At 55.7% G+C, this 60,948-nt stretch overlaps 1 protein-coding gene across 2 annotated transcripts; it reads left to right on the top strand.

Annotated features, from left to right (window-relative positions):
* The first annotated feature begins 460 nt into the window (after positions 1–460).
* Positions 461–39,079, top strand: LOC101933581 (microtubule-associated proteins 1A/1B light chain 3C-like). Of its 2 annotated transcripts, XM_005311404.4 has the most exons (4): positions 34,618–34,777; positions 34,882–34,937; positions 35,550–35,656; positions 38,337–39,076. In XM_005311404.4, exons 1-4 carry the CDS (start codon positions 34,720–34,722, stop codon positions 38,527–38,529), a joined length of 414 nt encoding a protein of 137 aa, XP_005311461.2. In that variant the 5' UTR covers positions 34,618–34,719; the 3' UTR covers positions 38,530–39,076. The 2 variants fall into 2 exon arrangements, with proteins under 2 accessions (XP_023967819.2, XP_005311461.2); XM_024112051.3 differs by lacking the exons at positions 34,618–34,777; positions 34,882–34,937 and adding an exon at positions 461–1,163 and having other exon boundaries at positions 38,337–39,079.
* Positions 39,080–60,948: the final 21,869 nt, after the last annotated feature.

Below are 60,948 nucleotides of genomic sequence, written 5' to 3'. Positions count from 1 at the left end.
ATTTGGAGAACATGCCCCAGGCAGTGTTTGGGGGGTACCAAGGAAACACACCCGCCCCCTTCCTCTGCCCTTGGGGGGTGGGAAAAGGGGCAGAAAGGCAGCCCAGGGATTAGGGTGGTCCGGCTCCACCTGTTTTATCAACCAGTCATTGACGAGAGAGTGCAACATCATTCCCGGGGCCCAGGACACCTGGGTTCAGTTCCCTGCTGCTGACGGTTCGTGTGACCTTGGGGGGTCCCGGCGTCTGCCCAGGCCCCGAGCCCAGCTGTAATGTGGGGGTGACGCTTCCCTGCCCCCAGGGGACAAATGCACGGCAGAGTGTGGGGCTCGGCTACTGCAAGGATGGGGGCCCTGACAGTGGGGAGCTGGAAAAGTGCAGTGCTACAATGTGTGTGTGTGTGTGGGGGGGGGGGCTGCTTCTGTCTCTCTAGGCACCTAGAGAGCCCCCCCCCCACCCAAGCCAGGTACGCCATAGGCCTGTGCACGGGGCCCCAACTCATGGTGACATCAGACACTCAGCTTTCATTGAACAAGTGTAGTAGGCAGAGACATGAGCCCTTGTATCAGCGGCCGGGTAGGAGGCAGAACCTGCTCACAGACGCTGGAAGAACAGGGCTGATATTGCAGAAATACACATTCCTAAGACGTGCTAGGCACAGAGCGCTCAGGCCAGAACATCCGGATAGCGTGGCTGGTGCAGACACAGTCCCCAAGGGTAACAGGAACGCACTGACCCCTCCTAAAAGAGCAGGTCAGGATGACAGAACGTAAGGGAGACGTTTTAATCGAACCACCCTGTACACTGGCGACCTCGGGGCAGTAACTAACTATGTAACTTGTTTATATCGGGGTCTAAAGAGGTATCTCAGAGGGGGTGTCTTTGTCCAGCTGAGGGGGGAATGGAAAGTCCCACCACGGATTGAGCTGGTCTATTGTCACAGGCGTACGCATAGTCTCCTCGTAGAGTCTGCCAGGTGCGATTGCCGTGCGCCGTCACGAATAAACCTGGCCGGGCACCTTCGCTGGAAACCAAGTCTGTGGATTTATTGGGCAGTTTAATTGAGGTCTGCTGTCTCCGTGACCTGCGCAGAGCAGGGCCAGCGCGCTGAATGAACACACACAGCCAACGTCTGACCACACTGGTGACCCCGACCGCTGATCTGGTAAGTCAGCGAGCTGTCCTCTGTAGGACTCGCGATCTAACATCATCCACAACAAGTATGTATGTTTCCATCCTTTATGGGTCAGGGTCTGGGCAGCGCCCGGCGCAACGGGGCCTTGATCTCGGCTGGGGTCTGGGCAGCGCCCGGCACGACGGGGCCCCGATCTCGGCTGGGGTCTGGGCAGCGCCCGGCGTGACGGGGCCCTGATCTCGGCCGGGGTCTGGGCAGCGCCCGGCGCGACGGGGCCCCGATCTCGGCTGGGGTCTGGGCAGCACCCGGCGCGACGGGGCCCCGATCTCGGCTGGGGTCTGGGCAGCACCCGGCGCGACGGGGCCCCGATCTCGGCTGGGGTCTGGGCAGCACCCGGCGCGACGGGGCCTTGATCTCAGCTGGGGTCTGGGCAGCGCCCGGCGCGACGGGGCCCTGATCTTGGCTGGGGTCTGGGCAGCGCCCGGCGCGACGGGGCCCTGATCTCGGCTGGGGTCTGAGCAGCGCCCGGCCCGACGGGGCCCTGATCTCGGCCGGGGTCTGGGCAGCGCCCGGCGCGACGGGGCCCTGATCTTGGCTGGGGTCTGGGCAGCGCCCGGCGCGACGGGGCCCTGATCTCTGTATTGCTAGATGGAAGGGGGGCTGGCATGGAACTGGGGGGACACTGGGAGAACCAGTGCACTCTGCAGTACAACCGTGATGTTCCTATTGCTTCTGCCAGCTGCATCTCTAGATGTGTGCGTTCGTGCCTCTGTGTGTGTGTGTTTGCGCTTGTGCTTGGGACTGTGTGTGTGTGTGTGTTACTGCAGGCTCCTGGCCCTCAAAGCATCGGAACGGGGAGTGCTTGGAGCCAGCACCAGAAACAGGATCCTCTCATGGAGGGGCCAGGAGAAAGATGGAGCAAAGTTACTCTGCCCAGACACACAGCGACCATGATCGGGGCCCCGTCGGGCCGGGCGCTGCCCAGACGCATGGCGACCGAGATCGGGGCCCCGTCGGGCCGGGCGCTGCTCAGACACACGGCGACCGAGATCGGGGGCCCCGTCGGGCCGGGCGCTGCTCAGACACACGGCAAACGAGATCGGGGGCCCCGTCGGGCTGGGCGCTGCCCAGACACACAGCGACTGAGATCGGGGCCCCGTCGGGCTGGGTGCTGCCCAGACACACAGCGACCGAGATCAGGGCCCCGTCGGGCCGGGCGCTGCCCAGACGCACAGCAAACGAGATCGGGGGCCCCGTAGGGCCAGGCACTGCCCAGACGCACGGCGACCGAGATCGGGGCCCCGTCGGGCCGGGCGCTGCCCAGACACACAGCGACCGAGATCGGGGCCCCGTCGGGCCGGGCACTGCCCAGACACACAGTGACGGAGATCGGGGCCCCGTCGGGCCGGGCGCTGCCCAGACACACAGCGACCGAGATCGGGGCCCTGTCGGGTCAGGCGCTGCCCAGACACACAGCAACTCCCCAAAGCCCAGGAGAGGAGGGGGGAGTTGAAGACCAAGCGGGCACCAATTTGTAGCAATTACAGTTCTTTATAGCCCTGGAGTGATAGGAGCTAATGAAGAGAGCCAGTCTCCGGGTAGAACACATTAATAGACGAGGGACCCAGTGCAGACGGAGCAACGTGCTTCCGCGGCTGCCTGTCAGGGATAAACCCACCAGAGAGGAACCAGAGATACAAGCACCAGTTTAATCACCTGTGCCAGCCCCCAGGTGGGCGCAGTGAAATGAGCAGCCCGTGAGCCCTTAGGCTGCCCCCGCTCAGAGATGGCGTCCTGCAGCCCCCAGCCCCCCAGCGGAATGAATTGGAGCCACCCAAAGGCACTGCTCCCCGCCAAGCCGTGGTGCAGGAGCCTTGTGCCTGGCCAGGGGAGAGCAGGGCTGAGTCCGGGTTCTGCCGGGTATTTCACCCGCTGGAGCAATGGGGCCATATTTCAGCCGCTATCAACTCTGGCCTGTGGAGCGGCTTCCAGTGTGAAACCAGCACAGCGGCGGCACCCGAGCCGGCGGGGCCCTGACTGAACATGCTGTGGAGCGAGGGCCAGCGGCTCTGCCCATGGCCGCAGGGCCTTCACGACGCCACCTGGTCAGCTGAAGGAGTGGGGCTCAGGCAGGTCATGGGGGGTGGGGGACGGGTGAATGCCCCAGAGAGGGACCCAAACAGCCAGCACTGCCAGAGCCCCTTTGTCACGGGGTCCCCGGGCGATGCTCTGGAACTGCTCCCCACAAAGCCAGGCAGGACTCTGGGGAGCCTCCTCTCCCTCGGAGCAGACCGTCTTCAGGACAAGAAGCTCACACGGCTTCACCTCCTGGGTCTGACCTTGGAGCATTCAGCATCTGCCCCTCCGTGCGCTTCCCACAGCGAGTCCGCCCAGGTGGGGTCCTGGGGCAGCCAGAGGGTCCTGCATCCCCACTTTGCAGTCAGACGTGACTCTCAGCCAGCCAGTAACACAGAGGTTTATTAGATGACAGGAACACGGTCTAAAACAGAGCTTGTAGGTCCAGCAAACAGGACCCTCGGCCGGGTCCATTATGGGGTTCAGAGAGCCAGACACCCCCGTCTGCCCTCACTCCTAGTGCCCAGGTAGCTCCAACTGAAAACCCCCTCCAGCCCCTCCTCCTCTGGGCTTTGTCTCTTTCCTGGGCCAGGAGGTCACCTGATCTCTTTGTTCACCTTTAGCTATTTCCTTGCAGGGGGGGAAGGGGCCCTGGCCATTTGTTGCCAGGGAGACAGCGTGTCAGTGATTTATGCACACTGGCCTTTCCCCACCACCTAGAGACTTAAGAAATGCATAGGGGAAACTGAGGCACCCACACAGTATTCAGAGGAAACATTAAGAACAGTCCCACTTCGTCACACCCTTGTATCCCCTACCCTGCACCTCATGCAGCCGCAAAACTCCTGTTCCAGTCTGGCCCACTGGGCTCAGGGTGCGGGGTGATGTGCTCCCCCCCAGCACGGAGTGCATCACATGTGGCAGATAGGCCCTGGAAGCAGCACCCCAGCCTGGGGTCATCCCTGGCGTCCTGCCTGTGGGAAGAGGCCCTAAAAGTCCCACGTGTCCTTCCAAGCTGACTCAGCCATAGGGGTGGCTCTTCATTACGCCTCTGCCGGAGCAGCCATAAAGTCCCTGTGGTGTGTGCCGGGCCAGGCCGCACCCCAGCTGCTGGGGCTGGCGGCTTCCTCTAAATCGCCCCCTGTCCCGGCTGTGGGTGATAAAAACCCTACGCGGAGCCGCTGCTCCTGATTCCGCCCCGCCCCCGCTGAGGCATCCCGCTGGGTTTAGGAGATTTAAACGCAAATCCAGTTATTGTTTGGTGTCGGCATCGCAGTGAGGCCCCGTGGCACCCGGCGCCCCCGATGCGCTCCGTCTAACTAGTCGGGGGGATGGGGAGGCAGACGCACGGAGGGGGACAGGGACTTGCCCAGCTCACACACCAGGTCAGCATTGGGGCTAGAACCCAGGTGTCCTGTGCCCCAATCCAGCCCCCGCTCACAGAACAGCCCCATGCTAGCGGTGTCACAAAAGAGGGTGTCTTGCAGCAAACTGGGCCCCACCGGCCCAAGGCGCAGAAACACCCAGGGCCCAACCCTCCAGAGGGGCTCAGCACCCGCCCCGGGAGCCAGGTTTGAACGTGTGCATCTGAGTTCCCGAACAGCCCCGGGCGGGGGGTGCTGGGCTGGCAGCTAAAGCCGGCCCTGCCGGCGGGTGTCACGGCCGCGAGCTCACCTGGCTTAGCAGAGGAGCCCGAGAAGGACCAGCCTGCGCTACGGTAGCTGGACCACAGGTGACCGGGGCTGAGCACGTCTCTCGTGCGGTGCAGGAATCCCTGGGAGCCGCGCTAGGCAGGCCAGGCTGGAGCTAATGGGCTCGTCTGGCTTGGCCTCGAGCAGCTGCTGAGCGGACAGACAGGGTCCCTGTGCTGCCAGCTACCCCTGCACTGCAGGATAGCAGCCCCCGCTGTCTGTCCATCGACCCAGCACCCGGCCCGAGTCTGCCTGCAAGTGCCGCTCCGCCCTTCCCGCTGCCGGCTTCCTTTGACTGCGGTCACTCCCGACCTTCAGCACAAGGACGGAGCCATCTGCAAGCCGGCACGAAATGCCACGTTGGTTCTGGGCCGCGCTGAGATCCTGAGCTTATGTCATGAGGATTGATCGGGCTGAGACTTTGGGACGGCGGGAGGGCGAGCGAGGGGTTCGTTAGTTCTGTCGATTTATCTGTGTTGTGCAGGGCAGGCGGGGTAGACAGAGCCCAGCGCCGGGCGGACGTAAAGGACACAGCCCAGGCCCAGTGCAAGCAGCCGCACTGCACGCGCCTCATCTCACTGCACCTGGGACAAAGTGTGTCCCTGGATTTCCACCCCCTGGGGCTGTGCTCACAAAGGGGCCTGCAGCCCCCCGGCCAGACAAATCTCTGTAACCTGCGAGTGTCACGGTGTGGGCGGCTCGCTGGTTTGGCTTGGAACAGGCTCCTTTGGGTGGGGACTCCCAGGGCTGGATTTCCAAAGCGTGTCCCAAGCTGAGCACTTTGGAAAACCGGGCCCCAGTGGACTAGCTCGTGGCCAGACGCCCTGCCTTTCCCACGGCAGAGTGCACCCATCCGCCTGGCCCACGAGTGGTTGCTGCATCTGAGCTGCGTGCTTCACGCAAACAGGCGCCAGTGGTCCTGGGTTCGATACCCACCGTGGTAGCTTGTTACGGTGACCCCTGGGCCTCCTCGCCAGCACGTACCTAGCCCTGGCATCCTTTGCCTGCACCCACTGCCAGGGGGTAGCGTGGGGAAGGACGTGTCTTTCCCAGGACACCTGGGCTGCAAATGAGCCTTATTGCCCAAGCGAGTCAATGTCATCGCAGCTCCTGCGCTGGGCGCCTGGCAGGGGTCAGGGCAGGGGTCCCTCGCCCCTCGGACAGGCGCGACGCTGAGGAGCTGGTCCCCCTAAGCCGGGGGCACAGAGGGTTTTCCCACATTTAAGTGGCTTTGAATGCAGCCAGCCCATCGCTCTCTCTAATTCCTGCCGCCCGCTCCGTGGCGCAGAGCTGTTGTCTCCGTGCATGTTCCCCCCTCCCCGGCGCTAATGGACAGCGTTTAACCAGCCATCTGTGGCAGCCATCCGCGATCACGCCCCCCACCCCCGCTGCCGTGTCTCTCCTGGCCGTGCCGGCGTTACGGGCTGCCGGAGGAGTCTGTGATTCGCAGCAGACGGCGGTGAGAGGAAGGGGGATGCTGCGAGAGCAGGTAGCACATGGGGCCAATAGGGCCCCTCACGCAGAGAATGGGTGGGAGAGCCAGGACATTAGCAGGATGGGCTGAGCATAGCTGCAGCTGAATCTGCACCAGGCATGAGCCATACCACGGCTGGGGGGGCTGTTCCCCTCACGCCGCCCCGCCCCCAGCCCCGGACTGTAGCTAGGAATCCGAGAAGAAATATTCAAACATTCGTTCCTCCCTGACCACTGCAGAGCTGGGATTGTTCCTGCCTGGCTCACAGGAGCATCTAGAGGTCCCGATGGCGAGCGGGGGACAGAGACAGGGCCCTGGGACACAGCCTGTGGTCCCCGCCATACAAGCCATAACACGCCCACCCTCGCAGCCCTGTGCTTCTGCCGGGAGCTGCCTGCAAGAGGAGCCGCTTCCCCAAGCTGCAGCCCTTTTGCCCCTCCTCTCGGGGTGAAAACTCCAGCCCCCAGCTCTGCCAGCCACGGCCCTCGCCTCAGGACATAGGGCAGAGGCAGATGGGGAGACTCATGACCTTCTCTCGCACCCCACCAGCAGCCGGGGCCTTACATGTGTCACGTGCAGGGTGTTTCATAGGGGTCAGTGGAGGCCATCGCTCCGCCAGGCTCTAGCCGCGCTCCCAGGGTGCCTGCCCTGTGTGGAACAACGCGCCAGCCCCCCAGACATGGGTGCATTAGCCGGCAAGGCCTGGCCCAGCTGCTCCTAGGCGGGGAGCCCAGAGAACGTCAGGCCCGGTCCACCCACAGCCCCGCTGGGATGTGTCCGAGGCCTTTTGTCCTCCTCTGCAGAGGGAAAGGGGCTGCCTGCCCTCACCCAGGGTGCTGGGGATACAAAGCTCTGTAGGAAACGGGAGGCGAATTCCCAGGGGTCTGTAAAGAGCCGTGAATCCTAATGACGCGTTTCCTGTGAGGGGAGAACTGGCAGGAAGAGGCTGGCGCCGTGGGGGGGTCTAGGCGGTGGAGACAAGGGCAGCAGTAGAGCTGCTGTAGGGGGAACGTAGGGCTGGGACATCAGGGGGCTGCGGGTCGGGATTGAGGGGCACCGGCAGAGCTGGGGATTCCCCTCACAACATGCACATGGCTCTGCTGCTGCCCCTCAATCCTGACTCACAACCCCCCTGCTACCCCAGCCCTGGGCTCCCTCCACGCCTAGCTCTGCCGATGCCGCCTAGACCCCACTGGTCCCTCCAGCATCTCCCTGTGACTTGCTCTCCCTCCCGCAGCCTGTCTCCCCCCTCTCCCGCCCCCGGCGCTCGCTGAGCGATGGCGTCCATGGGGTTTGCATCGCACACGCACCTTTAAACGCTCAGCTCCGCAGCGGTGGAGCCAGGTGATTTATGGGGAATGAATTGTGCTGCCGCCGGAGAAAAGGGAATTAGCACCCGGAGCTAACACGGCCTCCGTTCTGGTCACTCCCTTGCCCCTGCCCACTGCTATTGCAGGAGCTGGAAACCCTGGGGCCTGCCCGGCTGGCCGAGCTCTGTACCCTCCTCCCCACAAGTATTCCAGGCCTGGCACGGCCACGGTCGGGCGCACGCGGGCGGCGGCTTTCCATTTACTGCTGCATCAGCAGCAACTGAAGCTAAATCACTGTGATTAGACCAGCCGAGCGGGCAGGTGCAGCCGCCCCCCCAAGAAGACATGGTGAGACTGAAAATGGAGTTTGTGATCCAGGGCCAGATTGTGGATGGAGCCCGCACCCTGTAACGCTGCTTAGTAGCGGCTGTTGTTTCATTGTGCTCCCCGTTGTCTGGCTGTACCTGTCGTCTCTTGTCTTAGACTTAGATCAGGGCAGGGTCTTTGCTCTGAGTTTGTACAGCCCCTAGCACAGCGGGGTCCTGGTCTCTGTCTGGGCACCTAGCCACTACCGTAATACACCTAGTACACAATGTACAGCCCCTAGCGCAGCAGGGGCCTGGTCCATGGCTGGATCACCTAGGCACTACCGTAATACACCTAATACACAATGTACAGCACCTAGCACCTGGTCTATGACTGGACTCCTAGTTGCTACCATAATAAACAACATTAGACCAGCCCTGAGCTGTGTGGAGGAAGAGGGGGAACCACTAAATTTTTCTTACCCTGCAATGACTTTAGAAGCAGCCCAGGGAGGGGCTGGGCTGTCCCCTGTTTGCATGAAGACAAATCGCCCTCCCACCCCGCAGAGCCCGGTGCAGCCAGATGGAATATTTCCCCATCTTGCTAACCACACGGGCTGGTGAGGCTGGATCCATAGCGATGGGGCCGGGCACTTCTCTGTGCTCAAAGACTCGCCACACACTTTAAATCAGGGGCGACAGTGGGGCCGGGGAAGGAGCCAGAGGATGTGACAGCGATGTCTCTATTCCAGCTCGGGCTGCAACACGCTCCGCTGGTTCCTGCGTAATGCCCCGTATGTCGTAATTCCCTCCGTGGCGCCTTACGCGCCACAATAATTTACCCAGGCTGCCAGGCATAGGCGCCTGGGAGTAACGGTCAGCTCCCGCACCTGCCGGTTCAGACTCCAGCTGCCCTGCTGAACCTCCTCCCAGGCCAGCCGGGGCTGGGGGCTGCCAGCTCTGGGGTGGGAGCAGGGTCCCTTTGGACACACTGGTCCTGTTGTTCACACCCTAAAATGGAACTTAGGAACCTGAATTTACTTCCTGGCTTTGCCACAGACACCCCGTGTGACCCTGGCAAGTCCCCGCATGTCTCTGGGCCTCTTCTCCCCCAGCCTGTAAACTGGACTCACGACCCTTCTGTTCGCCCATCCTTTGTCTGTACAGCCTGGGATGGCTTGGGGCAGGGCCTGCCTCTCGCTCTGCATCTGGGCAGCCTCTGGAACAACGCGGCTCCGATCCTGGTTGGGGGGTCTGGGCAGCGCCTGGCACAACGTGAGTCCCGATCTCAGCCAGGCTGTTTGCAGCACCTGGCACAATGCAGCTCTGATCTCAGATGGCATCTGTGCAGCGCCCGGCGCGACGGGGCCCTGATGTCCATTGTGGCTACTGTAATTCTGATTAATAACAACAACATCGGCGGCGTCAGAGGGAGCCAGTCAATGCAATGAGCCCAGCTCTCTCCAGCATACCTGCTGCCACGTGGGGAATAGCGCTGGTTTCAGAGGCGTGAGCAGGAGGGGGCGTGCCAAGGAGAAAGGTGCCCCGGCGTGAACGCACACGGCCAGAATTGCTTTACTGGTGGAATTTTGTCTTCAGCACTTTCACCACTAGCACAGCCGCAGGCCCAGTCAGCGTGGAACCCCCCAGGAGCGAAATCTTTACAAATTCCTTCCCCTCCATGCTGTTTACACGGTCACAGCATTCTCCAATGGGCAGCATCTCTCTTAGGTACATACACAGCTCCATCCCCAGTGGGTTTATCCTCACAACCCACCTGGGAGGCAGGGCAGAGGTGTTAGCTCCAGGTCACAGTCTCCGGAGTCCGGGCTACCACCTGGGCTTCCTCCGTTCTTGTAAGGTCCCACAGTGCCTCTGTGAGCTGGCCAGGGGTTCCTAAAGGACCCTGCGGGGGTCAAATCCAGTGGAAATGGCGTCCCCTAGTTCCCAGCCTTCGCCTTCACCTCTCTGCTTCTCAGTTTCCCCATCTGTAAAATGGGGCTATTGATCTTTCCTGTGTTTGTCTACAGAGCACTCTACGGGCAGCGACTGTCGCTCTCTCTGTGTCTGCACAGCACCTGGCCCGACGGGGTCCCCAATCTCCGTTGATGGTGCTATGACTGCTAACACCAGGCAATGTGGCTACGATGTAGTGAACCACTCACCAGGAGCGGTACAGTGCAGCGGCTGCTCCAGTGCTCAACTCCTTCCGACAGCTGAGATTTCTGTTAAGATGGAAACCGCCTCCTTTTCCCCCCGTTATGTATTAGACTGGGCCTTACCGCCCCCAAGACAAGCCTTGCACATGTAGAAACTCCTCTGGAAAACAGCCTCCCTCCCTGGCCTCGTCCCTCAATGACTTATTCTGCGAACAGGGTTTTCAGCTTGTTGTCATTCTTGCAAAGGATCAAACCGCACAAAAGCCGAGTTGGTTATTCAAGGGCCGGGCGGGGGAAGCTAGCGAGCTCCATCTGGAAACGTGCTGCAGGAGCCGCAGAATTCTCCTGGCGGGGCTCAGCCTGAGCGGCGACTGAGCAGTTCAGAGACTCGGGCTCCTCGATTAAAAGCCCACGTAAGATGAAGGGATTTCCAAAATGCCTGAGAGTGGGTGAAGAATCCGCACAGCTCCCTGGACAGCTGACAGCTCCCATGTCCTGGGAAGCATCAGCAGACGCTGGGAACAGCCCCGCTCCTTCTTGTTCGCACCGAATGTGTCAGGGCTTGTGCAGGTGTGTGTGTATTGTGTGTGTGTATTGTGGTTTTTCTCCAACAGTATCCACAGGCAAACACCCCTCTGGTGTTGTGCCGTTAGGAGACCTCGATTGCTTTTGAAACTCTCCAGAAAAGACAGCGATACGACATTATGTCAGCCGTTAGTGCAGGGGCCCCCACTGTGCCAAGCGCTGCACGGACCCAGCATGAGAGACAGTCCCTGGCCCCAGCAGCTCACAGTCTAACTGGACAATGGGACAGAAGAAAGGAAGGATCACTAGGTACAGAGAGATGCAGCAGGTTGCCCAAGGGCGTCCATGGCAGAGCCAGGACCTGAAGCCAGATCTCTCAGGCTCACAACTGCAAGCACTGTTTTCCCACATGCCTTGTGTCACGGAGTCCCCGGGCGATGCTCTGGAACTGCTCCCCACAAAGCCAGTCAGGACTCTGGGGAGCCTCCTCTCCCTCGGAGCAGACTGTCTTCAGGGCAAGCAGCTCACACGGCTTCACCTCCTGGGTCTGACCTTGGAGCATTCAGCATCTGCCCCTCCGTGCGCTTCCCACAGCGAGTCCGCCCAGACGGGGTCCTGGGGAAGCCAGAGGGTCCTGAACCCCCACTTTGCAGTCAGACGTGACTCTCAGCCAGCCAGTAAAACAGAGCTTTATTAGACGACAGGAACACGGTCTAAAACAGAGCTTGTAGGTCCAGAGAACCGGATCCCTCAGTCGGGTCTATCCTGGGGCCCAGCGAGCCAGACAACCCCGTCTGCCCTCAGTTCCCGTCCCCAGCCAGCTCCAAACTGAAACCCCCTCCAGCCCCTCCTCTCTGGCTTTTGTCTTTCCTGGGCTAGGAGGTCACCTGATCTCTTTGTTCACCTTTAGCTATCACCTTACAAGGGGGAAGGGCCCCGGCCGTTTGTTACTAGAATACAGAGTGTCAGCCATGTATGCACACTGGAGACTTAAGACATGCCTAGGGAAACGGAGGCACCCACACAGTATTCAGAGGAAACATTAAGAACAGTCCCACTTCGTCACACCCTGCTGCGGCTCAGACGCCTGGGAGACCCTGGATGTTAACTTTGCAAACTCCAAACAAGTCTTGTGTGACGCTTGCTCTGAGACCGGCTGGAATCGCAGCCGGAAGGGAAATCAGCTCACGGAACGCCGAGTCCCCCATTAATAACCTGCTTCATCATTAAGCAGCTATAGATCTGCCTCCGTTCCCGCCTGCACGGGGACACACACTAATCATGTTTACAGCAGAGACTTATTGTTGTGTTTGCAGCCGCGGCTCCCTTCACAGCCCGCCAGGGACCTTCCCCTAACAAAACGCAGTGTGAGCGTGATAATTGGGGCTTATTTATGGAAGGGAAGCGGTTCACAGTAGGCGCGTATAACTGTCACCTTTAAAACAGTCCCCGTAAAGGAAAGCACCAAACCTCAAGCAATTGCCCTCGGCTGGACTGTAAATCGCTCTTCAGGCTGCCTTCCAGTATCTGTTTGCCCCTGTAGGGACCCCCTTGTGTTTCTAAGGCCACCGCCAGTCCCAGCCGCCGGGAGACCTTTATCATCCGTCAGAAGCAGGGGACGTTCAGCCGAACGGACCGATCAGCGCCGGAGGTAATTGATAGCTATGGATCCCCACCTGGGCTGAATGGCCGCGGTCAGAGAAACCTGCCGATTAGTTCCACGCCGGGAGAGCTGGGGCCTGGCTGCTTCCAGACCCTTCTGGCTCATGACGTCAGGCTGAGCCGTGATTTCCTCTCCAGCTGCGGGTTATTGCGCTGGCTAAAGGAATGATCCCATCACGCCCCGCCGAACGGTTCTGTCATCAGCACGGCCGCTGCCTTCCCTGGTCCCCGCTGCTGTGTCGAAAGCCAGCACTTGTTTTTGTTTGCAGTCATGTGTTGCTCGCTTGTGCACACGCACACACACACACACAGAGTTACACACACACACACACACACACACGTGCCCAAAAGCACACGCAGCGTCACACACCTGCCTATGGGTCAGCATATTAACGGAGACATTCTTCACTGACCTCACGCTGGGCTCCTTGGGCCATGACAAGGCGTGAAGCCTTGGTTTGCATGTCGGCAGTGGCTGGGGAGGCTACCCCGCTGTGGTCCGTATGGGAACAGAGCCGAGGCATTGAGACGGCCTGTGAAGGGACGTCCCCAGGACACGACTGCTGCATTGAAGTGTGGTCTGTGTGAACAAATCCCCATAACGAGGGATGGAAATGCGGGGGGTGGGGGTTGATCTCCCCAAGAAAAGCCCAGCGGAATCCACCCCCTGACAGAACGTTTCTGATCCCAGCGATTTATGCACCACGTGATGCACAGTGTGAACAAACTACTTACCCTGTAAGCTCTTTGGGGCTTGTACAACTGCTCTCCAGGTTGCCCTCTGTCTCCTGCAAAGTGAGTGTAAAAGGCTACCCAGCGGGAATGGGAGTGTTTCACCCTCCTTTGCACTAGCAGCTGCCCTGGTTCATTTATGTGTATTTTGATTGTTAAGAGAAGGAGGTCTTTCTGCTGCCCTAGACCACGTGTGTTACCCACCCCCAGTGCTGGGATATATGTATATATATCTCAATACACATTGTGATTCATATATCCATGTAATATGTTATAGGGCATTGAGGCCTGGTGTGACGAAGTGGGACTGTTCTTAATGTTTTCCTCAGCTTCCCCTATGCAGTTCTTAAGTATCTAGGGGGTGGGATAAGGGTGTGTGGTTGGTGCAGAGCAAAGGGCCAGGGCACATCAATGCCCGACACTCTGTCTCCTAGCAACTGATGGCCTGGGCCCCTCCTCTGCAAAGGTGACAACTGAAGGTGTTGGAGACAAAGGGGTCAGGTGACCTCCTGGCCCGGGAAAGAGACAAAGCCCAGAGAAGGAGGGGCTGGAGGGGGGTGGGAGTTTTGGAGCTAGCTGGGAACTGGAAGGAAGGGCATTGCAAGTTAGCAACCCAAGCAAGGACTTAAGGCCAAGGACTATTAGAACTCTTTGTGCAAAAACCATCTTATTTTCCGAGAGTTACAAACATTACAAGAGAATTTTAAAACTTGCCAGGAAAATTTGGAGCGGGAAGTGAGGCAGGCACAGATAATGCAAACTCAGGTAAAACAAATGGGGAAACAAAACAGGGAATTGGAGAAAAGACTGATGGATTGGGAAAAGATTAAAGCAGACAAAGATAAATTAGACCGTCAAGTGATAGGAATGAAACAGTTAATTCAAGATTTGACTAAGGAAAAGGAAGAGGAGGTCACAAGCGTTTCTCACACTTGGTGCCAGAAAACTGTAGCAGCATTGAAAAAGCAAGTGAACATACAGGAGCTGCAAGTTGCGGCTGTGTGTCAAAAAGAGAGAGATTTGGATTTGGATTCCAATGATATTTGGTGCAGGGAGGATCTGTGAGGGGGTCAAGAGAAAAGGGAATTTGGCCAACCGCGAGAGGGGCTTTATACTAAGTTGAGGGAAGAAATAAGAAACTGGCCAGGAGAGCCTAAGCCAGGAAAGCCTGTAGCAGTGATAGAACGGAGATCAACCATTAAGGATGCAGCGGGGGAGATACAGTCAGAGCAAACATAATAATTCCTGTGAGTTCGCCAGACTTACAGTTGATGGTAAAGTCATTAGGCCCAGTGAATATGAAAAACTTAGCTACATGTCTAGTACAGTGGGCAGAGTTAGGAGAAACAGAGAATTTAAATATGAGTGAATCTTACAGGTTAATCAGGGCAGCTACCGCTGGAGAGATTAGACAGGCAGTAGATCGAGTGAAAAATGCTTTGGACAGGCAGCCAGAAGCACACCAGCTGATACCACAATTTATTACGCTGTTAGGGAGAGAGAGAGGTCACAGACCCCGGAAGCTGTTATCCAGTGCAGATTACATGAAGCCTGGAGATTTATCCAGAGATTACCTGTTAAAGAGAATAACACTGGGATTATTGGCTGGAGAAATACAACCGGTGACTCATCCCAGGGCGGAGGCCGCCAGACATGTCACAGCTGATTCTTTGATGGCAGGTGCTTTGAATCCGAGGGAATTTTGGAATGATGGATGTGACGGAGTTGGGAGTATTAACCTGGGAATGTTGCGTGGGAGTTTTACTAGTTTAGTGTCTGCGTTGACACTAGATGCTGGTGGGAAATAAGGGGCTGACTTCATTTGAAGGCCAGTACGTACCCTGATCCCAGGAGGGGGGTTGGGACCAGGGGACACTTTCTGCCTGGGAAACTGGACAGAGGCTGGAGGAGGGGCCGGGGGGTGTGGCTGGGTGAGCTGGCTGGAGGGAGTTTTAGTTTGAAGCTGGCTGGGGAGATGGGGGGAGGCCCAGAACCTGGGTCTGGGCTCCCCACCCCCCAAGGTGGACCTGACTGAGAGGTCCTGTTTTCTGTACCTACAAGCTGTTTTAGACCGTCGTCTAATAAACCTTCTGTGTTACTGGCTGGCTGAGAGTCCCGGTTAATCGCAGGAAGTGGGGGGATGCAGGGCCCTGACTCCCCCACACTCCATGACAATGTGTTTGAAGGATTGAACAGAAATGTATTAGCGATGTCTACTAATTTGGTGAACCAAGCAGCCCAGGATGAGGGGTTAACTGTTAGGGATGCATTGGAGCACTGGATAGTATGCCGACGAATGATGAAAGGGGGAAGCCAGGTAAAAGGATTGAAACCCAGAGTACCTTTTGTTGAAGCAATAACGTATTCAAATGAGAGTGCTTATAGATCAGGATACCGTGAGAGAGGAAGAGGTCCTGGTAGAGGACAAAACACCCCAGCCCAAGGAGGTAGAGGGCGGGATATAAAATCATATAAGAATAGCAGGAACTGGGCCCCCTTGGATCATGGTGGCCCACCCAGGACTGTCTCTTTGGAATTGTGTGGGTAGAAGGCCTAGTAAACAAAGACAAAGAACCGATGAAGCAACAGAATGGACTATAAATGGTGCCTATGATTTCTCCAAATCGGAGTCGTTTATTGATCCAGAATCCGTGTGAATATAGATGTGGTTTTCGCCAGCTCCCCACATCTTATGATCTTATCTGGACAAAAGGAACCTTGACTGGCCATCGGGACCATTCTGATCTTTGGACTCTGATACAGTATGGTAGGGGTGTGAATGTGAAGTGAGTAAGGTTTGTTTTGTAATCAATAAAGAGCATTTAGAGTACTACATACCAACACTGTGTCCGGTATCTGCCTGCTCCCCATCCCGAAGGGAGACCGCTATTGCGGGTCGAACGGGAATTTTATAGCCATCCAGCTGGTGTTATTTCCTTTTCGAATGATTTTCCGTATTTTTCTCAGAACATAAGATTGGTTTTGCACAAAGAGTTCTAATAGTCCTTGACCTTAAGTCCTTGCTTAGGTTGCTAACTTGCAACGCACACATTCATGTCAAGCACGTGTCATTCATACCAGGCCTCAATGCCCTATAACATATTACATGGATATATTAATCACAATGTGTATTTGTCACAGAGTCCCCGGGCGATGCTCTGGAACTGCTCCCCACAAAGCCAGTCAGGACTCTGGGGAAGTCTCCTTTCTGTGAGCAGACTGTCTTCAGGGCAAGAAGCTCACACGGCTTCACCTTCCTGGGTCTGACCTTGGAGCATTCAGCATATGCCCCTCCGTGCGCTTCCCACAGTGAGTCCGCCCTGGCGGGGTCCTGGGGAAGCCAGAGGGTCCTGCACCCCCACTTCGCAGTCAGACGTGACTCTCAGCCAGACAGTAAAACAGAGGTTTGTTAGATGACAGGAACATGGTCTAAAACAGAGCTTGTAGGTACAAGGAACGGGACCCCTCCGCCGGGTCCATCCTGGGGGGCAGCGAGCCAGACACCCACGTCTACACTTCACTCCTCAACCCCAGCTAGCTCCAAACTAACTCACCCTCCAGTCCCTCCTCCTCTGGGCTTTGTCCCTTTCCCTGGCCAGGAGGTCACCTGATCTCTTTGTTCTCCAACACCTTTAGCTATCACCTTACGGGGGGGAAGGGCCCCTGCCATTTGTTGCCAGGGATAGAGAGTCGGCCATTTATGTGCACTGGCCCTTTGCTCTCCAACAATCTCACCCCCTAGAGACTTAAGAAATGCATAGGGGAAACTGAGGCACCCACACAGTATTCAGAGGAAACATTAAGAACAGTCCCACTTTGTCACAGTATTGAGATATCTATTTATATATCCCAACACCAGCACACCACCCTGGGCTCACCCCCTGCGCCTGAGTCAGGCGGGGTTTCCCAATGGACTTTGCAAGCCAGTGAAATTCAGTGAGAGTTGGACACTTCAGCTCCTTTGAACACCCTGGCCCTTCTCTTCTCTCCCCCCTTCTGCTTCTAGTCTCTGAGGCTGCAGAGAGCTGGAGTGTTGTGACCCAGCCTGGCGTGCACAGAGCCCCGCTGGAGACACAAGTACATATGAGCAGGGGCAGGGTGGTCAGCCCCTGGCTTTCAGAGACAATTCCCGTTGCTTTCCCCGAGGATGCCACTGGAATAGCTAAGCAAACAGACCTGCAGCCACTCTATTACCAGCCTCTCCTCTGATGGTTCGCAGGCGTGAGGAGCTGCTCAGGATGCAAGCGCTGTAGCCAGCTGTCAGGGCTGGGAGATTGGTTAGGGGAAGACTAAAAAATTGAATGCGTTTCAATCTACATTCTGGGGAAGGCAATCACATTCTCCTGCCTCCCCGGTGGGCCCCGGGCCAGCGCCAGAGGAGGGGGTAATGCAGTCACACCAGGCAAAGGAAGGGGGTAGCTTCATTCTCAAAATAGACTGGTGGCTGATCCGGGGCCAGGGCACCAGACAACCCGAAGACAGAGCTGGTGCCCTTTGCCCCGAATGGCATAATTGTTGTTAGGTTTGCAAAGAGCAGGACGTGCATTATTATCCCACCAGCCCAGCCAGGCTGTTCGGGAGCGGGGAATGTTTCCCCAAACGCCTATGGGATTTAGGAGCTGAGGTGTGAGTTAGGAGCCTCAGTCTCACTGAAAGTCAGGGAGGTTTAGCTGCCAAAGGGTCAGACTTTCAATAGCCTTTAGAGAGAGACACCCATGCCTTGTGGTTTTCAAAGCACCGAAGCCGACGGGGGCGCCTGACTCCCATGGATTTAAGTGCTCGGGCGCTTCTCACAACCCCACTGGCACCTCACTGCAGCGTTAAGTGCCTAAATACCTCAGAAAATCTGCCCCTTGGCAGCTCAACGCCCCTGCCTTTCAGTGCCACGCAGGGCAGCACAGCACCTTGGTCCCCTTGGAAAATGGGAGGCGGGCACCTACATCACAGATACATGCCTGAAAGTGTGCCTTAGCTCAGCAGAACGATACTCTCCCGTGCTAATGGCTGGTCAAGCAGCGATGGAAGCCTGGCTTGTGGGGAAGGGCCTGGGCTGGGACTTAGGAGACCTGGCTGCAATGCCCGGCTCTGCCACAGACTTCCTGTGTGACCTCAGGCAAGTCACTTAGGTCCAGGTTGTTCACATGCTCGGACTCCACAGCTTTTCAGCAAACCTAGACCTTAGTCTAGGGCCTCCGTTCTCCATCTGCAACGGGGGATAATTGAGGCTCATTCACAGCTCTTTTCCCCTCCCTTTGGATTGATATTTAGACCGTAAGGCGCCGTCTCTAACTGTGGCTGTGCGGTACCCGGCCCCAGGGAGCCCAGATCTCCGTTAGGTTCCTTAGGTGCTGCCATAAAAACGGTGTAATGTGGCGTCGCTGTCCTGCCTCCAGTTCCCCGGCTGGCTCTCCTCCAGCAATCTTCCACCTCATCGGTGAGAATCCAAACACAATTCCAGGATAACGTGCGACTACGTGGCGGGGAATCTCTCTGTGCAGCAGGGCCCATGGGCCATTGAGAGGGCTGTAATGTTGTCTGCACTTAGACTTAATTGTGCAGAAAATGAAGATTAAAGGAGCAGGCCCAGAGGACCTGCTGTTCCTGGTGAATTCAGACACAAAACCCTCTGCAAGGGCCACGGAGCTACAAGCCAGTGTGTTGCTAACTTTATACTTGTCTGTCTGTGTCCCTGAGATTTAACCAAGGTGGGGGGAGGGGAATGGGGCCGGTCACTCTGCCACAGCGGCTTCTCTTTCCTGAAAAGACTTCGGAAGGGATGAGCCGCTCCAGTCACGCCTGCATCCACAGTAAGAAGAACCCGCTGCTTCCCTGAATGTTAACAGCTGTTGGTTTTTATCCGCGGCGCCCTGGAAGCCAGAACAAAGCGCAGAGTTTGCAAGGTTACGTACAGCCTCGGCGAGTGTGTGTGTGTGTGGGGCGGGGGGAACGGACGGGGATGAAGGATGCGGGATATTGAGTGTGACGTTGCTAATCTGGGTGCAGTGTTTAGGATCCAGAGAGCTGCTGGGCAGATTAGCATAACCAGACCTCTACTGATCCCTTTAAATGCAGGGCACACAAACACGGTCTGCAAGCAACTCAAGAGGAGGACAAATGGGCCAGGCTTTATACACGGATAGAGCCCTGTCAAAGTGAAGTAGGGGAGGAAATGGCCACACGCAAACAAAGCGTGTTCCCTGCTCACGGCAGAACATTCTGCTCTTCCCAGTTCCTCGCGCGGTGACACCAGAGGGCTGGGGACAGGCGAAGTGACTCAGGAATCCCTGCCAGAGTCCCGGAGGCAGCCCCGTGGAGAAAGCACTGAGCTGGGAGTCAGGAGGAGAACTGGGAACAGACGCCAGCTCTCAGACACCTTGAAGGAGGCTGATTTCCAAAGGCCGGGCACTCAGCGTTTTATGGAACTCAGACCCCGTTATGGTGTCCTAAATCAGGCCCCCGTCGTCACTTTGGCCATTGTTTGTAACCTGCACCTGGCGCGTATGCACGTCAGTGCCCCGCAGAAAAGGGAAGAAATTACACCCTTTGAAAGCCCAGGGGAAGGTTTGCAGTTCAGGTTCCGTTCCTGAGAAGCCAAAGGATGTCAGACTTTACATGCCACAGCCCCTCGGCTCCTTGCCCTGAGGAAAAAGGGTCTCGTTAGAGCCCAGGAACGTTTCAGGGCACAGAACAGGGACGTCCTCATTGCTGAACAAAGCACGTTCACTTTGCTCCCTCTTTGCACGTGGGAAAAGAACCAGAAGGCAGGGCCCAGGCAGGCCCTTTGCTGCAGTTCACACGAAAGTCACTCGCTGGGCTGTGCACCAGACGATGCTCACGGCAACAGGAGCGAACAGATTCACCTGGCTGGGTTTGCAGCCAGGTGTCTGCGGATGGATCAGAGAGGCAGGGGCACAAAGACGCAGGGCGAGAGCGTCCCTGCCCAGAAACGCTGCCGGACGGCTCATCCTCCCCACTCCACAGCGCGGAACGGAGCCCAGAGAGACACAGGGCCTCTGCAGCAGAGTCAGGAACAGACTCCAGTTTTCCTGGGTCACAATTCAGGGCCTCACCCACAAGGAAACAAGTCAGGAAACACCTTCTCCCTCCCCACTTGAGACTAGAGACTGTTTCCATTCTTGCCCCTTGGACTTCCCGGTCTGTGACACGGGCCTGACTGTGCCGGTAAAGCCAGGCTGAACGGCAGCTGGGCACCTTGGGTCATGGGGGCCCCTTCACCCCCCTTCAGCCAACGGCGGCAGAGAGGGGCAGGTCCTGGGTGAAGTCTCAGCCCTCCGTGGAGAGCATGTGACTAAAGAGATGCATTTTGGTTGCCTCCCCTCCCCCCGCCTTGGGAGCTAAACTACGCCTGAAATTCACCCACAGCCTCTCAGCGTTAACCGTTGAGATTAACGATAAATCGGGGAGGGGGGTTCATTTCGGTGGCTCACGAAGTGAGCTATGAATAAAACTTCCCTTGTGCCAAAGAGGGTTTATTCATGAGCTTCAGCTGGAATTTGCTCCGTGAGAGCCCAGCAGGGCGCAGCCCAGAATACAGATGAGATGCTCATTCCAAGTCTACCCCGGCACAGTGCTGGCAGAGCTGGGGATATAAATTATAGCTCACTCCCCCGCCACAGGCCCGGCTCTGGGACCTGCATTTTTTATTTTAGTTTATTTGGATAATGCCTGGGATGTTTGCTCTCCAAGGAAATTAACATTCCTGGAGCCTCAGGGGCTTCTCTCAGACAGTCCTGATCCACGTGAGACTGTCTGGTTCCTGCAGGGGCTAGTCGGTAAATATACAGCGGAGGGGACGGAGAATGAGAGGTGGGCTACTTCCCAAGAGATTTCTCTGCCTGTCTCCCCCAGCCCGGCAAGGAGCTCCCCGCAATGCTCTGGACTCAGAAAACATGCTGAGTACATTGGCAGAGAAAGGGAGCTCCATTGGCTGTCCTGACACACCGAAGCTGCCTGGTACTATGGACCTGGGGTGGAATCCCACACTGATGTGGGCTGGATTTCTGAGGCCCCAATTCAGCAAAGCATTTGAGCATGTTCCTCCCACTGAAGCCAGCAGGACCCAAGTGGTGCTGTAGGGGCAGGAACGTCATAGCTACGACATGGGCAGTAACTGTCACGCTCGGCTCGGCACTGGGGAGGCCTCAACTGGAGACCTCTGTCCACTGGGCTCTAAGATAGATGGGGACAAACTGGAGAGTCAGAGGAGAGGAACAAAACCAGACCTGTGAGGAAATATTAAAAGCCTGGCTCATGTTTAGTCTAGAGAAGAGGAGGCTGAAAGGGGGACATAACATCAGTCTTCGGGGGTGGACAAGGTTGTTATAAACAGGATGGTGATCGATCGCTCTTCACATCCAGCAAGGGTAGGAGAAGACAAACTTGACTAGGTTGGCAGTGAGAGAGATTTAGGTTAGATACCAGGAGAAACATTCGAACTCTAAGGCTAACTAAGCACCGGAATAGGTTACCCAGGGGGTTGCAGAATCCCCATCATGGGAGGTGTTTAGGAACAGGCTGGACAAACACCTGTCGGGGTGATCCAGGTTTACTGGGTCCTGCCTCGGCCAGCGGGAAAGCCTAGATGACCTGGCCTCTCTAGGTCTCGTCCAGCCTGACATCACTAGGGTTCTGCATGCAGAAAGTTAAGAGTGTGTCCGTGTGTGTGGCTGACTGGGGATGAGACCCGCAGTCTGCTGAGGGCTATTGCGCCAGCCAGAGGGACCACGGAAGCTCCCAGACCCGGCTCAGTCCTACAAATCCACGAATCTCTCGGGCGTGCTGCGGAAACAACAGGCCTGGGAACTCTTCTCTGAGAGTCCATTTGATGCCGCCCTTACTTCTGTCCTGATCCAGTGACAAAGTTTTCAGAGTCCCAGGAAGCTAACAGAGGAGGGTTTGTGATTGAGGCCCTGGGACTCAGGAGATGGGGGTGCAAGTCCCTGCTCTACCCCAGAGCCCTGTGTGAGCTCTCGGGGGCAGAGAGAGCTGCGGCCTTGGAGCTGAAGGGAGAACTGCAGACGGAGCAGTGCAGATAATCCCCCCCACCCTCCTTTTTTCCAATTTCCTCATCCTCAGCTCCTCTGCCGCCCCGCCGCGCTACCATTGATCTCTGCTAACCACGCCGCTTTGATGCGGAGCCATTTCCATCTGGGCATTGAGTGCTTTGTCACTTCCAATCACTGCTGTTCCCAAGGCGCCCCTCAGCTGGCCGGCGCAGGGAGAGGCCGGGTGGGGGACAGGGCAGAACAGGGCAAGCTCAGGCGTCTGTCCCACCAGGTGGCTCCTGCGTCTCCTTTGCAATGATCTGCATTGACAAAAGCGCAGTCTCCTTGAAGAGCAGGCCCGGCCTGGAGCTGTCAGCACCCCATCAATCACCGGCAGGGAAGCTGCCGATAATAAAGCCTGCATCTCATCCACCCACCGTCTGATCCCTTCGCTGGGCTATAATATCGACTTCCCCGGGAATGCCGGCTGCCTGAGGAAAGCCTCCGGAGACCGGGCTGCCTGCACCGGCACCTCGCTTCCAAAGCACATGGGGGGGGGGGCACAAACCCGGCCAAACCCCTTCTGTCCAGAGCTCGGCACCCCTGCTGCTCGAACACAGCCGTGGGCAGCTGGGAGGGTGTTGTGGGGGGAAGGGGCCTTGTCTACATGGGAAAATTGCACCCGTGGGACTAAGGGAAACGTAGAAATCTGACTAAACTGGTTTAGTTAAATCAGTGAAGTCCCCTTGTGTGCATGGAGACCCATTCCGGTTTGCAGATGCAGGATAGCCATTTACTTACGACTCACGAAGAAATCGACTCCTGGTGCTAGCTAAATCGATGCGTGTCACTCTGACACTGCAATTCGAGCCCGCACTCAGAGGGGAGGGACTGATTTAACTCAGCCAACTTTTAAAGCGATTTAACCCCATTGGCCTGTTTTTCTCCTGAAGACGAAGCAGAGCTGCACCGGTTGAACAAAAGGTCCGATTTCATATTGGTTTTGTTAACCTGATGCCACAGGCCCCATTTTGTTTTAAACCGGGCTTATTTCTGTTTCATTTACGTCAGTCAGGAACATGGTTAGTCTGAACAGAGACAAGTCGCTCTGAAATTGAAATAAGAGCGTCCGCACAGGGGCAGTTGCACTGGCTGAACCAAACCAGTGCAGGGTTGTGTGCAGACAGCCCCAGAGTCTGCACTCAGCGAATGGTGGGCCTGTCCCTTGAAATCCCCAAAGAGACGGGAGGAGCTCACGCTCTGTCACCTCTGGCGCCTGGGAACCAGAGAACAGCCGCAGCTTGGCCCTTATGTCAGCTCCATCCCAGCCAGGGAGCCCCTGCCCGGGGGGGAGTCTCAGGGGGCCCCTGCCCGGGGGGGAGTCTCAGGGGGCTGTTCCCACACACTTCACACTACAGGGGCTGTCTGAAGGGTCCTGAGCATCACTGGCAATGGGGCCCAGAGCCTCCAACTTGCTCCAGTCCCTGCCCTCCACTGGGACCCTGAGCAGCGGCAAAACAAATCTCTCCTCTGAGCAATGCAACAGACCCCCTGCCTTTGCCACTGTGCAGCAGAGCCCCGGTGCCCACCTGCCCAAGCTGGGGTGTTAATTAACCGGGCGGCACATGTCCCGGAAGCATCGGGATCAGTTTCCCTGTGTGGGCAGCACTGCTCTGAACAAAGCGATTGCCGGGGGTAAGGGGACCTGGTTTCTCCCCGCAGGAGCAGGATGATCAGTTGCCGAGGGAATCCAGGCTCCACGTTAACCCTGTCCAGGGCCTTACCCAGCCTTGGCAGCGCGGAAGCGGCTCATCCCCGGCTGCGTCCGAGAGGCAGGGGAGCACCACCCCGTGTGACAGGACCGCGCCATCCACCCTGCGCACTGCCAGCCCCTCTTCTGTTACCAAGCCCACTGCCAGGGCAGGGACACAGCTCCCCACGCCAGGCTGGGACAGGGAGCTGGAGCTGGTGTCCTCTTGCCCACATCTGGCCTTCCCCGATTTTTCATGCAAGCTGAGGTCAGCTCCTCAGGGATTGCCCCCCCCAGCAGCAGAAAGTAGGGCTGGCACCAGATTCGCCAGCACCGCTGATTGGGTCGGGGCCCCAGTTGCGCAAACACAGGCTCTTGCTGGATTCTCCGAACGGTGCTTTCTGCCCCTCTGGCAAGCTGAAAACCCCATGGCTTGGCTCGGTCAAATCCACCAGCTGCGGCTGCAGCATCTCACGCCGCCCAGGGACAGTCTGTGCATCCACAGTCAAAGGGGCACTTTATCAACTGCTCGAATTCCTGGGTTCCCAGGGAGTCGGGCCGAGGAAAACGGTCAGGGAATCCCCCGCAGTGAAGGGCTCCAGAGGGCATTGTGTAACACCGACAGACCCCGGTTGTCGGCGGGCGGGATCGAACCTGGGACCTCTGGAGCTCAGTGCATGAGCCAAAAGCCAACTGGCTCTTAGCTAAGGCTGTAGAGCAAACTCATTAATCTCTCTCTCTAAGTGATCTCGGTGCCACTAGATGGGACAGACACCACCAGGAGGCGTGTGGGTTACAACTGCACCCACCCGCCTGAAGGGAGGGTGTCCCAGGAAGGCACACTGGCTACGCCAGGCAGCTCGGCATCCACGCCCAGACTCTGCCCCACCCTGCAGAGTTCACAGTCCAAACAGAGCCATGGGGAGGGGAGGAGTGTGCCTGGGTCACACAGTAGGTCAGAGACAGGACTAGACCCTGCTCTCCCAAGCCAGGGATTTACCCACTGAACCTGCCAGCCTTTCTGCTGCTGACGCCTCCCCCCGTCCATCACTGTGAATACCCAGCACTTCCAGACAGGGCCCTACCAAATTCATGGCCATGAAAAACACGTCACGAACCATGAAATCTGGTCTTTTGTGTGCTTTTACACTACACGATACGGATTTCACAGGGGAGATGAATGTTTCTCAAATTGGGAGTCATGACCCAAAAGGGAGTTGCAGGAGGTCGCAAGGTTATTTTAGGGGGGTCATGGTATTGCCACCCTTCCTTCTGTGCTGCCTTCAGAGCTGGGCGGCTGGAGAGTGGCGGCTGGTGGCCTGTTGCCCAGCTCTGAAGGCAGCGCTCCACCAGCAGCAGGACAGAAGTAAGGGTGGCAATACCATACCCTGCCATCCTTACTTCTGCGCTGCTGCTGACGGTGGCTCTGCCCTCAGAGCTGGGCTCCCGGCCAGCAGCCGCCGCTCTCCGGCCGCCCAGCTCTGGAGGCAGCGTTGCCGCCAGCAGCCGCACAGAAATAAGGGTAGCAGTACCACAACCCCCCCTACAATAACCTTGCGACCCCCCATCCCACAACTCTTTTTTGGGTCAGGACCCCTACAATTACAACCCTATGAAACTTCAGATTTAAATGGCTGAAATCACGAAATTTGCAGTTTTTAAAACCCTACGACCGTGAAATTGACCAAAATGGACCGTGACTCTGGTAGGGCCCTACTTATAGACAAGCGCGAGCTGGCTGGGCTGCAGGGTGAGCGTGCTCAGGGTACCAGCCTGCAACCCACTCGTGTGAAATGCAGCCGCCTGGTCCATTGCGGGCTCTCTCGTTAGCACAGCTCCGTGCTCTCTGCTGGGTCCAGCAGTAAGAGCGGCACATAGATCTTCCCCCTCCACATGCAGAGATCCCAGGCTGACCCCATTTCCCACAAGGACACAGGCAGAGCTGGGGACAGGATCGGGGCCCCAGCGATAGGGAGCTGTGCAGTCAAAGACACCCCTGCCCCGGAGAGATTCCCCCCAGATGAGCTGGCCCTGGCGGGAAACCTGGGACTTTACTACATGGGCATGTCTGAAAATCACATCCAAGGCATCTCGCATCAGGCACCAGAACTCAACAGAGGCTTTGAAATAGGGAGAAGGTCCAGCCTTTGCGGGGAACGCTGGAGAAGTGACTCTGCTGCGCTGTCCTCCAATCAGGGAAAACAATTTCCCTTCATCTTTAATTAATTACTTCGGGTTAATAAAATCATCACATTTCCACGTGGGCCTGGGATTCCTGGGTCCAGCTCGATATCACAGCAATATTTAGAAATTAAACCAATAAATAATAAATGTTGGCTTTTAATGAACTAATTTAAAATGGAGATAAAAATCCTTCAAAACTTTTTTTTGCTCTGAGGAAAGCAATTAGTTCCCACTTGAATATAGAATTAAGCCAGTGAATAGTAATCGATTCCTTTTATTAGCAAATTGAGAGGCCCTTTAATATTTATCAGCATATTGTTCAGAGTTCAGCTGGAATTAAAATGACCCTTTCCCCTGTGAAACCTCCACTTTGAATCCCACTCAAAGTTTCAAGAATTAAATTTATTAGGGGGATAAATTTATAATCGCCTCACTTGCTACACAGATGGAATATATATTGCTAATGTAATTTTCCAAACCAGTGATGAGCACGTCTGAGGAATTTTTTATGGCAAAGTAATTCAGACTAATATATTGCAGAACAGCAAAATATATTAAATATGTATATGAAACACATCAAAAAATACGATGACAGATTATGCTTTGCTCCAGTATATCCTGTGGCTCCGGGGCAGAGGTGGCAGTAGGGGAATATTCCAATCCATCAAAGAGAAAGTTACTTAGTTCAGACGCCTGCAAGCGGCGCATCGCTGGGGTTCAGTCTGATACATGCACATGCATACTCACACGCTGTCACCTAGTGAGAGGCTCCATTTCCTGCAAGGACACAGTTCGCATGACCTCACGCTCCACGCAGGAGCTGGGAGAAGCAGACAGGTCTGATAGCTCTGTCTCTCCTTTCAAGGCCAATCCGTGGAGTCAAGTCACTCGTCCCAGGCACAGCTCTGTGCATGCAGTGACACAGGACATCAGGCCAGCTGTGTGCAAAGTTATTCTCCCTGGCATGAGACTCGGCATAACTGCTCCTTCTCCCTCCCCCAAGATTGGATTCTTTCCCCTTCTTTTTCCTGCTTTGCGTTAGCATTTGCCAAGCAGCCAGGATTCTCACTAGTGCATAGAGCAGGGGGGGCGGGAGCCAGGACTCCTGGGTTCTGGTCAGGAGTGACTCCACTGAGGAAAATGGAGTTACACTGGTGTCAATCAGGAGTGACTCCACTTCGGTCAACAGGGTTACTCTGGTCTAAAGCTGGCACAATTGGAAGCAGAATCTAGGCCTCTGTTTCTAATGTCCGTGAGTCGCCCCTGTTGGCTTCGGGTGACCAGATGTCCCATTTTTATAGGGACAGTCCCGATTTTGGGGTCTTTTTCTTATATAGGCTCCTATTACCCCCCCACCCCATCCCGATTTTTCACATTTGCTGTCTGGTCACCCTACGTTGGCTTGGCAGCCGCCCGAGAACAAGGAGCAAATCAGACTCTCCCTGGTTTCAGGAGAGTGGGGATTGCACATGGCCCCAGCCCTGCCAGCCCTGCGCGCCTCGGGGGAGCCGGGAGGAGAGGGGTCCGGAGAGGGCCGCACAGGCCGTGCAGGAGGGAGAGGGAGTTAAGACGCCTTTCTGGAAAGCATCCTTCAGCAAACAGAATGGGGCAGGCGAAACACCTCCCAGCCGCGCCATCTAGCGACAACCCAGGGCCCTGCGCTCCAGTGCCCGTTGGCAGGGCCAAGTCACGCAGATCTACCTTCTCCATCCCACCCCTGCTTCTGTCTGCCACTCTCGCCCCCTCGCTACAGCAAACAGCCCCTAGCGGCAGCCGCTGCCCAGCAAAGCCCTCTCAACGCTCCACAGCTGCCGTCCGAAACGGCCTGTTATTCCAGAGTTTATTTCAATGAGGCGGAGACTCTGGAGTGTCTAAATTACCCAGGCTGCTGCTGGTTCCTCCCTGTTTCGAAGGGGGAGTGGGCGGGGGGGGGGAGGGAGAGACTGTTCAAACCGTGCACAAGTGACTCCAGGAGAGAGAAAAAAGAGACAAATGGGGATCTAATTTGCGTAATGGGGTCTAATTTGTTTTCAAAAGCCGCTTCTCTCCTGACTCGGGGAATTGGCGTGGCGTGAAATATACCTGCGGCATGTGAATGAGGAGGCTCCCTCAGCAAGTTTATGGCTCCTGCTCGACAAAGGCCGCTCTTTAAATCAAAGCAGAGATAGCGAAAGAATTAAGGTGTCAAGATAATGCACGTTTATTGTTTTTGCCAGTCAGCCGGAGCTGAAGCATTCTGGTGTGTGGACCCAATCCGTATCCCAGCGCCACCAGGACGGTCTGCCCCGGCCGTGGCAAAGCCAGGCGTCAGTCCAGGGCTGCGAGCCCCAGCAGCCAGAATTAGTCACCTAATTATTCATCAGTGTGACGAACTGGGACTGTTCTGACTGTGGTCTGTGAATGCTGACAGGGGAGTGTGGCTAGGATAGTCGGCATTGGGGGATGGGAGACTGACCGACGGAGAATACCTGAGCATGGAACATGAGAACCCAGGAAGGGGTTAGAGGCCAGGTGACACCTTTGCCTGGGAAACTGAACAAAGGCTGTGGGAGGGGTCGCTGAAGGGAGAGTTTCCGAAGCTGGCTGGTGATGTGGCTGGGAGGCAGACGGGGCTCTGACCTCGCAAGGGGGCTGGGGTGCCCTGGGACCCCAAGTTGGACCTAACTGAGGGGGTCCCTGTTGTCTGTGCCTGCAAGACCTGTCTTGGACTGTGTTCCTGTCATCTAAATAAACCTTCTGCTTTACTGGCTGGCTGAGAGTCATGGTGAATCGCAGGAAGCCGGGGGGGCAGGGCCCTGAGTCCCCCACACTCCGTGACAATCAGCTTTGCTTCCTCTCCTACAGAAGGGGCAGCAGTCAGAGGATGCTCGCGTGCCCCATAATAATCTACAACATACAAGAGAGAGCACCTCCCCCACCCTGACTTTGCTACTAAGACATGCGGAGACCAGGGTCCCATTGTGCTGGGGGCTGCAGATGCACAGCGGGAGACAGCCACGGCCCCAAAGGACTCAGACTAAACAGACAAGGGCGGGGTGGGGGGGACTGGCTCAGGCTTGGAGGCGGAGGTGAGACAAGACCCTACCTCCCTGCAAGCCCAGTGCAGCCCCCCGCCCCCAATGCCCCTCCCCCTTCCTCGTTAGTTAGTGGGGAATCTCCTGGGTCAGTCTTTACCTGAGCCGCTCTGTGGGCCAGGGGCCACCTTTGCAGACAGCACCTGGCCCAACGGGACCCCAGCCCCCAACGAGGGTCTCTAGGCGCTACCCAAATGCCCATCACTAATAGCACTCACGCTGCCCATTAACCTGCCATCTCACCGGGGAGGCAACTGTATCACCACTGGCCTCCGTGGCTAGCGACAAGCCTGCCAAGCAGGGCCAGGCAACTCAGGCAGGTGCCCGCTGCTTGGAAGCTGGGCTGGGCAGGTGAGTGATGCGTTTGCCCAGGTTCACTCACCAAGCACCAAGGTTCTTGTTGTGGAGGGACTTTTCTCGCACGCCCGGCCACCCATCTCCCCGTCTGACCTGTCGCCTTCTTGTTGCATCATGTCCAGAATGAGGCCCCCGTCCTGCCACTGGGCTGCTCGGGCCGATAGATTTCAGCAGGACTGGAAGACAGTCCAATAGCAGGGTCCCGGCCCAAGACGATAAGTGATTTGGAATCTGCATGGATGCGATTGCAGGATCAGGGCTGCAGATGGCCAGTGAGGGAGGCATAGGGAGCTTGGGACTGACTCCCCGTCTGCTGCCGTCACCTGCACCCATAGAACGTGAGCACACGATGCTCCTGTTCTGAGCCAGGAGCGTCTCCCAGCCGCTTGGCTCTGGTTTTAACAATGGCACAAGCAGCCAGGCCCCACAATCGGGCCCTCTTGTCGCTTCACTGCTTTCCAGGAGGTGTCTCACAGACCGCTGGGCGCTGCAGAAATAACGTGTCATCACCTGTCTCTGTAGCTGTGACGAAGTGGGACTGTTCTTAATGTTTCCTCTGAATACTGGGTGGGTGCCTCAGTTTCCCCTATGCATTTCTTAAGTCTCCAGTGTGCGTAAATGGCCGACACTTTGTATCCTGGCAACAAATGGCTGGGGCCCTTCCCCCCTGCAAGGGAATAGCTAAAGGTGAACAAAGAGATCAGGTGACCTCCTGGCCCGGGAAAGAGACAAAGCCAAGAGAGGAGGAGGGGCTGGAGGGGATTGCAGTTGGGAGTTGGCTGGGGACAAGGAGTGAAGTGCAGACGGGGGTGTCTGGCTCTCTGCCCCTCCCAAAATGGACCCGGCTGAGGGGTCCTGTTCTCTGGACCTACAAGCTCTGTTTTAGACCATGTTCCTGTCATCTAATAAAGCTCTGTTTTACTGGCTGGCTGAGAGTCACATCTGACTGCAAAGTGAGGGTGCAGGACCCTTTGGCTTCCCCAGGACCCCTCCTGGGCGGACTCGCTGTGGGAAGCGCATGGAGGGGCAGATGCTGAATGCACCAAGGTCAGACCCAGGAGGTGAAGCCGTGTGAGCTTCTTGCCCTGAAGACAGTCTGCTCAAAGAAAGGAGGCTCCCCAAAGTCCTGACTGGCTTTGTGGGGAGCAGTTCCAGAGCATTGCCCGGGGACTCCTTGACAGAGGCCATCTCCCCGAGGCCAAGAAGGAGGGTGCTGCGTTGGCCAGAGCAAATCCCAGGCAGGTAAACGTGAAAGCCCAGCAAGGACGGGAAAGTCACCAAACTCTGATTTCCTCTGCACACGTGAACGCAATCAGCGATCTCACCCCACCTGCCAAGCGGCGACTCCCAGGGAGAGTGATTGCCATGCGGCATGCTGGCTGTAATAATCGCCTCTAACCATCAATTATTATCTAATCTGCCGTGCGGTTTCATTACCGGCGTCATTTGTGCTGCTCTCATGGGTTCCGTGCGGGGCGAAAGTCCTTCAAATTAAACGGGGAATGTAACAGCTTCAAAAGCAATAACTCTGGCGCACAAGCAGATTAGACGGGCGGGGGAGGTGTTAACGTGTTTGGGACAAAGGCAGCATTAGCGTTTCACAGCGTGGCCAGGAGCTGGGAACGGGGATTGGAAACACCACCGCCCTCAACACGAACGCTCCAGGGGGTCCCTAACACTTGCTTTCTGGAGGGCGGGAGCAAGAGGGGGTGAGGGATGTTAATTCACCTTGCAGAGCGTGGCCTCCTTGCAGAGCGTGGGGGGGAAGGATAGCTCAGTGGTTTGAGCATTGGCCTGCTAAACCCAGGGTTGTGAGTTCAATCCTTGAGGGGGCCACTTAGGGATCTGGGGCAAAATCAGTACTTGGTCCTGCTAGTGAAGGCAGGGGGCTGGAGTCAATGACCTTTCAAGGTCCCTTCCAGTTCTAGGAGATGGGATATCTCCATTATGTAATCCTTGGCCTGACATTTGAGACCTGGGTTCTCTTCCCATGTCTGCCACTAGCCCCGGGGGTGACGTTGGCCAAGTCCCTCCCCTGCCCCTTTGCCGGCTGAGGCTGTAAGGTCTTTGGGGCAGGCCCTGCCTCACAGGCTCTCTCGTGCCTGAAGAGAAGGCGAGCTTGGATGACAGCATCACACCATGAAATAGAACCGGAGCTGCACAGCGGGGGGGTGTACGCAGATGGCGCGCCGTAGTCTACAGCCCCCGAGGGGCCAGCCAGCCGACTGGCAGTAAAAGCACCACCGCACTCGAGCCCAGGGTGTTTGTGTGTGGACAGGACCAATGCTCACATTAACTCTGCATGAACCTGAGCCCTTGGCCTGTTTCCATGCAGTGCCCAGGTATTGGGGCTTCCATATTGGACCTCCAGGCACCACCATAATAACAACTTTGCACATCTCTCAGGACTGGGCATTAACCTGCGGCATGTCAGGCAGGGGGCCCCCGGATGGCCTCTCTGGCAGGGGGCCCCCGGATGGCCTCTCTGGCAGGGGGTCCCGGGAAGGCGTCTCTGGCAGGGGGTCCCGGGAAGGCGTCTCTGGCAGGGGGCCCCCGGATGGCCTCTCTGGCAGGGGGTCCCGGGAAGGCGTCTCTGGCAGGGGGCCCCCGGATGGCGTCTCTGGCAGGGGGTCCCCAGATGGCGTCTCTGGCAGGGGGCCTGCACTTTGTCCATCCACGCGCCTGCACAAAGAAGCGTAAAGTTCCCCGGGAGGGAGACACTGCTGGAGATTGTGTCAGATGGATCCTCCTCTCCTCGGCTTTCTCTGGGGGCGACTTTTAACTTAGTATTTTCTATCCATTTTTTATCCTCTCTTTTAATGAATGTGTGTTGTCGGAGGGATGTTGTCGTCCGAACTCTCTCTCTCTCTTTTGATCGATTTGGGGACAAATTGTTTTATAAAATGCTTTAAATTATCGAACGCACGCTCCCTGGGGGACCCTCACGTTCGCATTCCCTCTCTCTCGGTCAATAAGCGATACGCTCAGCACCACGCTGGACAGATGCCGACACACAGTGACGTAACGCTGGATGTTAGACACGGTTAGTCCAACCCCTCCCTGAGATGAATAACCTCAATCCCGACCTACAGCTCTCTGCTATCCCAGCCCTGGGCTCCCTCTCCCGCTCAGCCCAGCTGGTGCCTCTCACTCCCGACCCGCAGCCCTGTTATCCCGAGCTCCCCCCCCCCCAGCTCTGCGGTGCCCCTCAAGGTCAGGACTGGAGTGTCACGGAGAGCACAGGTCCACGTTAACAGCGCAGGCTGTTGCCAGTCAGGGCAGAGCGGCGCGTGTGCTCACGTCAGCATAAGCCCAGAGCCGCCGCATCGTTGTCAGGGTAAAGCCATGGTGACGGAGCGGAGAATCCGGCCTGTAATGAATGCCCCCACTTTGTACACATGCAAATGCCTGCACACGGTGCCCCGGAGGGCGGGCACGGCCCCACGGCTCCTCATAGACAGCCATGGGTTGGGGACTCCTGCTCTGGTGGAGGTCACCTGCTACAGCATCTGTCGCTGCTCCCCACTCCGCCTATGAGCCGTGACACTGCCTGAGCCCTTGCTATCGACAGCCACTCCTTGCACGGCTCTGCTGGCCCCGGGGGCCTCTTTAATTACGCAGCCAAAGCCTGATCAAAACTCCCATCTCGTCTCTTATGGCAGAAAAGACAAACCACGTTCGATATTCCCCCGCCCCTCCGCCTCAGCCTCTTGCTCCCACCCAGCCCGGACGCCGCCTCCCTGCCTTTCGCTGCGTCCGGTGCATTTCTCTGTGTCCCCGCTGCCCATGCGCCACTCAGAGGCGGGGAAAGGGCGAGGTACGGGCCGTGCTCTGGCGTAGCCGAGCGTCCGAGGCGCCGGTGGACGCACGAGTTGCTTTGATGGTGGCAATGACAGCCTGGAGAGGCCGTGGAGGAAGGGACTCGTAAAATACAACAAACAAAAGACGCAAACAATAGAGAAGGATGAGGTCAGTCGTGGTCCAGCAAGAGGCGCTGGGGCTTTGAACACGGCAGCCCGCCCTCCAGCAGTGACGCTGGGAAATAGCCTTGCTGGGCTGCTGTGAGTCCATGGGGAGTCGGCGTGTGACGAGTGGCTGGCTGCCCACTACACTTCCAAGCACAACGGCTCCTGTGTCATTATCTTGATAAGAACCAAGTTCCAGGGATCTCAGGGGACAGGGCCTCCGGTGGGCTGGCCAGACCCTCGCAAAGCCCTGGGCTGCCACTGCGGCTATGGGTTTCGTGCCAGGAGCAGGTGCCAGGTGCTGCCCAGACACACAATGAGGGGCAGCCCCTGCGGCAAAGAGCCTGAACATGCACCAGCAGGACTATTACCCCAGGGCGCCTAGCGACTGGCCCAAGGTCGAACAAGGCGTCTGTGGCAGAGCCAGGAATTGAACCCACATTTGCTGCAGCAGAGGGCCTGAACCCCACAGCCGCCCCTCCTGTGCCAGCGGTGAGCTGGGCTCTGGCTGGGAGCTGAGCTGACGTACATCTGGCTCTGAATTGGCCTTGAATTCAGCCACTGGCGTCCCCATTCCCTGCCAGACCCTGAGCACTGACGGGCAGAGCCGCTGTTTGCACTGGGGCAGCCGGGCTTGAACCCAGGCGCTTTGCCCCAGTTCATCTCGCAGAGGGCAGCGCTGTGCTCTGTCTGGAGCCGCGGGGCTGAGGCTCCTGAACCCTACCTTTGGAGTGCTTCAATCTGCAGCCTCCACACGGTGTTTTGTGTGGAGTGGCAGCCTGTGGGGCTGGGACGCTGGAGCAGGGGCAGCTTGGCCAGGAGGACCAGCCATGCGCACAGCCAGAAGGCCAGCTGCAGAACCCCCAAACCATCCCTTGCCTTCTCCGTCGGGCCCCACCTGGACAAGGGAAATGTGCACTGGTGTGACGAGCCCGATGGAGCAGCTACCCCTCATGCAGACACGGCACGGATACACGCGGGGCTTGCCCTGGGTGTCTCACCCTCGTCCTGCACTGGCATGGCGCCGCCAGAGGCCGTGCTAACCCGTGGGGCCCCCCCAACACGTCATAGAAAGCAAATGCCCCCCCCCCCCCCAGCTGCGTGGGGCCCTAAGCAATTGTTTGGTCTGCTTCTGCCTGGCGCCTGGCTGGAGGCTTACAGGGCAGCCAGTGGCCTCAGGACTGGCTCCGCCCCCACCTGAGCATGTGGGCGGGGCGGGGCTATATCAGGGGCCCAGGTAGCCTCTGCTCTCAGCACCAGTGACACGGCTCTGCAGGGCGAGTCCTGAGGGCAGCGGGAACCTTCCTCCGCCAGAAGATGCTGTGCCGCCGAAGCAATGGCGACGTTCGCTCTTTCAAGCAGCGGAAGAGCCTGGGTAAATCCCGGGGGGATTGGGGAGAAATGCCAAGGGGGGAAGAGAGCTGGGGTGGAGGCCCAGGCCTGGCCCCTGTACCCAGGTGTCTGTTTCTCTTGTTGCAGCCAGTAGGATGCGGGAAGCAGCTGAAATCCGGGCGAAGTACCCCACCAAGATCCCGGTAAAGCTCCTCTCACTCTGTCTGCCCTGGGGGAGTTTAACTCTTCTTGAGCTTCGCTAACCGAACTCAAGGCCCACAGCTTCTCCCCTCCCATCTCCCGCCCCACTCCGGCTTCCTACCACTACACCACATAGCCTGGTATCTGCACACCGGGCACTGTCGCCTAGGCCGGCACAGGAGTCGTGGGCCGTGAAATTGAGTGGATGAAGTGCCTGACATCCAGTGAGACCTGCAGATGAAGGGCAAATTCTGCCCTGTGAAGGCCGCATGGGGGACTCCCATGAATTTGCTGTGGGTTGTGTGATCGCTTTTCTCATGGGGAAACTGTTGGTTTAAACTTCTAAGCCTGGTGGCTTGGGGAAGCCTGAAAATGAGACCTTGACAGGCTCAAACCATCCACCAAATAAAAATCTCAACCTTCCTTTATAAATACCAGGGCTGTCCAGGGCCTGAGTTGGATGCTGGGGCTTGGGAATGGTGCAAGTGAGACCCTCAGGAAAGGCATTTCTAGTCTCAGGTGGCCCTGTGGGCTCTCAGTGCCTCTGGGACAGGGAAGCTGGTCTGCAAACTCCCTAGGTCCTGCTCTGACCCGTCTCTCCTCTCTGGCTCCAGGTGGTGGTGGAGCGTTACCGGAAGGAGAAGCAGCTGCCTCTGTTGGACAGGACCAAGTTTCTAGTTTCCCAGGACTCGTCCATGTCTCAGTTTGTGATCACCCTGCGGTAAGGAATGAGTGCACGGGGGGAGGGTTTGCTCTTTCATGTGATCCAGATCTGGGAAAGGGCAAGTCCCCTCTCTTTTCCCTCACACACTCTAAAATAGAAAGGGCTTGTCCACATTGGAAAAGCTGCATCAATCTCACTAAATAGGCTTAAGTCTGAACTGGTTGCATCAATGCAAACCTCTAATGCAGAAGCAGTTGCACCTTAAACCTGTCTGGCTTAATTTGGGAACCAGGGTGACAGTAGGGTTGTGAACCCTACAGGATTGGCCTGAAGTCTCCCAGAATCAGCACTGATCTCCTGGTGACTGCTGAAGGCAATCTGGGAGACTTTAATAGGCTATTTTAAGGAAATGACCTTGTCATGTTGGGGGTGGGGAGAGGGGGATCTCCCAGAATAGCTTCAGTCAGAGTTGGCAATCATAGGTGCGTGAGGCTTAAACTCTAAGTGCGTCTGCATTCAGGGTTTGCACTGGTGAAACCAGACCAGCTTTGCAAGTCCACCAGGGCCACTGGTGTAACAGACCTGGCCCCTCTTCCCCTGACTGGGAGGGGCTGCTGCTGTAAAGAACTTCCTGCTCCCTCTGGCATGGGAGGCTGGGAATGGCCTTGTTGCTGAGGCCTGCAGTGGCACTCCGGCGGCCTGGCTTTTCTGCTGTTTGATGTGAATGATCTGTGTGAAGTTGCAAACAGGCACAGGTGAATAGCTGATTAGAGGCAGGCAATTAGCAGTGATGCAAACAAGCTGTCGCTGCTGCCAACAGTGGTTAGTGATGTCGGAGAGAGGCTCCGAGTGCTAATTAGCAGCATTACACCTGATCAAAGAAACTCCCTCTAACTAGAGACCAGAAATACCAAACTTGCAAGGCTTAATAAGACAGACAGCCCTCCTGGATCCCAGCCCTGCGTGCTCAGCTGAGATGACTAATAACTTCTTTCCAAGCTGGCTTATTACAGATGTCTCAGGGTTGCACTAATCAGTGAGAAGGGATGAATAACTAGAACAACAAAGGTGAGGGGGGGCTAATGGATAACAGCAGCCCCCCCTCACCACCACCACCCCCACAGGCCGGGGCAGCAGCTCGCTGTGCTACTCTGTGTGTTTGGGGCTGGCATTTCCGCTTTCCTGCTCAAAGTGGCACCACTGAGGCAGAATGTTTCCCTGGCCCGCGCGCCATCCAACATGGCTGTGTGGTGCTGTGATGCTGCAGGGTTCTTGCTGGCTGCCTTCAATGCTGCACTGCTGTGGCAAACAGCGAACACACAAGCTGCACCCTGGCTTTGCCTGCCCAGGTGCTCTGTGCATGGCGTCCTCCTCTTCTCCCCCCCCCCCCCCCCCCCCCCCCCCCAAATCTGCCCTGTAGCATCCACCAGCCCCTGCGCTCAACTCTTAAACGAGTTACTACGTTAGTGGCTTCCTTGAAGAGACGGTACCCAGCAGTGCATGGACTTAGCTGGGGTTAACAAACTCTCCTTTCATCAAAGGACTGAATTGGTTTATAGCAAAAGTAAAACAAGTCCCTTAAACAAAACGGACTGGGATTAAGTGATGCCAAGAATATGGAATAAAAACAGTGGCAAGTGCTGGGTTCCTTTGGTCCCCTCAGTGAAGGAGGCCAAATGGCCTTTTCTCTCTCTTCCCAAAGGTCACTGACCCTGCTTTGAGAGCCAGGAAGCTCTCCTGGGGGCCCACCTTGCTGTTCCCGCCAGGGAACTGACACCACACTAACTTCTGCAGTTTCCTCCCCCATGATGCTACTCCGAGGCCGTCTGCCCCATTTGCTAGGTTGCTTTTGTTTACCTGGGATAGAAATGTACCTTTCTTGTCTCTGCCTGGTGACCAGGCAGGTCCAACAAGCAAATACACATTCCATTCCTAGGCAGACTGGGCTTGGCATATCTTGCCAGAGAGACTTTGAGGGCGATTCTAGCACCTATTTATAACTCTTTATACACACCCTGTACACATGCTGGTTCCAAACGTCATTGGGTGGGGTGTGAACTGTTAGTATATGATACTGCACCTAACACGCTGGTGTCAGGTCTGACACACATTATAAGAACTGCTACTGGGCCTCTGTCATGAGTATCTTGTTAACCACAAACGCTCCAGTAGGATTAACCAACACAAACAGCATGCATGCAAGCCAACCCTACAATAACAAGTGCAGAATGTGTGCGAGGGAGTGGTGACTACCTCTTTGAAGGATGCTCTGTGTGGACTCTGAGAACATGCAGAGGAAGGGCAGAGCAGGGGTTATGGGTGCTATCCTGGGACTTGGGAGAGCTGGGGGGGAGGAGGGTGTCAATTCCCTGCTCTGCCAATGACTTCCTTGGATGGCCTTGGGTGCATCACTTAGCCTCTTAGGGCCTCAGCTCCCTGTCTCATGGAGATGAGACTTCCTCCCTCACATGCATTCAGTGTTGAGGCTTGGTGACTGTGGGGAGAGCCAGAGACATTGCATAGTCATCGAGAGCCTTTAAATGCTTCATTCACCTGTTCCATCTTGTACTCGGATGCCAAGGTCTCTTGGGCAGGGTCCATCCTGTCTGTACAGCAGCTGGTGACAATCACTGATGACATCAGTAACTCGAGATGCCAAATGCTGCAATTCACACTCCTTGGAACTGTTGTGAGTCTCATTATCTAACAGTCTCTGAAAATCTCCTTAAACCCCCAGAACTCGCATGTCCCTGACAGCAACGCAGGCCTTCTACCTGCTAGTAAACAAGGGCCTGCCCAGCATGAGCATGACCGTGGGGGAGGTGTACCGCGACCACAAGGATGAGGATGGCTTTCTCTACGTAACCTACGCTTCCCAGGAGATGTTCGGCTGCTGCTGCTTGCATGGCCCTGCGGTGACTCAGTCATGAACCTGCCTGTTGCCAGCTGGTCTCTGTCTGTCTTTGGTTAATCTTGTGATGCAAACAACTGCAGGGGCTGAAAACCTCTTTCTTAACCTGAATTTTTAATTAAACTGCTGTGTGGGGATAGAGGAGGAAAGCATGAAAGTCCAAGAGCTACTAGCAGGATCACTCTCCTGCAATAGCACTGGGGACTTGAGTCTCTCTGAACAGATGCCTGTTAGAAGAAGAACTTGTGACTAAAGCTATGAAGTGTTTTTAATGCCAGAACCACATCCTATTGAGTCTCACTCTGATCCGCTGCAAGGTTATTCTCTTAACAGGCCTATTCCTCTCCCTTTTTAAAGGATTTCACGGCTGGACGTTGTTCTGGTTAGCGGCACCGGGAACTTAAGTTTAGTTTTAGCAAGTCTGCTCCTGTAAGGGGATTGGTGTACCAGGGTTCCACGGCTGGGATTTTTAAGCTTCACATCTATTATCTGTAACGTCTCCGGTTGGTTTTAAGTTTGAGTCCTTGGAATAAAGCAATCGAAATGTGACTTACTCTGATCATTTAATGGGGCTCTTCCCAAAGATGGGGGCAGGGCTGGGTTGATCACCTCGTATCCCATTATGGTCCTACAGTGCTAGGGGCAGTAATCTGGGCAAGTGGTGTCATCAGGCAAAGGGTGAGAGGGGAAACAAGCACTGAGAGGAAGGGACTTGCCTAAGGTCACTGACCTGTGTGTGACAGAGCTGGGAACAGAGCCCTGGAGCTCCTCTAGGCCTGGGGTCTACGTGCTGCCTGCCCACAATATAACTAGCACATGCTGCCCACAGAGGTGACAGGTTCTCTGTGACGGGGCATAAAACGTTACCGGATAAGAGCAACATCTAATGCCTGCGCTGCACGAGCTCTGACTGCGTGAGGGGCAGGATGATGGCGAACGATCATGGGGAAGGGATAGCTCAGTGGTTTGAGCATTGGCTGCTAAACCCAGGGTTGTGAGTTCAATCCTTAAGGGGGCATTTAAGGATCTGGGGATTGGCCCTGCTTTGAGCAGGGGGTGGGACTAGATGACCTCCTGAGGTCTCTTCCAACCCTGTTAGTCTAAGATTCTAACTAAGCCCCCTGCCCTCCAGTGTGCTGCATGCCCAGCTGTTAACTGGCAGTGCCCTGTAGGCTGCATGAGAAGAGACACGGCTGGTGCCCATCTTTGCAGAGGGATGGGGAGCAGGGGGAGTTAGTGTCTAGCATAAGAAGGTGAAACAGTGCAGAGGTGTCAAAGGGAGACAGGGAGCTGGAGTATTTTTCCCTGAACCTCTACTGGAAGAGAAACTCACCAGAGCTAAGGTGGAAGATGAGACCCGTACATGGGCCAGCACATGGCCTGCCTCTGCCAGGCTGTGAGTGTATGTAACTAAACTTGCAGCACAGACTGGCCACGCTAAATTTTAGCGTTGTTGTGAGTCGGATATAAATGTTTCCTGAGCTGACAGTGATACCGTGACATGCCTCTTAAATATTTAAGTTTCCATGGCAATAAAGCCCTTTGGCTAAATATTCCATGTACTTCAATGTTAAAAACATTCATAAATATTACTCTAGCAAATTAGCCTATCGGGTAAGCTGTTAAAGCAGGCGTGGGGAGGGTCTATCTCCAGTGTGAAATGCAGGGAAAAGTTAAGTGTGGCTTTCCTGCTCAAGGAGAGAAGTCCGTGGCCGATGAGGTGGAGTGTTTCTCAGCACAATCGGTCACTGAGATAGTGGCAGGAGGGGAGAAAATAGCGGTGCAGAAGGAGGTATCACAGCAGTTCTGTGTCCCCTGGGCTGCAGTGTTGCAGAAGCTTTATTGCTACCATGAGCCTCCGAACAGGCTCCCTGGGGTTAGAGGTCTCCTTACTCTAGCAGGCAAAGGCGGGACAAGACCAAGAGCTTGGAGCTGAAGCCAGAAGAATTCAAGCTGGGAAGGAGGCACTGACTTTGAGCAGTAAGGACTAAGGCAGCTTCCCCAGAGATGATGTGGGTCCTTGCTCACTTGCAGTCTTTTCATGGAAACGGGATCTCTTTTCATATCCAGCCGCAAGTGCCTGGGCTCCACGCAGAAGTCAAGGTGTGGGATTCTCTGACCTGCGCTAATGCAGGAGGTCAGACCATCGCACAGGTGCTGATGGTCTTTATAAAATCCTACCGTCTCAGGAGCCTCCGAGACAACAGTCCAGACATCTCAGTGATGGCAGCTCTAGAAATAGGAGAGGGTGCTGCAGGAGTCAGGAAGAGACCTATTGTGTTGACTAGCTCTATTCCGCTTTCAAGGCTAGAGAATATTCTGCCAGTGACAGGTGTGGGAGAGTCCCAAAGCACCTGGCACCTCTGGGTCCAGTCCCAGTTTGCAGAAATGTTCCGTGTGGAGTAGATCCTCTCTCCTTCTAATAAAGGACAGAATTGCATAGCCTGGTCCAACTTCCCTTAGCCTGCAGAACCCCGCACCTGGCTAGAGCCACCGTGGGGCAAAATAGTTCAGCTAAAGTTCATTTTTGGCCACAAAATGCAGATTCAGATCGACCAAGACATTTTGCAAATTTGTGTTGCATCTGCTGAATTGTCTTGGTTAAAAAAACAACAACAAACCCAAAAAAATCTGTTTCAATTTTGACATTTTCTAAGGAAACATTTGGATTTTTTAATCTCAAATGATTAATTGTCATCCTGACAATGACTAATTTTAATTCAATTTTATTTTAAAAAGAGTTTAAAAAATTCAAAAATGAAAAAAACCCACTTCCCTCGCCCCCAAACGATTGTCCAGGTCGCGGTTGGGTCAGTGACCCAGAATAGTAGTTAGTTGCTCAGCTCTAGTTATTGCTGAATGCGGGGAGCTCCTTGCAGCTTGGCTGGTAAATCACCATGCAAGTCACGAGTGTGACGGGGTTGGATCACAGAAACCCCCCTGGGGCTGCCAACTGATATGCCAAGACTACTTCTGCTCCTGCTTTCCCTGCCCGCCTGGGACCCCAGCACCCTGTCTTGCTGAGCCAGACGCGCCCGTCTGCCCCAACACAGACCCAGGGTCTGAACCACGTGCCCCAAAGCTGCAGACTTAACCTGAAAGCAGCTTACAGAAGTCTTCCTGTCTTTAACACTCAGATGCTCAACTCCCAATGGGGTCTAAACCCCAAATAAATCTGTTTTACCCTGAATAAAGCTTATACAGGGTAAACTCATAAATTGTTCGCCCTCTATAACACTGATAGAGAGATATGCACAGCTGTTTGCCTCCCCAGGTATTAATACATACTCTGGGTTAATTAATAAGTAAAAAGTGATTTTATTAAATTCAGAGAGTAGGATTTAAGTAGTTCCAAGTAATAGCAGACAGAACAAAGTGAATTACCAAGTAAAATAAAATAAAACATGCAAGTCTGAGTTTAATACAGTAAGAAAACTGAGTACAGATAAAAATCTCACCCTTAGAAGAATTCCAGTAAGCTTCCTTTTACATACTAGTCTCCTTCTAGTCTGGGTCCAGCAATCAATCACACCCCCTGTAGTTACTGTCTTTTGTTCCAGTTTCTTTCAGATATCCTTGGGGGTGGAGAGGCTATCTCTTTAGCCAGCTGAAGACAAAATGGAGGGGTCTCCCACGGGCTTAAATAGACTTTTTCTTGTGGGTGGAGACTCCCTCCTCTCTCCTATGCAAAGTCCAGCTCCAAGATGGAGTTTTGGAGTCACCTGGGCAAGTCACATGTCCATGCATGACTCAGTTTTTACAAGTATCAGAGGGGTAGCTGTGTTAGTCTGAATCTGTAAAAAGCAACAGAGGGTCCTGTGGCACCTTTAAGACTAACAGAAGTATTGGGAGCATAAGCTTTTGTGGGTAAGAACCTCACCTTCTTCTCACCTCAATTCGTCTTGCATCTGAAGAAGTGAAGTTCTTACCCACGAAAGCTTATGCTCCCAATACTTCTGTTAGTCTTAAAGGTGCCACAGGACCCTCAGTTTTTACAGGCAGCAGCCATGGCTCACGTGGTACTTTGAACATCCTCACGTAGATGTCTTATGTGGATTGGAGCCTTCCAAGATCCATTATCCCTTAAGTGTTTCTGGATTGGGCACTTAACTTGCACATTCCTTTCTCAAGAAGCTGACCAAATGCTTTACTAAGGCTACTTAGACATGATACATGCATACAGATAGGAGGAATAGATTCAGTAGATCATAACCTTTACAGAGAGATGTTACATGGCATATGTAGCATACAACATATTCTAGTTATGTCACATATACATTCATAAGCATATTCCCATGACGCCTTATGGGGGGCACCGTGACAATGAGCCCATTCAGTAAACTGGGGGCAGATGCTACATTTCTAATGATGGAACCTGCAGGATTTAATTTCTCGGGGCAGAAAGGGGGGTTGTGTGAGAAATGTTTGCAGTGTGGCGGAGCCTGGGAGCCCCATTATCTGTGCTCTCTGCGGCGTGGCCATGGATTGTGCCTCTTTATGGTGGTCAGATATTTCCACTGCACCCCCAGGTGCCCCTTCCCCTGGGCTCCGTTGCCCCGGCCTTTGTGGTCCATCATGCTGACAATGCTCTGCGATTGCTGGTGCCGCCCTGGCAGGCGCCCAGAGGCAGCACTTGCTCAGGCACCTCCTTGCGCTGGGTTTTCACAAACGTACATTTAACCTGTCAGCCGCCGGCAGCTGACCCCCTTCCTCTGAAGCCTCACTGAATAAGGAAGAGGCAGTCATGAGTGGGAGTGTATGTACCCACAGCTGCCAGCCACATCTTGCCTCCTCTTGCTCCTGTGACGCAGGGAAGTTTTGTTACCCACATTTTACCGATGGGGGAATTTCACCGTCTGTATCACACACTGTCGGACCCGGGGGGGCTCGGATACACTCAGTGAAGCCACGCCAGGTGCAGAAGTATAACCGGTTTTATTGCCAAAGTATAATAAGTCACGCGTTACTAAATACGCGCTTTCCAGCAACTTAGAATCAATGCGTACGCCCCTTCTGCTACAGACAGTCCCGGACCCTCCTGCCTTGTCCTCGCGGGCTCATAGCAGGCGCTGCTCCAGCGGGGGGGATTCCTGGGCAGCCACAAGGTCCGCAGGTGAGACTGTTAATCTAAAGCAATTCTCAGAGCTGCTTTTAATCATCACCTCCTCCTAAGGGGGGCGTATTCACCCACAAGCTGGCTCCGGCAGGAGACACGGCTGCTCTCTATGCCCACACTTCACAGTCTCAGGCCCTCCTTATCTCTTCACTTGTTTATCCAGCCAAGTGGCTGCCAGCCAGGTCGGCTGGTCAAAGCCAGTTCACGACTAGCTTCCCCCAAACCATTCTGTAACATCAGCCCAAGGTCACTTGTGGTCAGCCCCAACACTTAGCTATAAACCCTTTCTGTTCTGTGCCGTGCCTAGCGCAATGGGGCCCTGGTCCACGGCATGGGTGGCCAGCTGAGATCAGGGCCCTACTGTTCTAGGGGCTACCCAGACACAGTCCCTGCCCCACAGACCCTCCAGGCTGGGCAGCCCATGGGAAACAATACGCCCAAGGTCACTGGCAGAGCCAGGAACAGAACCCAGCTTTTCTTTTTGATTCACAGGCCAGGGTCCTTCCCCCGGGATCACCACATGAACTGAGCATAGGGCGACAAGGGCTCCAACCCTGCATCTACACAGCACGTACAGGGTCCAGGTCTAAGTGACTTGCCACTCAGGGCATCTGCAGCAGAATCAGGCACTGAAGCCTGCTTTCCTGCAGCTTAGCTGAGTGCCACAAGGCCAGCCGGCGGCTCCTTTCCTGGGTACATCCAATTAATCAAGGCCTTTGCATCACCCACTGGCCCACCCCCGTGCGCCTTTGCACTGCTCTCTCCATAACATTCACCCACTCACCAGCCCATTCTCACACACTGTGATTTATTCCTCCCAGGGTGAACCTGGGGAGCGTTCTGAGGGCGCCTGGCCATGAATGAAAGCGCCGAGCACTGCAGGCGGTGGGGAAATTGCAATCCATCAATCTACTCCCTCTCCCGACTCGTACAGCTGAGGAGTGGGAGGATAAATGGAGCTGGCATTTACTAGATGAAAGCACATTCTTCATGAGCCATTCACAGGGCCAGCAAAACACATTTACCATAAAGCTTCTATGTCTCAAGGGAGCAGTCAAAAGCAAGGAGGGGTCCAGCTTCTCCTTTCTCCTTAAGCGCTGCTCACCTGCGGCTCGCAGCCTTCCCTTTGTGCATCCCACACCCCTCCACTGAAGAAGGATGGGGTTCCTTCAGTCGCCTGCAAGAAGTATCAATCAGAGGCCGAATAACGCTGTTTGGTTGCCTCAAGAAGTGGCAATTCATCCATTCCAAGCGAGCTGGATCATCAATGAATTTGCCGTGGGAAATCATCTGCGAGGCAACAGGGGCTGGTGTGTGGGTGTGGGTGCGTTCAAGTCAGCCCCTCATCTCAAATTTGCCTTTATGAATTTCCAGAGTGGTTCACTTGTTCTTCACACGTTTCAAATCCTTCCTCCAGCGCTTGCTGCTCACGCTCGTCTCTTTCCATCCCGCCCCACTCCTTGCAATTCACTTGTCCCTGTACATCAAGAAGTCCAAAGGAAAAAAAACCCATTGAGATGCTCCCCCATCATGCTTCAGGCTGATTTCCGTCTCCTGAAAGGTGCATCTTCCCTGCAGAGTTAGCTGAAGTTATCTGCACTAGAGCGACTTGTGTTGAGTTAATGCGTGCAGCCACCCTGCAAAATAACGCTCAAGTGGCTGCAATGCCCTGCGTCCCCGCGGGCGTTAGACTCACTCAGGAGAGGTGCTGAGACTTCCGGACCCCTCCTCCCTCCACGGTTCTTAGTGCTGCAGCAAGCCGAGCTGCTCCATGATTTTTTTCACAGTGGCTTGTGGGAGAACCCATCTGTCCTTGCTGGGCACGCGGATGGACATTAAGGCAGACCAGGCCTGGCTTGAGGCACTCCAGATTTCTGTCCACAGCCTTTCGTTCAGCCAGTGGGAAGGCATCAAACCCAGTGTTCGAATTACAGGGGCAGTTTGGAAGGGCCGGGTCCCCTTACTACTTTTAGAGGCTACCTCACTTCTGTCGTATTCACAGTGCCAGGGGAGCGAGGGGGATAAGGCTTTTTCTTTTTCTTAAATACTTATCTGCTTTCATTACACACACACACACACACACACACACACACACACACACACACACACACACACACACAGAGCTGAGACCTTCCTGGAGACAAATCATCTCACACCTGCGCACTGCAGAGCGCCTTCCTCCTCCTTCTGCAGTGCCTAGTCCTGGGCTAGATGGGCCTTGGGCGGCTCTGCTCCAGTCTGGTCACGCCGTGCTCCCTCCTCTCTCAGGAGTGAGTGGCAACGCTCTGCTGCTCTTCTGCAAGTCAGTACGACACGAGAGGGCAAAAGACCAAGACCCCTGCAGACCCTGCCACGCTATTCCCCAGACACCCCGCAAAGGCAGAGGCTGAGCGAGAAGGCAAAGCCGTGTCTTTGTCCCTGTTCTCCTCAAGTCCCTTCATTCAGCTAGCAGGGAAAAGACACTGGCCTTCAGGGGGCTCGTTAACCCAGCAGACAATGGCATGACAAGATTCAGGGGCTGCGAGCAAGAAGTTAGAAAAATTCCAGTTAGAAACAAGATGCAGCTTTTGAATGGCCTGGCTCGTTCACAGCTGGAACAGCTGCCTGAGGGGCAGGGTGGATTCTCCACCAGTCGGTGTCCTCCAAAAAGACAGCTTGTGGCCGAGGCAGAGTGTGAGCTCAGACTGCGTTCTCCTGCGGAGTATCCCAGCCATACGGGCCCCAGCAGAGAGCGGTGCCCATTGTACTGGGTAGTACCCTAGAGAGCCTACGACAGACAAGCCAGCCAGAGCCAGGAAGCACCTTCCCCGAGTCCCCCAGCAGCTCAGTGTCAGAACGAGGAGAGGAGCCCGGCTTCTTGACTCCTAACCTACTATCTTACCCCCTGGGTGTGGCTGGACTTGTCTTTGCTTCCCCCAGCCCCCACCTCTCCACCTCACAGCAACAGCCGAGTTCGCACCCTCGCCAAAAGGGTCCCCTGAGAGCGACACAGGTGCCCCAGTGTTCCCGACGTCACAGCGAGCTCCTTCCACTTGTGTAATTGCACTGTCCCCCGGGCTTTGGCCCTGGCTAATCACGGAGAGGGCACGGGACTCCCTCTCTACTTGGAAACACCCCGAGCATTTTGGGTGCTCTGCAGTCTAAGGAACACGTGGGGTTACTCCCCAGCAGGGATCCCACAAGGGACGGCTCCTCTCTGGTGCTCTGGCTCAGAGCTAGAGGCTTTGGCAGGGTGCTGCCCGAAAGCTGAACTGTTACCCGAGGCCAAGGCTGAGCTGCCAGCCAGCCAAACCTGCAGACCTGTCGTGACTAGGGCGACCAGATGTCCCGATTTTATAGGGACAGTCCTGATTTTTGGGTCTTTTTCTTATATAGGCTCCTATGACCCCCCACCCCTGTCCCGATTTTTCACACTTGCTGCTTCCCAGCGGGAACCCACGCGCTTTGCACTGCTGTAAATGGCTGCAGGGTGGAAGAGCCGAGGGAATCAGGTCCCTTGAGCTGCAGGTTCAAAGTTGGCCTTGGCTTGCGATGTGTCTTGGTGCCAGTGCTCCAGGGTCCCTTTTCTGTCCCAGCAGGTGCTGCAGTTTCTAAACATTGCCAGGTGGCTGCAGAGTTGCCTGAGAAGCAGGCCGTGCTGGAGTCACCAGCCGTAGGTAACCCACCATGCAGGGTCGTTTAGCACCTGGTTTGCATGTTGTAGCCACAGGAATGTCACGTCTACACTCAGGAACTCACCTGGACTGGCTCTGTGGCACCAGGGCAGCTCACTGCCCGGCGGACAGCACGTGGCAAGGCGCCATCGTCCACCGACAGCTCGCTCCACTCCGCACTCCCATACACTCCCTGCTCTTCGTAATCACCTGTCAATATTTGCCGCGCTCAGCCAGGAAGTGGAGTAGCGTCTGTATCCTCTTCCTTATGGCAAACCACCAATTTACAGAAGGTACTGGCAGGTCAGTCCTTCCTGGGAACATATCCAGGGACTCGTGTTGGCTGGATTTCATTTCCTTCTTGCAAAGTGCACTGCTCTCCCCAGGGAGCACCTGAGGCCATCAGCACCAAACACTTCCTGTCATCATTCCAAGAGCTTGTCAGTCCCCGTCGAAGAGAGTCGGTGTGGTGAGAACAGATAGACAAGAAGCAGCTCTGGGAGGGGAATGGGGGCAGTGGGTTAGAGCAGGGAAGACTGGAAGCCAGGACTCCTGGGTTCTTGCCCCCGCTCTGGGAGAGGAGCGGGGTCTAGTGGGTTAGTGCCAGGAGCCAGGACTCCTGGGTTCTGCTCCACGTTCTGTCATTGACTTTTTGCGTGACCTTGGGCAAGCCGCATCACTTCTCGGCACCTCAGTTTACCCACTCATGTTACGTTTAACTGATGACAGTTTATTACGTGGTTTGAAGTATTTATTACTCTTATATTACGGCAGCACCTCGAGGCCCCCATTGGATCAGGGGCCTGTCGTGCTGAGTGACGGACAGCCCGTCAGAAAAAGCTTTCCGCGAGTGTCACTAGTTAAGCACCTGATACCTTTGCAGGCCCCTTGCTAATCCCGCTGGGATTCCTGCCCCGGGCAGGCGGTGCAGCGGCCTTTGGAACGTTCGATGCCTGACGGGAGCCGGCGCCCTCAAGGTACTGATTATACAGGCAGCCAGAACGGGCCGGCAGAGTTTAATTTGGAAGCTCATGATTGTTTAGAGCCGTGCAGCCCTTCCAGAAGGGGAGGGAATGAATTAAAGTGCCGGTGCGCAGGCTGCATGACAGGAGACTGACTGAGTAAACCTGTAATGGCCCCACTTCATTAGGGGAAGCACCAGGCTCCTGGAAATGTCACGTCATAAAATGCAGCAGTTTGTGGAAACATCATTTACTGTGGGGGTTTGATATGACCCCCCCCCCTCCCGGAAAAACGACGCTCTCAGACCGCCACCCCCTCCCCAGAGCACCCGCAGCCTCCCCCCCGAGTTTTAGTCACGGCAGGTATTTTTACAGGTACACCGGCACGTGAATTTTTGTTTATGGCCCGTGGCCTATCCATGACTTACTAAAAATACCCATGACTAAAACGTAGCCTTAGCCAGAGCTCCATCGGAGTCATGGGGCCAGATCCCTGCCGGTGTCAATGGGGCCAGATCCTCGGCTGGTGTCAATGGGCGTCACTCCGTCAGAGTCATGGGGCCAGATCCCGGCTGGTGTCAATGGGGCCAGATCCCCGGCTGGTGTCAATGGGCGTCGCTCCGTCAGAGTCATGGGGCCAGATCCTCGGCTGGTGTCAATGGGGCCAGATCCCGGCTGGTGTCAATGGGGCCAGATCCCCGGCTGGTGTCAATGGGGCCAGACCCCCGGCTGGTGTGAATGGGCGTCGCTCCATCGGAGTCATGGGGCCAGATCCCGGCTGGTGTCAATGGGCGTCGCTCCATCGGAGTCATGGGGCCAGATCCCTGCTGGTGTCAATGGGGCCAGATCCCTGCTGGTGTGAATGGGCGTCGCTCTGTCAGAGTCATGGGGCCAGATCCCTGCTGGTGTCAATGGGGCCAGATCCCGGCTGGTGTCAATGGGGCCAGATCCCTGCTGGTGTCAATGGGCACTGAAGTCAATGGAGCAGCAACAATTGACACCACTTGGCTCCATTGACTCCAATGTCATTCTGGCCAGTTGACACCAGCTGGGATTTGGCCCATTGAATCCAACAGAGCGATGGTGGATTCACACCAGACGGGGATCTGGACCCACTGACTCCAACACACCTACATTGAGTTAGACCATCTGGGGATCTGGCCCCACACATGGTTTTCACTGTGGGTTACAGGTCTCACAGCACCATCCCCCCCCCCCCCTTCCGGGCTGGGTCCCTCCTGCCACAATGCAGCCGAGTGTCCCAGTTTTGATTCAGGAGGGAGGGATGGGACTGGATGGGAGCAGCATGGACGTGCTTAGCCTGCAACGAGAAGCTCATTAAAAGGAGTTTATGGCCCCATTAGCCCTTCTGTCCTTGGTTCTGGAAACAGATGGACAGTTTGGATGGAACCAGATGGGAGAGATGTTTCATCTCTAAATTAAAGGGCATTTTAACAACGGAAACTGCCTGAAATCACAGCTCCCTCCCCTAGACTAATCCCCAACTCCGTGCCTTCCACCAGCCCCATCTTCATTCTCCTGTGCCCCCAGGATCTAGCCTGTGAGCCTCCGGATTCGTTATTCCATTCGTGTTCCTGACCCCGACCTCCGCCAACATCTCTGTTATAAACTTGCTGATGGTTTAATTCTCTGCACAGCCTCCAGTGGCCTCATGCAATTCAGTGCAGCTCCCTGCTCGGGCGGGAAGGGGGTGCCAGGTTCGGGTGAGGGGAGAGGACAGGCCCCTGCCTGCCTCACTCTTTCTGATCCCCAGCAAGCTCAGCGTGAAACGCAGGGTAGGCGGCAGCTAACACTGTCCGGGGTGCCTGCATTCCTGTCGAGAGGGACAGTCGGATGCAAAGCAGAGGACGCTGATGGAAGCTGGATTTAAAGGGTCCCCACTGGCACATCACCCCTTTCGGCAGGAGGGTGCGTTAGAGATGCCACACGCGTTCCCAGATGCTACGTGGACCCAAGCAGCAGTGCAGATACTGAGCCAAACCTCCCCGGGGTTTGGGGCTTGGCCACCTGCCGGTGCAGAGCACTAGCCACTCCGTCCCTCTTAGCCCTGCGTATCCAGTTATTCAGTTCCCTCTCCCTGTGCAGAGAGCTCTGCCTGGAATCAGGCCTGGGCTGGGGAGGCATCTTCTCTGGGGCCCATCGTGTCACCGTTCAGGTACCACAGAGGCTGACTGACGCCAGGCCCATCCGCTACAGTCAAGCCACCAGAAGCACAGAGAGGAGATGCAGAAGCTCGCAGGGGAGGAGGAAGCAGGAGGGCCGTAGATCACAGCTCTGCGTGATTAGAAAGACAGATCAGACCTTGGTCAAATCAAGGTCATTAATGCTCCCAGATGAAGTTCAGGGACATAAGAGGATGTTATGAAAGTGGACATGCATCGTTATTAATTAGATTAATGGCCCCTCCAAACCGAGATCAGGACCCTGTTGTGCCAGGTGCTGCACACACAGAAACACCCCAAAGACCTCACCGTCTAAACAGACGAGAGAGAGACAGGAAGGCTGGTTAGTCCCATTTTACAGACAGGGACCTGAGGCCCAGAGGAATTAAGGGGACACTTGCAAAGGCACGATGGACAGTCATGTGCCCAATTCCCAGCTCAGAAAATTCTCCTCTAATTGACTTGCCCACGACCACTCAGTGGCAGAGCCAGCAAATGAGACTATGTCTGCTGAGTCCCGGCCTGGTGCCTTAGCCATTGGACCATCCCACCTCACCCGCCTGGTATCTTTCCCTCTTTATAAAAGATCTCTTAACAAGCAAAACCGTTCCGACTTTCCTCTCAATCTAAATAGGAGAGGAAGGTCACAAAGTACCAGCTTCTTCTCAGGAGTTACTTCTCACAGCGTCACCAAAGCAGGATTAAGGAAAGGTTATTGTTTATCATGTAGATATATGCAAGATCCCAAGGAGGGATAGAACAAGCTTAGGGAATATGAAAAACAAACACCGGCACTTATTAAAAATACAAATCCCTGTGGGAAGATGGCTGGGGAGATTCTCCCTCCCACAAAGCAAAGTTTTCCAGGGGGAGGGTTTGATTTGGTCCTGAATCACTAGACGTGCTGAGATTCCTATGCAGCATGTTTGCAGAGGAGAAGAAAGAGGCTGATTGATGGATTTTCTGCAGCCCTGCACCTTGATGCCTGTGCATGCACCCAGTCTGGTTTAGGAGCAATCCCATTGATGCAAGTGGTTGCAAGAGGTGTCAGGTGCTGAAGACCGGAGGACCTGGGCAGGACTCTGAGCCACAAAGAGAAATGCTGTGGAAACTGAATTCTTCTGCAGACATACTTGGAGGGTGTTTTCCCTGGTGTGGGTGACCTCTACCGGTCAAAAATATTTTTCCAAGTGAATCGAGATGGGTTGATGCAGATTCCCTGACACCCTCCGTGATCTCGTTCTTTAACACACGGAGACACAGAAAGGCAGCTAGGTGGGACTGCTTCTGCGCGTGTTTACATGACTGAGACCTTACATTGCACACGGAGAAGGGCCGGGCCTCATCCTTCCCAGTGCTGGCTCTAAAGCTGATCTTTGGCTGTGGGACACAATAATAACACGTAATAACACTCCTGGAGTGGGAGCCGCCCGCCTGAGAGGCAGACTGGGCTTGTGGGCAAGGCCCTGCATTGGGAAAAATCTCAGTTCAGTTCCTAGCTCTGCCACAGACTCCCTCTGTGACCTTGGGTAAGTCACTGCCTCTTCTTGGGCCTCAGCTCACGCGTCTGTAAAATGGGAATAGCAGTTCTGCCCTGGTTTAGGTTGTAAGCTCTTTGAGGCACTGTTGTGCTGGGAGTTGTAACACCCACATAGTGAGAGCCAGGCTGCAGCCACTGCCTTAATACTAACCCTAATGAACCGCAAGAATCGGCTTTGTGTGAGTTAATTCTGAGCTGTTACTTGAATCCTGGAATGATCCTACTGTGAACGTCGACCTGCTGCACCAGTGTCCCCCATGTGGATTTAGACGGTACCTTGTCATGTGCTGGAAACATACAACGCAACGAAAAACTGCACGGCCCAGGCACAATCTCAAGGAGGCTTGAAGAATGTATCCACATGTTTTATTTAATCTGGTAAATTAATAAAAAATGTCAGCGGACAGGAAGCGGGGCTGTTTATGGACTTTTTGCTGCTTCATTTATTTTGCTAAATGGCATTTGTAGATGTGAGCCACCTGTATTAGTGCAAATATAATTACAAATTTATTGCCAATATAATTCTGAGTTAATTATAAGGCAACTCATTTTCTCAGCGGGGGCCCACGATATTTTTCATTAGTGCCAGCTCTAATTCTGAGCACTATTTTATCCCATTATTTTAATGTATCGAATTGTCCTATTACTTTATTTCCTAAAGCTGCGTGAGATGAAACATGGGCTCACCACCACTCTGCTGCAGAGGAGGGAGCACAAGTCTCAGGCATTCTGGTCTTAAGTGGGGTCGAGATCTCACGCCATCTCCCGTCTCTTACAGCCAACCCGGGGAAGGGTCTCACAGCATATGAGAATTTGTAATAGGGCTGGGAGAAAAGGGGTGTGTGTGTGAAATTAAAAAATAACCCCACATATTTTTCTACATTTTCTGTGACATTTTCTATTTTTTTCCACCAAAAAACTAAATCAGAAGTTGATTTTTTTATCCCAGTGCAGCACACATCCCCGAAGGGTTAGCACAAGTGTCCCTACAGCTGTGCAAGGAAGTCTCAGCCTAGACAAGACCCTGGTCCCTGGGGAGATGCAAACCTCGTTCTTTGTAATGCTGATGCTGACATTTTGCTGTATGTTTTCCCACCTAGTTACTGTTGGCTCAGTGGCAAGCCTGCCTTTCCCTTGCTGGGGAGGGTAGAAGGAATCTGTGATTGATCTCTGGCAGCTGGGAGGCAGAGACGCAGCACAGGCAGCAAGTCTTGGAAATCAAAGGGCGACAACAGACTCCAAAGTGCAGGGAAAGATGAGATTTAGCATTTCATGCTCAGGCTCTTCGCCAAGGAAACTCGGCTGCATGTGGCAGGAATGTAAAGCTGTAAAGCGGGATCGATCGTGGGTCTGAGCCCCGGCCTGTGGCATGCGAGTGCTGAGAGAGGGGCTTGTCCTGAGACATGCTGGGATTCTGGGAAGAGCATGCAGGGGAGCAGGAAAGGAGAGGGAGGGAGGTTGGCCTTGTGGCTAGCAGCTGGGCGGGGACACAGCAGAGCGGGGTTCTGTTCCCACCTCTGCCACAAATTCCCTGTGTGACCTTGGGTGAGACACTTTGAAAGGAAGCTAAGTCCTGTGTTTCTCTGCTTAGACTGTAAACTCTGCTGTGACCGGAGTCGGGACTGTGTCTGTGTGAGAGGCCCTGCCATGGCCCTGGTCTTACCCTCCAGTTAATGACTCTTCCTGCACCTTATTTCCAATCTGAACTTGTCTCACGTCAGCTGCCGGCCCCCGGATCTCAGTCTGCCCTTGACAGCTGGATTACAGCGCTCTCCCTTCTCCCCCACAGAGACTCATTGGCCATCTCACTTCTGTAGCCCCCAGCACAGAGGATGTGAGCGCCCCGTTACCCTGCTCCAGCTCCGGCACCTGCACTCCCCTGCCCGGTCCTAGCTGCCGCTTTCCTACACTGAGCCGCCCCTGGCGATCGGGGGAGGTCCCGGATGACTGGAAAAGGCTAATGTAGTGCCCATCTTTAAAAAAGGGAAGGAGGAGGATCCGGGGAACTACAGGCCAGACAGCCTCACCTCAGTCCCTGGAAAAATCATGGAGCAGGTCCTCAAGGAAACAATTCTGAAGCACTTAGAGGAGAGGAAAGTGATCAGGAACAGTCAGCATGGATTCACCAAGGGAAAGACTTGCCTGACTAACCTAATTGCCTTCTATGAGGAGATAACTGGCTCTGTGGATGAGGGGAAAGCAGTGGATGTGTTATTCCTTGACTTTAGCAAAGCTTTTGATACGGTTTCCCACAGTATTCTTGCCAGCAAGTTAAAGAAGTATGGGCTGGATGAATGGACTATAAGGTGGATAGAAAACTGGCTAGATCGTCGGGCTCAATGGGTAGTGATCAATGGCTCCATGTCTAATTGGCAGCCGGTTTCAAGCGGAGTGCCCCAAGGGTCGGTCCTGGGGCCGGTTTTGTTCAATATCTTCATTAATGATCTGGAGGATGGCATGGACTGCACTCTCAGCAAGTTTGCAGATGACACTAAACTGGGAGGAGTGGTAGATACGCTGGAGGGTAGGGATAGGATACAGAGGGACCGAGCCAAATTAGAGTATTGGGCCAAAAGAAACCTGATGAGGTTGAACAAGGACAAGTGCAGATTCCTGCACTTAGGACGGAAGAATCCCATGCACTGCTACAGACTAGGGACCGAATGGCTAGGAAGCAGTTTTGCAGAAAAGGACCTAGGGGTTACAGTGGACAAGAAGCTGGATATGAGTCAACAGTGTGCCCTTGTTGCCAAGAAGGCTAACGGCATTTTGGGCTGTATAAGTAGGGGCGTTGCCAGCAGATCGAGGGATGTGATCGTTCCCCTCTATTCGACATTGGTGAGGCCTCATCTGGAGTACTGTGTCCAGTTTTGGGCCCCACACTACAAGAAGGATGTGGAAAAATTGGAAAGAGTCCAGTGGAGGGCAACAAAAGTGATTAGGGGGCTGAAGCACATGACTTATGAGGAGAGGCTGAGGGAACTGGGATTGTTTAGTCTGCAGAAGAGAAGAATGAGGGGGGATTTGATAGCAGCCTTCAACTACCTGAAGGGGGATTCCAAAGAGGATGGAGCTCGGCTGTTCTCAGTGGTGGCAGATGACAGAACAAGGAGCAATGGTCTCAAGTTGCAGTGGGAGAGGTCTAGGTTGGATATTAGGAAACACTGTTTAACTAGAAGAGTGGTGAAGCACTGGAATGGGTTACCGAGGGAGGTGGTGGAATCTCCTTCCTTAGAGGTTTTTAAGGCCTGGCTTGCAAAGCCCTGGCTGGGATGATTTAGTTGGGGTTGGTCCTGCTTTGAGCAGGGGTTGGACTAGATACCTCCTGAGGTCCCTTCCAGCCCTGACAGTCTGTGATTCTCTGAGTGCCCCCACCACTCGGCGGATGCTCTGCAGCTAGGAGGGAAAGGGGCTCAGGGGACTGCAAGGGCTGGAGCTGCCAGGAGCCCGAGGCCAGCTGGACCCAGGTAGCACAGCTCCTGTCCAGCGGTGCCCCCAGTATGGAGCAGGAAGGAACAGCTGAGGCCAGCTGGCCAAGTGGAAGGCCCTTGCTGGCAACTCCGGCTCCTGGGTTCCCTTGCCAAGCAGCCCTTTCCCCTCCTCTGCAGAGCATCCTCCCCTCTGGCAGGTGTCCGTGCTGGGCCTGGGCAGGGGATGCTGCAGCCTGGGACGGGGCAGGGGAGTGCGGGAGCTGGAGCAGCTGGGAGCCTGGGGTGGACCCAGAGCTAAGTAGCAAGGCCTCCCGGACAGCAGAGCCCCTATCTGGGAGCAGGAACCAGGTACGGGCAGAGGGAAGTAGAGATGGGACACAGGCTCTGGGGGGAGTCACACCCTGCTTCCCTGGGCCTGTCCCTGCTTCCCCATTGCCCCCATCTTCCTCCCAGTCCCAGGTAGGGGCCCCAGAATTGAGCAAACACCCCCACTGTTTCAGCCACTGCATGTGGGGTCGGTGTTGACTATGGTTAAGCCAGAAAGGGTACGTGTCTCAGAACTGCCAACCCTCAATGCTCAAAACCCTTGACTCAGACCTCCCCAAAGTCATGAGTTTTTTAAAAACTATATGCCACTGAGTTGTTTTGGTCTAGCTTTCGGTTTCTGACGTCCCCCTGCCAGCAGCCCCCACCCAGCGTGTACGTGTGATCCTTTCCCACAGTTATTGAGCAAGGTGACTTTGACCCCACAGTTCTGCCGTACCCCCCAGCCCTGACATTCGTGCTGCCTCCCACTCCAGCTGCCAACGCTACACTAGATGTTTTTCAGCCTATGGCCAAGCACAAATGGGTCCGTCCCATCCTGGATTGTGAACAGAGGAACAAAGGTGTCAGCTCCTTTCAGTGGGCATCACTGGCTGTGTTCGGCACACGAGCTGGTGGGCTGGATTTTACCTTTTGCTCCTCATTCCGATGCTCTTGGCAGCTGTTTTGTGTCTTCATTAGAGGGTAAATAGCTCTTGTTTGGGCTCTTATCGGCGGGAAGAATGGACGTATCTGTGTTTTGTAAATTGTTCTTTCATCTTGGAAGAGGCTGTTTGTGTCTGAACACTGCTCAGCACATTGGCTCCTGAGTCTATTCAGTTCCTTTTGTCTAGCTCTTGAATAGCTGTTTTCCATGAGAGCCACGATAATGAATCCTTCTCCAGATTGAGGTGATTAAACCCCCCACTTAATCCCCCTCCCCTGGCTGCTTTCCCCCCATTGAATAGCCTGGGGCTTGTCATGTGAAGTGTCCATCTTTCATTTTATTTCATTTTGCTCCTGCCACAAGAATGCTGCACCTGGAGACTTCATAATTATCACTTGAATCTTACGTGATTAAGCAGGTAGCTAAATGGTTTCCATTCTCCGTTCCACTGCATGAAAGGCTCTTAAACTGACAGTTTCCTGGTAAACCTTCCTCTGCAAAGTTGGGTATTTTTCTGCACCTTGTTCTTATCATGGAGCTAGGATGGTTCTGTCTGAGGTACCCAAGGGCTCCCGAGGGACCGATTCAAGGCAGCTATTTATCACACTTCTGGAAAGGTGCTGGCCAGATGACAGAGCTTCCTTCGTTACTGTTATTGTTCAGTGGCACCTGCCGCTGCCTGCAGAGCTTAACACTCCAAAGAGACAAGGGCACAGAGTGAGGAAGTAACTTGCCAGAGGTCACAAGACTACTCGGTGACCACTCCCTAGTGCAGACGCGCTGCTCCGGCCAAACCCCTAGCGTAGACGTGCTGCTCCGGCACAACTCCCTAGTGCAGACGCGCTGCTCCGGCACAACTCCCTAGCGCAGACGTGCTGCTCCGGCCAAACCCCTAGTGCAGACGCGCTGCTCCGGCACAACTCCCTAGTGCAGACGCGCTGCTCCGGCCAAACCCCTAGCGCAGACGCGCTGCTCCGACCAAACCCCTAGCGCAGACGCGCTGCTCCGGCCAAACCCCTAGCGCAGACGCGCTGCTCCGGCACAACTCCCTAGCGCAGACGTGCTGCTCCGGCCAAACCCCCTAGCGTAGACGTGCTGCTCCGGCCAAACCCCTAGTGCAGACGCGCTGCTCCGGCCACACCCCTAGTGCAGACGCGCTGCTCCGGCCACACCCCTAGTGCAGACGCGCTGCTCCGGCACAACTCCCTAGCGTAGACGCGCTGCTCCGGCCAAACCCCTAGCGCAGACGCGCTGCTCCGGCCAAACCCCTAGCGCAGACGCGCTGCTCCGGCCAAACCCCTAGCGCAGACGCGCTGCTCCGGCACAACTCCCTAGCGCAGACGCGCTGCTCCGGCCAAACCCCAACGCAGACGCGCTGCTCCGGCCAAACCCCTAGCGCAGACGCGCTGCTCCGGCACAACTCCCTAGCACAGACGCGCTGCTCCGGCCAAACCCCTAGTGCAGACGCGCTGCTCCGGCACAACTCCCTAGCACAGACGCGCTGCTCCGGCCAAACCCCTAGCGCAGACGCGCTGCTCCGGCCAAACCCCTAGCGCAGACGCGCTGCTCCGGCCAAACCCCTAGCGCAGACGCGCTGCTCCGGCACAACTCCCTAGCGCAGACGCGCTGCTCCGGTACAACTCCCTAGCACAGACGCGCTGCTCTGGCACAACTCCCTAGCACAGACGCGCTGCTCCGGCCAAACCCCTAGTGCAGACGCGCTGCTCCGGCACAACTCCCTAGCGCAGACGCGCTGCTCCGGCCAAACCCCTAGCGCAGACGCGCTGCTCCGGCACAACTCCCTAGCGCAGACGCGCTGCTCCGGCCAAACCCCTAGCGCAGACGCGCTGCTCCGGCACAACTCCCTAGCACAGACGCGCTGCTCCGGCCAAACCCCTAGCGCAGACGCGCTGCTCCGGCCAAACCCCTAGCGCAGACGCGCTGCTCCGGCACAACTCCCTAGCGCAGACGCGCTGCTCCGGCCAAACCCCTAGCGCAGACGCGCTGCTCCGGCACAACTCCCTAGCGCAGACGCGCTGCTCCGGCCAAACCCCTAGCGCAGACGCGCTGCTCCGGCACAACTCCCTAGCGCAGACGCGCTGCTCCGGCACAACTCCCTAGCGCAGACGCGCTGCTCCGGCACAACTCCCTAGTGCAGACGCGCTGCTCCGGCCAAACCCCCTAGTGCAGACGCGCTGCTCCGGCCACACCCCTAGCGTAGACGTGCTGCTCCGGCCACACCCCTAGCGCAGACGCGCTGCTCCGGCACAACTCCCTAGCGCAGACGCGCTGCTCCGGCCAAACCCCTAGTGCAGACGCGCTGCTCCGGCCACACCCCTAGCGCAGACGCGCTGCTCCGGCACAACTCCCTAGCGCAGACGCGCTGCTCCGGCCAAACCCCTAGTGCAGACGCGCTGCTCCGGCACAACTCCCTAGCGCAGACGCGCTGCTCCGGCACAACTCCCTAGCGCAGACGCGCTGCTCCGGCCAAACCCCTAGTGCAGACGCGCTGCTCCGGCCACACCCCTAGCGCAGACGCGCTGCTCCGGCACAACTCCCTAGTGCAGACGCGCTGCTCCGGCCAAACCCCTAGTGCAGACGCGCTGCTCCGGCACAACTCCCTAGCGCAGACGCGCTGCTCCGGCACAACTCCCTAGCGCAGACGCGCTGCTCCGACCAAACCCCTAGCGCAGACGCGCTGCTCCGGCCAAACCCCTAGCGCAGACGCGCTGCTCCGGCCAAACCCCTAGTGCAGACGCGCTGCTCCGGCCACACCCCTAGCGCAGACGCGCTGCTTCAGCACAACTCCCTAGCGCAGACGCGCTGCTCCGGCCAAACCCCCTAGTGCGCCAGCTTAAACCTCCCCTGCAGAGGTGCTGCACCAGTACAAATCATGACTTGCAACAGTGACCTACCCCAGCAGCTAGAAACACAACAGTCTTGCCCACCTCTCTACTTCAGTAGAGTCTCTTCCCTCTATTTGTTATCAAACCCGCCCCCTCCCACCCCCCCATGAGGTTCATGATCTATGCACATGCTCCTTATCCCCACACCTTCACTCGTGTCTCTGCTCCCCCATCTCCCTGCTCAGGCATGTGCGCGTAACTTGTCGCATGCCCTTAGCCAGCCCTTTGTGACCCTCGTTTCCATCCCGCCAGCGCTCGGCGCTCCCGTGACCTGCCTCTTAGATCAATGACCACCTTGTTTTCAAGGTCAGTTCAGAGGCAGGGCTCTCAGCTGGGACCTGCTCAAGGGCCTTGGTCTTACTGATAGACAGACAGACCGACCTGGACGGGTGCTACGGTGCTGAGCCCACAGCTAACCAGTACTGTGGTCTGCGGTGCCTCTAGTCACTTCCTTTTAGACTGGAATTCCCCAAGGCTATTTCATTTCAGAGCTGAAACCCAGTGGATCCAGCAGTGCTAGCTCCTGGCTTCCAGTTCTCCTCTTCTCACTGTTCCATATTACAAGTGATCTCACGCCGCTCACTCCTCACACTATTTATAACCCACAAAAGGACTATTTTATGGTACAGCAGGTGCCTTGGCAGGGCTCGGCGCCTGTTACACTGCATCTGGCCATCCCTCCCCCTCCCCCGAAGTGACAGTAATTAGCAGAGCGGCTGGCTCTGGCTGACGGATCCGGAGCGTGTGCCGGAGCCATTCCAGAGCAGATCTGAAGAAACTTGCTGGCTGGTATCAACAGGGCGCGTCCCAGCTGCCACAGCAGGAATGGGATCCAATCTGAGGTGAGTGTCATGCGAAACTGGCGTGGCAGGGGCCTCCTGGGCACCCAGGACCCTGGCGTCTGTGTGTAGTTAACTACGGCAGAAGCTCATTCGGTGAAAAGTTGGGAAATTCAAAACCGATAAAAGGAAACACTTCCTACAACCCATGATTGGACTATGGAACCCACGGCCACAGGAAGTGACTGAGGCCAAGAACGTAACAAGGTTCTAAAAGGGACTGGGCTACCCAGAATAGCCAGAGCTAGAACCGTCAATGACAATAAACAGGATTGGAAGGAATACCAGCACTCATAGTTCAGAGCTCAAGCCAATCTCCAGCTAGGAGAGACCAGGATGTGACCTACGCGGGGGACAGATTATCCCACATCTGCTACTGCAGGATTCTTACACCTTCCTTTGAAGCACCTGGCGCCAGCCACCTCTGGAGACTGGGTTTGACCCAGTCTAGCAATCCTTATGTTCCTCACCTAAGAGACAGTGTTATTGATTGACCAAACTCTGCAAGGTCCAGGCCTGGATGTTACCATAATGAATGAGAACGTAAGAATTGCCAGACCAGATCCAGACCTGTGAGCCAACGTCTCTGCTAGCACGTGTGTGTATACACGTACACACCAATGCCCTCTACTGGGTGGAATCAGACTTGCTCAGCTGTGTGTCATATGCCCTGCACTTCTGACTGCCAATGGAAATTCTCCTCTTGCTCAGGGGGTCAGGGCCTGAACTTTTGCCATGAGTGGCCATGGAGCCTGCAGCAGAGATGTCTGAAGCAGCCACAGAGCCTACAATCATTCGATGTATAAAGTCTGCACCCCCGCCTCACTCCCTTTGTCTC

Source organism: Chrysemys picta, chromosome 22 (assembly GCF_011386835.1).
Source record: "Chrysemys picta bellii isolate R12L10 chromosome 22, ASM1138683v2, whole genome shotgun sequence".
In the NCBI taxonomy this organism is placed as follows: domain Eukaryota; kingdom Metazoa; phylum Chordata; order Testudines; family Emydidae; genus Chrysemys; species Chrysemys picta.
The sequence above is the reverse complement of the archived record's forward strand: the minus strand, read 5'-3'. Positions and strand labels throughout refer to the sequence as shown.

Coding starts and splice junctions, on each gene's coding strand:
- LOC101933581 (XM_005311404.4), top strand. CDS start 34,720: ATGCTGTGCCGCCGAAGCAATGGCGACGTTCGCTCTTTCAAGCAGCGG. Junction 34,938..35,549: donor AGTACCCCACCAAGATCCCG/GTAAAGCTCCTC, acceptor CTCTGGCTCCAG/GTGGTGGTGGAGCGTTACCG. Junction 35,657..38,336: donor CAGTTTGTGATCACCCTGCG/GTAAGGAATGAG, acceptor TTAAACCCCCAG/AACTCGCATGTCCCTGACAG.